Source organism: Ranitomeya imitator, chromosome 8 (assembly GCF_032444005.1).
Source record: "Ranitomeya imitator isolate aRanImi1 chromosome 8, aRanImi1.pri, whole genome shotgun sequence".
Taxonomy (NCBI): Eukaryota; Metazoa; Chordata; class Amphibia; order Anura; family Dendrobatidae; genus Ranitomeya; species Ranitomeya imitator.
Window position 1 is genome coordinate 126,343,999 of NC_091289.1, and position 72,089 is coordinate 126,416,087.

The following is a 72,089-nucleotide window of genomic DNA, read 5'->3' on the forward strand; positions in this document are numbered from 1 at the left end:
ACTATTTGCATATGGAACCAGGCTTGACAAGGAGGGAGACGATCATGTTTGCAAAACTCTACAGAGTTAACACTATTGTACTCAGGATGATAGAATTTGTCCAGGGTCAAATAGTGGCGACACTGTGAACATTGCTTCCACCTCACCTGACCAATATTCTTAAGGTACATTAATAAAACTATTACCCAACGATACCGACCAGTGATACGACTGGACCGAGATCGTTGTTTAGTTGTCGCGTGGTTGCTGGAGAGCTGTCACACAGACAGCTCTCCAGCGACCAAAAAAGAGCAAGTCCCGTGTAATCTGGGTAATGTTATGAAGCGCTTTGCCACACTCACGATGTTTACCATTGTAAATGTAATTTTAAAAAATACAAAAAACCCTTACACTCCGGTGTGTGAAACGTCCATCGCCGTCAACTTCCCGTACTGTGGCAGCCCTAAAGCACAGCACAGCGTTTATTATTAAGTCAACGGTGTGCTCAGCTTTACGGGCGGGAATCACAGTGTCAGTGCGGAAAGATGACGGCGAGGGACGTGGTAGACACCTTTTTATATTTGTGTGGTATTGTTCACTTTTTATTTGAGTGTTTAAAACAGTGCGCTAGTAACCCAATATTCCCTTGTTTAAAACAAAGACATCGCTGGATCGGTCTAAACTCGCCGATCCAACAATGACAGCGTCTGATCAGTTACCCAAAAAAAATACCAAATCATTCGCTGACACCAAAAAACTCACAGCAGGGGCTCAATCGTTTTACGATTTCAGAAAAGATAACGTTTGTTACACACAAAAACCAACTTTATCTATACTGAAATTGTTGTGTGATGGTACATTGTAAACTTGACATATTGAGCAATGCTGTTTGTGTTTGTAACATCTGAGTACAATGAGCGACAGCCCTATAAAACAATGAAAAAAACAAATTGATAAATATTGTCAGACATTGCACATCAGGTGTTACAAAGACAAGATTTGTGTATACGGCGCAAGGTGTGATTTGGTGCAAACTTTATTTGAGACAATAAAAACTAATTTAAAAAAAAAAAAAATAACATTTATTTAGGGTACAAAAAAAAAAAATTGGGAAATGTTATTAGGGGGTACCAACATCCGCAATTAAAGGGGATTGATATCCCACACTTTTTGGGGGTGTTGAGGAGACCGAGGAGGAGGACAAGGGGGAGGAAGCAGCATACTCTATCACACTAGACGGGATGCCGACATCAATCCAGGCAGTGGATGGTGGCGAGACTAGCAAAGCAGGAGGTGAGGGAGGAGGAGGGACGACCAGTGTCCTTGGCTGGCTACTCCGGCTCCGGGTAGACCCAGGCTGTGATCGTGTACTCCTTGTAGACCCAGGCTGGGTACTGGGTGTACTCCGTGTAGACCCAGCCTGGGTACTTGGTGTGCTCCGGGTCGACCCGGGGTGTTTTCTGGTGGTACTTTTGGGAGCAGCCATAGCCAAGGTCGTCGTACTTGTCGTCGTCTTCTTCTTTTTCCTCCTCTCTCCCTCTGGGTGTGGGTCGGCATCCCGTCTGTGTCCCCTTGAAGGCCTGTCAGGCTCTGAACTTTGGGGCTCTGTTCTGTGGTGGCGGTGGCCCTCGGCACGCGGAGCTCTGTGGTGGTGCTCTGCAGCAGGAGTCGGAGTCATGGCAGCCAGCGATGGTACTGCGGGCATATTTGTCGCTGACTGCATGACCCGAGCCTGCTGCAGAGCACTGACATATACATTGTTGCAGCCCTGCATGACCGAAATCTGGAGTTCCGGCGTAAGATGTTCAACCATGCCGTTGTGAATGGCAGTAAAAAAATGTTTGGCCGGCCTCGAGAGATCCGTTTCGATGTTTTCAAGACGCCGTTCGATATTGCACATTTTATCGCACAGCGCCTTGAAACCATTCTGAAATACGGTGCTCAGATGTAAAAATTCGGGCATGGGCGCCCTGTCCGAGGCCCGCTGACGCTGTCGGGAAGACCCAAAGGAAGGAGCGACAGAGGCCTCGGCCAGGGGAACATCTGATGGACCGGCTGCCGGTTCGCCAGATTGTGGTGGTGCAGACCTGCTCTCGCTGTGGGATGGCTGCGACTGTTCAGATGGCGCTTCACAAAGGACTGCTCCAGAGGGTCGGACAGTCTCGCGGGTGCTGCTGTGTGTTCTGTGAAAACATAAGGAAACCATTAGTATACTAAATATCACATTTCACATGCGTCATTAATTAACTTTACCGCCAGGTATCCATTGCCGCCATTAATATTAACCTATTTTTAATATTGACACTGCATATGCACCATCAATATTAAAAAAAAAGGTATTTATTTAATTCACAATAGTCACCCATGGTTGTGGTTTGCAACGCCAGACAATTATGCTTACGTTGGCACTGCCATGACGTCACGGTCATGTGACCGAGACGTCATCACAGGTCCTGCGAGCTGAGCAACCATGGGAACATAACCTGCTTTGCAGTGGAATGTATGCCGTATCTATTATATTTTACTTTTTTGTGTATAAAAAATCGGGGATACACCTGGATAGCCACTATACTACTACACTATTAAATATTGGCTGGGCATGGCCAATCTACTATTTTTCTGTGTTCTGTATACTTCAGATTTCAGTGAAATTGCTAGTAAGTCAAGCTCAACATTGTAGTAATCCCAGAAGGGAGCCGCTGTGTCAAGTGTGAGAAGACCAGAAATGAATAAAAAATTCGAGGTCAACGAAGCGTGAAAAGTAAAAACAAAATACTTTATTCACTTCAATCAGAAGCAGAGGATGAAACATCTGCACAATACAATAAAAACACTATCTACGCGTTTCAGGTCTGATGTTCCCTGTCACCTGAAACGCGTAGATAGTGTCTATTGTATTGTGCTGATGTTTCATCCTCTGCTTATGATTGAAGAGGATAAAAGTATGTATTTTTTACTTTTCACGCCTCGGTGAGCTTTCCTTTTTTTCTTCATTTCTATACTTTGTACTTGCCAAAATAACTGGCTGGGCAATAAGCTACGTGGCTGGAATGTAGTATGTGAATATGCATGTTGTAAAAACTAGGTGTGTGCATAGGTACTATACTTACTCTCTGCTTTCAAGGACCGGTCGCAAGAACTGCAGTATACGGTTGTACTTATACACCGAGGTCCTTGAAGCGGCAGCACCACTACGAATCTGTCCCTCCTTTTTCAGGCCCCTCCGGAAGCGGTCCTTCATGGAGCGCCATCTGGTCTTCAATTGTTTAACTGTGTATAAATTGAAAAAATAAAAAAGGTTTTAGATAATATATTGAAAACGACCGTGTTCAATCCCAATAGAAGACATCACAGACGGTTGTGTAATCCTGGCATGATGGGTCACAGCAGCATTTTGTAAATACTTACGGAAACTAGTTTTGGCCTTTGGTGAAGCGCTGTCGAAGCCATCCCACAGCGATTGTGCCACCTCTATCCACAGATGCCACAATATGCCCTGGTCCGCGTGCCGGGGGTCACGGCTGTCCCACAACGGGCCCCGTGCTTCAATGGATGCCACCATCATGTCAATATCGAGTGGTTCATCCAGGGCCCGTTGTGAAACCTAGAAAAAATGGAAAATATTAATGTTTGAAAGATAAAAAAAATGGTCCCTACCTCCTCCACCGCCACCTACTACACACAACACCACAACCTCCCACCACCCCCCATAACCGCAAAAACAAAAAAATTAAACAAAAAAAATGAATAGGTTTGAAATAAATACTTACTCTCCGTCCTGCAGCCACAGCTTGGCCCCGTCGTCCCTGCTGCTGCTCCCTCTCTTCCTCCTGGTTCTCCTCCTCACTTGAAGAAGCCTGCAAAATAGTTTACCAAAAAGTTGAGTGACCCATCTACAAATGACAGCGAATATAGTAAGCAATAGTAGATCATGTACTCACCGGACTCCTCAGCGGTGGGGTGTGACTCGAGTCGCTGCCGCTGGCCATGACTAATGCAATTCTGAAATAAAGAACAAAATAACATTGATACTATGCTCCTATGCACAATCCAGCAATAAAAAAAAAAAAAAAGTCATTTAAACCACAAAGAACATTGCACTCCAACTGAACTAACGCTGAGCAAACAACACTGCCACATTGATTAAATTAAAGAAACAATGGCAGAGACAACCCAATGCCAGAGTACAAAAGCCTAAAGATAAGAAAACTAATCTACAACAGACCCTATGTAGTAATCCCAAAAGAGTGTTTTTTTTTTTTTTTTAAAAGTACAGTATGCATGGAGCAACCCAAAAAACACCATAGTTTTTTGAAAGTAAAAAATTAACAACCCCCAAAAATTAAGGGCAGAAACATTAATAACACACCATACTTTACAATAAAACCGACAGGGACGGAGACAATAAAAGGGCCATACAACGCCATACATCGCAACCAGAAAACATACAACAATGTCTTTACACAACCACAGTGCTGAACATAATACACAACTTGCAATATAAATTATTACATTTAATAACAGGGCGCAGAATCATTCTATACTACCATAATTTACAATAAAACCGACAGGGACGGAGACAATAAAAGGGCCATACAACGCCATACATCGCAACCAGAAAACATACAACAATGTCTTTACACAACCACAGTGCTGAACATAATACACAACTTGCAATAAAAAATTAATAAATGTCATAAAAGGGCGCAGAATCATTCTATACTACCATACTTTACAATAAAACCGACAGGGCCGGAGACTATTAAACGCCATCATATAACGCAAGAATAAAACATCACAACTGAATACAAAAAACACCACCATACCAATAAATGGAAATCTATCCTGTAAAGAACAATAATCAAGGCCGCAGACAATGAAATGCCATCCTATACCACGCCATACATCACAACCAGACTAAAAATACCACAATATCTTTAACCACAGTGCAGAATATAAAACACAACTTGCAAAAATAATTTTAAAAAACATGTAGAAAATGCACAGAATCATTCTATACTTACATCTCTGGACAGCGGATGAATAGTAGAAGTCGTCTGGTTTTCTGGTGTGATGCCTCTAGATATTCTGGAGATGTGCCTCTGGTGTCTTGCTTCAAGATGCTGCAGCAGAAGTGACAAACAATCCAACATTTTCTTTATATATGGGGGATGTTTTTCTCACTGTTTGCACTGTCTAGACACTGTCTAGACACTTTTTTGTTTCATTTTATCTAACGACGCATGCGTCGCACAACGCACGCATGACGCACACCCGCGACGCAAGTGCGTTGTCAATAGGTTTCAATGGGAAATTGAACGCATTGACGACGCACGAGCGACGCAAGTGCGACGCGTGCGTTTTTTGGACGCTAGAAAAATGCAACAAGGTAGCGTCTCCGACGCCACCCAGGTGCGGTGAAACGACGCATGCGTCGTGCGTTTTACCGAAAACGCACGACAACGCAACGCATGCGTCCCCAATGATAAAGATAGGGGCGCATGACGCATGCGTTGTCGTGCGTCGGCGACGCTGCGTCGCATGACGCTAATGTGAACGTAGCCTAAAATGCTGGTCTTCAGGAATCGAAGCCAAAATATCCACAAAAGCCTGCAGCAAAAGAGGTTAAGGAGAATTCAAAAGTTATGCTAATGTGTAATGTAAACCAAACCGTGCACTTGCTTCAGTAAAAATTTGTAAGCCTTTCCTTTTCACAGTGTCCATACTGTGTGATTGAATCCAGCAAAAAAAAAAACCTTTGATGATGACTTGGATGTGCAGATGTCTTGTCAAGCTCCTGTGAACTTGAATTGCAGTCACCACCATATAGCTCAATACACTTGAGTGAAGTACACAGGAGTTAAGTGACTTAACACTTCAACATTTTAGTGTCTTATTTCATTACTAGCTGACATAGTGATGACATTTCATAATGGCCAAAACAGTTATAAATTCCATGAAAGAGAGCAACTTACACGACTGTCTCCATGACTGAGACCTAAGTTGGGTGAGACTGATCACTTGGGTCAGCAAGAACTGTCCAGTGTAACTGACATGGATTAGACTTTAGAAACCTTAAAATAAGTACCCTACACATATACAGCCTATCGCAGAGGACTGGCAATAAAAGATCACCACAATCTGCAAGCAATACATTTCTGCCATAAAATCTGGTCTGTCTCTAATGTAAAATAATGCGTCCAACCTGTAATAGCAGCCTGCCAGTCCAGCTGCAACTGTTCAGTCTCAACATAATTTTTTAACATGTATTCAGACCATCTGTTCAAGATTCATCACAACGTAGAAGAGAGTAGAAAATGAAATATAGGAATTTATCACCTACTCTAATGGGTTTACCCAATGGTATCTCGCTGAGGATCTGTTTATACCAAGGAAGGTGACGGGCACAAGGGGGCATTCTTTGCGTCTGGAGGAGAGAAGGTTTTTCCACCAACATAGAAGAGGATTCTTTACTGTTAGGGCAGTGAGAATCTGGGATTGCTTGCCTGAGGAGGTGGTGATGGCGAACTCAGTCGAGGGGTTCAAGAGAGGCCTGGATGTCTTCCTGGAGCAGAACAATATTGTATCATACAATTAGGTTCTGTAGAAGGACGTAGATCTGGGGATTTATTATGATGGAATATAGGCTGAACTGGATGGACAAATGTCTTTTTTCGGCCTTACTAACTATGTTACTATGTTACTATGTTACTATGTTTCCTAGGTCAATCAATCAATAATGGAATTAGATAGAGCATGTTTTTCTTCCAGTCTCTATATTTTGGATATTATATCTTATTAGTCATGAGATTTTATAATACAAATAAATACATTACTTTGAATATCTCTTAGAATGGTTATAAAATCATATTAAAATGAGCTTTTATTGAGTCCAGCTAAAAGAAGTGTATCAGTCAAACTATTTGCAAGCTCTGCCCATCTTTTCCGACAACTGCAGCTTGTACTGAACCGTGTGAGATCTCAACAGCAGAGGAGGAACACAGAGGAGCTGTCAATTAGACTAGGTGGGCAGAGAATGAGTTAAACTTTCAAGAGATCGATTTAATAATATATGCCATCGGTATTGTGAAGTCTGGTAACCGATTAAAGAACATTTAGTGCGCAGCCAATGGAATGGAAAATTAATTTAATATTTTATATAAATCAAGAAGACCATAAGTCTCTTTTTCAGCTCAGTCAGATACAGCATTGTCTTGTAGATTTTCAAAGAAATCAGAAAAAGGATTATTGTACACAACAGCTTTAAGATTAAGCATTGGTTTATTAGATATTAAAGGGCCACTGTCACCCCCCTCCAGCCGTTATAAACTAAAAGAGCCACCTTGTGCAGCAGTAATGCTGCAGTCTAACAAGGTGGCTCTTTTAGTTTTTGTTTCTGTTATTCCCACAATAAATGTATTTATAATTCTGCTGAAATACCTATCTTTGTCCATGGAGGCGGGTCTGAAGCCTCCTCTTAGAAGCGCCCAACTGCCGTCAGTCATCTCTTGTGTAGATTTTCGCCGCCCCCTCAGCGCTGTTATTGTGTGAATTCCGGCACCTGCGCTCTGCTCTTCTGCCTTGCGCAGGCGCATAGAGCATTATCCGTCCGAGCGCTGGTGCCGGGTTCCTTTCTGCGCCTGTGCGGGCAGCCTGTTACTGAATCCCCGCCCCGCACTGTGTTATGCAGTATGCACAGTGCGGAGCTGGGATTTCTGGGCATGCGCACTGCGCTTGTCAGACGCTCCACAGGTCCCCCGCCTTCCAGCGTTGTTCTGTGCGGCTGTTCCAAACGCCGGCAAGGATACCTGTATATTCCGGCAACGCTGAAAGGCGGGGGACCTGGGGAGCGTCTGAGAAGCGCAGTGCGCATGCCCAGAAATCCCAGCTCCGCACTGTGCATACTGCATAACACAGTGCGGGGCGGGGATTCAGTAACAGGCTGGCCGCACTGACCGCAAGGCAGAAGAGCAGAGCGCAGGCGCCGGAATTCACACAATAACAGCGCTGAGGGGGCGGCAAAAATCTACACAAGAGATGGCTTCAGTCCCGCCTCCATGGACAAAGATAGGTATTTCAGCAGAATTATAAATACATTTATTGTGGGAATAACAGAAACAAAAACTAAAAGAGCCACCTTGTTAGAATGCAGCATTACTGCTGCACAAGGTGGCTCTTTTAGTTTATAACGGCTGGAGGGGGGTGACAGTGGCCCTTTAAAAAGTAGTTTTGCATTTCTACTCTGAAATAAGGAGGTTTTATGTGTTCTAGGTTTCACTTAATAAATCAAAGTACCAAATAGAAAAAAGTGAAGAAAAAATGGAGCACTAGCGCTTCTCAATAAGAAAATTCCATGGATTTATCAAAAGTCTTAAAAATCAATGCATTTTGAGGATTACACTTCTTTATCTTCTTCATCAGATTAAAAGTCAGTGTAACATGGGAAACATCAGGCTTTAAAGGCCCCTTCACATTTAGCGACGCTGCAGCGATACCGACAACGATCCGAATCGCTGCAGCGTCGCTGTTTGGTCGCTGGAGAGCTGTCACACAGACCGCTCTCCAGCGACCAACGATGCCGGTAACCAGGGTAAACATCGGGTAACTAAGCGCAGGGCCGCGCTTAGTAACCCGATGTTTACCCTGGTTACCATGCTAAAAGTAAAAAAAAACAAACACTAGATACTTACCTACAGCCGTCTGTCCTCCAGCGCTGCGCTCTGCTTCTCTGCTCTCCTCCTGTACTGTCTGGGAGCCGGAAAGCAGAGCGGTGACGTCACCGCTCTGCTTTCCGGCTCACAGACAGTACAGGAGGAGAGCAGAGCGCAGCGCTGGAGGACAGACAGCGGTAGGTAAGTATGTAGTGTTTGTTTTTTTTTACTTTTAGCATGGTAACCAGGGTAAACATCGGGTTACTAAGCGCGGCCCTGCGCTTAGTTACCCGATGTTTACCCTGGTTACCAGTGAAGACATCGCTGGATCGGTGTCACACACGCCGATCCAGCGATGTCTCCAGGGAGATCCAGCGACGAAATAAAGTTCTGGACTTTCTTCAGCGACCAACGATCTCCCAGCAGGGGCCTGATCGTTGGTCGCTGTCACACATAACGATTTCATTAACGATATCGTTGCTACGTCACAAATAGCAACGATATCGTTAACAATATCGTTATGTGTGAAGGTACCTTAAGACTGGGGAGTCCATCACTCCTCTGTGGGTCATTTGCATTTAAGCTGTTCCATCCTGCATGTCCACATGGATATTCCTTCTCTGAACCCTGCTTATACAGGTACTATACAGATGATCAGGTTTTAAATACATCAGATAGGGATTATATACATTAGATAGGACTGCTCTATAAGGGTATACCTTGACGATTGGTGGAGCAGCTTAGTATACATTTTTTTGCAAAAAAAGTATCAACTAAATACCCTGTTTTTTTCCATCTTTTGACAAGCACTTGCTTATTACTGTGATTTTTTTACAACAGAGTATTTTTGACCTCACTGTGCTCTTTTGTGTTTTCAAGTTTTTTGGTGGTGTGAACAGGTTCCTACAGACTTGTTCAATGTGCAAGTAGCCCATGTGTGTCTGGTGCTATAATTGTTCTCTTGTTTCTACAAGACTGGGGAGTCCATCACTCCTCTGTGGGTCATTTGCATTTAAGCTGTTCCATCCTGCATGTCCACATGGATATTCCTTCTCTGAACCCTGCTTTTACAGGTACTATACAGATGATCAGGTTTTAAATACATCAGATAGGGATTATATACATTAGATAGGACTGCTCTATAAGGGTATACCTTGACGATTGGTAGAGCAGCTTAGTATACATTATTTTTGCAAAAAAACGTATCAACTAAATACCCTGTTTTTTTCCATCTTTTGACAAGCACTTGCTTATTACTGTGATTTTTTTTACAACAGAGTATTTTTGACCTCACTGTGCTCTTTTGTGTTTACATATTTATGAATGAATATATATATATATATATATATATATATATATATATATATATAACTAGATGGTGGCCTGATTCTAACTCATCAGGTATTCTAGAAGATTTATGTAGTTTATTTATAAAGTTTTCAGAATAATTTAATTTATACACAGGATTTGGCCGGCTGGGCGCGACCAATTAGCGAAGCGTGGTTTCGAATTCTGTGCCAATTCGCGTCCGGACAGCGCCTGTCGCTGATTGTTCGCGGCCAGCCGGGCCAGGGCCAGCTCCAGGTTTTTGAGGGCCCCGGGTGAAAGAGTCTCAGTGGGCTCCCCTCTTTAACACATACCGTGATTCATGATGCACAGATACAGCAGAGAAATATATCACAGCCAAGTAGCATATAACACAGCCCACATAGCATATAACACAGCCCATGTAGCATATAGCACAGCCAAGTAGCATATAGCACAGGCCACATAGTATATAGCACAGGCCACGTAGTATATAACAGCCCACGTAGCATATAGCACAGCCCACGTAGCATATGGCACAGCTACGTAGTATATAGCACAGCCCATGTAGTATATAGCACAGCCACGTAGTATATAGCACAGCCCACGTATTGTATGGCACAGCCACGTAGTATATAGCACAGCCACGTAGTATATAGTACAGCCTACGTAGTATATAGCACAAACCACGTAGTATAACACACAGCCCACATAGTATATAACACAGCCACGTAGTATATAGCACAGCCATATAGTATATAACACAGCCCATGTAGTATATAGCACAGCTCATGCAGTATATAACACAGCCACATAGTATATTGCCCAGCCACGTAATATATTTCACAGCTACGTAGTATATAGCACAGCCCACGTAGCATATAGCAATGTGGGCACCATATCCCTGTTAAAAAAAGAATTCAAATAAAAAATAGTTATATACTCACCTTCCGGCGCCCCTGGAGCCAGGCGAGGCGTTCAGCGATGCTCCTCGCGACGTTTCGGTCCCAAGAGTGCATTGCGGTCTCGTGAGATGATGACGTAGCGGTCTCATGAGACCACTATGTCATCATCTTGCGAGAACGTAATGCATTGCCCGGAGCGTCGCGAGGAGCGGGAAAGGCGCCGGAAGGTGAGTATATAATGATTTTTTTTTTAACATTAGATCTTTTTACTATTGATGCTGCATAGGCAGCATCAATATTAAAAAGTTGGTCACACAGGGTTAATAGCAGCGTTAACGGACTGTGTTACACCGTGGCGTAACGCGATGTAACGCAGCTATTAACCCTGTGTGAGCGCTGACTGGAGGGGGCACTGACAGAGTAGAAAGGGGCGAATTTGCGGCCGGACTGTGCCCGTCACTGATTGGTTAATCAGCGACGTGGGATTTCCGTGACAGACGGACAAACAGACAGACAAACAGACAGAAGTGCCCCTTAGACGATTATATATATATATACACACACTGCTCAAAAAAATAAAGGGAACACTTAAACAACAGAATATAACTCCAGGTAAATCAAACTTCTGTGAAATCAAACTGTCCACTTAGGAACCTACACTGCTTGACAATCAATTTCACATGCTGTTGTGCAAATGGAATAGAGTACAGATGGAAATTATTGGCAATTATCAAGACACACTCAATAAAAGAGTGGTTCTGCAAGTGGGGACCACATCTCAGTACCAATGCTTTCTGGCTGATGTTTTCATCACTTTTGAATGTTGGTTGTGCTTTTACACTCGTGGTAGCATGAGATGGACTCTACAACCCACACAAGTGGCTCAGGTAGTGCAGCTCATCCAGGATGGCACATCAATGCGATCTGTGGCAAGAAGGTTTGCTGTGTCTGTCAGCGTAGTGTCCAAAGGCTGGAGGCACTACCAGGAGAGTACACCAGGAGACATGGAGGGAGCCGTAGGAGGGCAACAACCCAGCAGCAGGACCGCTACCTCAGCCTTTGTGTAAGGAGGAACAGGAGGAGCACTGCCAAAGCCCTGCAAAATGACCTCCAGCAGGCCACAAATGTGCATGTGTCTGCACAAACGGTTAGAAACAGACTATGAGGATGGTCTGAGTGCCCAACGTCCACAGATGGGGGTTGTGCTCACAGCAGTGGAGTTTATCCTCTTTCTCAAGCAGAGACTCAGGCCATGTCGGACTACGTCCCAGAGGTCCTGGCAAGAGGATTTATCCGAAAGTCATCTTCATTGGCAGGAGAGGAATTCTTGTTTGTGAAGAAAAAAGACGGATCCCTGCGGCCCTGTATCGACTACCGGGGCCTAAACCAGATATCTAGTACCTCTTATTTCAGAGCTGTTTGATCGTCTTCGAGGGGCCAGGATCTTTACTAAATTGGATCTCAGAGGGACCTACAACCTGATCCGAGAAGGAGATGAATGGAAAACAGCCTTCAACACCCGTGATGGTCACTACGAATACCTGGTAATGCCGTTTGTCCTAAGCAATGCACCTGCGGTCTTTCAGGAATTTGTTAATGACATTTTCAGGGGCCTGCTCTATACTTGTGTCGTTGTCTACCTGGATGATATTCTGATCTTCTCTGCAGCCTTGGCCTCACATCGGAGGCAAGTTCATTTGGTACTACGTAGACTCAGAGAGAACAGGCTTTATGCCAAATTTGAGAAATGCCTCTGAACAATCCTCTTTGCCTTTCCTCGGTTACACTGTATCTTCTACAGGATTAAAGATGGACCCTGAGAAGTTGTCTGTTGTCCTCAAGTGGTCTCATCCGTCTGGACTAAAAGCCATACAACGATTACTGGAGTTCGCCAACTACTACAGGCAATTCATCCGACGCTTTTCCAACCAAGTGGCATCCATCACAACTTTAACCCGGAAAGGGGTAAACTCCAAGCAATGGTCTTCTGAGGTGGAGGAAGCCTTTGTTTCTCTCAAAAAAGCCTTCGCTTCTGCACCCATTCTCTATTGTCCAAATTCTAATGAGCAATTTTTCCTTGAGGTAGATGCTTCCTCCATAGGTGCAGGAGCGGTTCTCACCCCAAAATCATTTACCGGTATGATGCTCTCCTGTGGTTTTGTTTCTAAGGTTTTTTCCCCCGCAGAGAGAAACTTTTCCATTGGAGATCGGGAATTGTTGGCTATCAATCAAGCTTTGCAAGAATGGAGACATCTTCAGCACATTATTGAACCTTCAAGGTTAGTTTCTGTTGCCTCTATTGATCTTGCCCGACTTCTCCCAGGAAAACTATTGTGACCGCCTCGGAATGTAATTGTGTCCTGCGGTGGGGTCATTCTTCCAAGTTGTCTGGCCACGCTGGTCAGAAAGACTCTGCAACTCATCACCCGTTACTACTGGTGGCCTGCCATGGGTAAATATATCCAGGAGTATGTCACAGCCTGTCCTTCATGTGCCTGTAACAAAATTGATCAACGCCTACCAGCCAGTAGGTTACAGCCTCTTCCGATTCCATCTGCTCCCTGGCAACACATCGCAATGGATTTCATCACGGACCTTCCTATCTCTTCTGGCTGTGCTGTGGTATGGGTTGTGGTGGACCGCTTCTCTAAGATGGCTCACTTTGTTCTGCTACTCAGTCTCCCATCTGCTCCTGAACTTGCGGATCACTTCATTCAGCACATCTTCGGTCTCCATGGATTTCCTATCCACATCGTGTCCGACAGGGGCATTCAGTTCACCTCAAAGTTCAGGAGAACAGTCTGCAAACTGGTAAAAATAGAACTGGATTTCTCTACAGCACACCATCCCCAATCCAATGGGAAAGTGGAGAGGACTAATCAAATCCTGACTGGATTCCTGTGCCACTTCGTCAATGCACACCACAACGACTGGCTAGAGTTACTGCCTTGGGCAGAATTCTCCTACAACAACCAAGTGAGTGAATCCTCTGGAAAATCTCTGGAACATCTTGCGCTCCGGCAGCCGAATCCTTTACCGAGGATTTCTCGAAAATTTGGAGTGATACCAAAACTGCTTTGGAGAAAGTATCACAACGTATGAAAAGGCATGTGGACAAAAGACGCTTTGATGCTCCCACCTTTCGTCCCGGAGACAAGGTATGGCTCTCCTCCAAGTACATCCGTCTGAAGTTGCCTTCCTACAAATTAGGTCCCTGTTTCATTGGGCCCTTTGAAGTCTTGAGATAAATCAACCCGGTCTCTTACAAACTGAAGTTGCCTATTTCCTTACGTGTGCCTAACTCTTTTCATGTTTCTCTCCTCAAACCAGTAGTTTTGAGTTCCTTTTTCAAGGACCCAGGTACCACTCCAGATCCTGTCTCTGAGGATGATGTTTTTGAGGTAAAACATATCTTGGCCACTAAGAAAGTAAGAGGTAAGATCTGCTGAGCAAAACACACACAGGCTCCCATCACAGGGCCACCCACCTCTGCGATACATACCGCCGATTAATCACGTGACCAGTCGCCATACCATATTCCCCCCCCTCCCCCTCTGCCTAAAGCTGTAGGGCTTGGCACTTTCTATTACCCGACCAGAGACCCTTCTCAGTCATCCCTGACAGTCAGGTCCTGATACTGAACCCTTTCGTAGGCATTCGTCATCCATCTCTATCACATCCTTTGATAAAGATGACCCCTTGTCAGACCACCTGCATGCCAAGTGGTCAGTACGGTGTCGCAATTCCCTTGTACCCATACCTCCTGTCTGGTCTGACTTTGTCATCACGTCCACTACAGGGTCTCCCACCTAGGTCACTCAGCCCAGAGCTAACTGAGGCATCACTACTTCTACCATACCTCCCAACTTTTGAAGATGGGAAAGAGGGACAAAGTTTGCGGTGCGCCACGGCACATTTTAGGCCACGCCTCTGACCACACCCATTCATAACTAGTCACACCCATATCCACGTCCCAACCACACCCATTTAGCACTGGTGATCACACAGTTTCATAAAGAATAATTATAACAAAAAAATATGGCCACACAGTGCTCCATACTGTATAATAGCCACACATGATGCTCCTTACTGTATAATGACTGCACATAATGCTCGATACTGTATATTGGCTGCACATGATGCTTCATACTGTATAATGGCCACACATGATGCTCCATACTGTATAATGGCCACACATGATGCTCCTTACTGTATAATGACTGCACATAATGCTCGATACTGTATATTGGCTGCACATGATGCTTCATACTGTATAATGGCCACACATGATGCTCCATACTGTATAATGACCATACATGATGCTGCATACTGTATGACTGCACATGATGCCCCATACTGTATATTGGCTGCACATGATGCTTCATACTGTATAATGGCCACACATGATGCTCCATACTGTATAATGGCCACACATGATGCTCCATACTGTATAATGACCACACATGATGCTCCATACTGTATGACTGCACATGATGCTCCATACTGTATATTGGCTGCACATGATGCTCCATACTGTATAATGGCCCCACATGATGCTCCATACTGTATAATGACTGCACATGATGCTCTGTACTGTATATTGGCCGCACATGATACTTCGTATCATGGCCACACATAGCTACTTCTACACACGCGGCTGCGCTCCATACACTTTGCACATATGGCTCCGCTCCGCACACACGGCTCCACTCCATACATCTCATGCACATACGGCTCTGTTCCGTACACCTCGTACACATCCAGCTCCGCACACCTCGTACACATTCAGCTCTGCTCCATACACCTCGTACATTCAGCTCCGCTACGTACACCTCGTACACATTCAGCTCCGCTCCGTACACCTCGTACACATTCAGCTCCGCCCCTGTTGTGATAGGCAATTCAGTATCACAATGGACATAGCGGTCAGAGCACATACAGTGATCTGACAATAACCCAAAATAATAGAACGAGCTCTAAGACGTGGGAACTCTGCAGACCGCAATCCCTAATCCTCTCCAAACAACACTAGAGGCAGCCGTGGATTGCGCCTAACTCTGCCTATGCAACTCGGCACAGCCTGAGAAACTAACTAGCCTGAAGATAGAAAATAAGCCTACATTGCCTCAGAGAAATACCCCAAAGGAAAAGGTAGCCCCCCACATATAATGACTGTGAGTTAAGATGAAAAGACAAACGTAGGGATGAAATAGATTCAGCAAAGTGAGGCCCGACTTTCTTAACAGAGCAAGGATAGGAAAGATAACTTTGCGGTCTACACAAAACCCTAAAGAAAACCACGCAAAGGGGGCAAAAAGACCCTCCGTACCGAACTAACGGCACGGAGGTACACCCTTTGCGTCCCAGAGCTTCCAGCAAAACAATTAGACAAGCTGGACAGAAAAAATAGCAAACAAATAGCAAAGAAGAACTTAGCTATGCAGAGCAGCAGGCCACAGGAATGATCCAGGGAAAAACAAGTCCAACACTGGAACATTGACAGGAAGCATGGATCAAAGCATTAGGTGGAGTTAAGTAGAGAAGCACCTAACGACCTCACCAGATCACCTGAGGGAGGAAACTCAGAAGCCGCAGTACCACTTTCCTCCACAAACGGAAGCTCCCAGAGAGAATCAGCCGAAGTACCACTTGTGACCACAGGAGGGAGCTCTGTCACAGAATTCACAACAGTACCCCCCCCCTTGAGGAGGGGTCACCGAACCCTCACCAGAGCCCCCAAGGCCGACCAGGATGAGCCACATGAAAGGCACGAACAAGATCGGGAGCATGGACATCAGAGGCAAAAACCCAGGAATTATCTTCCTAAGCATAACCCTTCCATTTAACCAGATACTGGAGTTTCCGTCCTGAAACACGAGAATCCAAAATCTTCTCCACAATATACTCCAATTCCCCCTCCACCAAAATCGGGGCAGGAGGGTCAACAGATGGAACCATAGGTGCCACGTATCTCCGCAACAATGACCTATGGAATACGTTATGTATGGAAAAAGAATCTGGGAGGGTCAGACGAAAAGACACAGGATTAAGAACCTCAGAAATCCTATACGGACCAATGAAACGAGGTTTAAACTTTGGAGAAGAAACCTTCATAGGAATATGACGAGAAGATAACCAAACCAGATCCCCAACACGAAGTCGGGGACCCACACGGCGTCTGCAATTAGCGAAACGTTGAGCCTTCTCCTGGGACAAGGTCAAATTGTCCACTACATGAGTCCAAATCTGCTGCAACCTGTCCACCACAGTATCCACACCAGGACAGTCCGAAGACTCAACCTGTCCTGAAGAGAAACGAGGATGGAACCCAGAATTGCAGAAAAATGGCGAAACCAAGGTAGCCGAGCTGGCCCGATTATTAAGGGCGAACTCAGCCAAAGGCAAAAAGGACACCCAGTCATCCTGATCGGCAGAAACAAAGCATCTCAGATAGGTTTCCAAGGTCTGATTGGTTCGTTCGGTCTGGCCATTAGTGTGAGGATGGAAAGCCGAGGAAAAAGACAAGTCAATGCCCATCCTACCACAAAAGGCTCGCCAAAACCTCGAAACAAACTGGGAACCTCTGTCAGAAACTATATTCTCTGGAATGCCATGTAAACGAACCACATGCTGGAAGAACAATGGCACCAAATCAGAGGAGGAAGGCAATTTAGACAAGGGTACCAGATGGACCATCTTAGAAAAGCGATCACAGACCACCCAAATGACTGACATCTTTTGAGAAACGGGAAGATCTGAAATAAAATCCATAGAGATATGTGTCCAAGGCCTCTTCGGGACCGGCAAGGGCAAAAGCAACCCACTGGCACGAGAACAGCAGGGCTTAGCCCGAGCACAAACACCACAGGACTGCACAAAAGTACGCACATCCCGCGACAGAGATGGCCACCAAAAGGATCTAGCCACTAACTCTCTGGTACCAAAGATTCCAGGATGACCAGCCAACACCGAACAATGAACCTCAGAGATAACTTTATTCGTCCACCTATCAGGGACAAACAGTTTCTCCGCTGGACAACGATCAGGTTTATTAGCCTGAAATTTTTGCAGCACCCGCCGCAAATCAGGGAGATGGCAGACACAATTACTCCTTCCTTGAGGATACCCGCCGGCTCAGATAAACCCGGAGAGTCGGGCACAAAACTCCTAGACAGAGCATCCGCCTTCACATTTTTAGAGCCCGGAAGGTACGAAATCACAAAGTCAAAACGGGCAAAAAACAGCGACCAACGAGCCTGTCTAGGATTCAAACGCTTAGCAGACTCGAGATAAGTCAAGTTCTTATGATCAGTCAATACCACCACGCGATGCTTAGCTCCTTCAAGCCAATGATGCCACTCCTCGAATGCCCACTTCATGGCCAGCAACTCTCGGTTGCCCACATCATAATTTCGCTCAGCAGGCGAAAACTTCCTGGAAAAAAAAGCGCATGGTTTCATCACTGAGCAATCAGAACCTCTCTGCGACAAAACAGCCCCTGCTCCAATCTCAGAAGCATCAACCTCGAACTGGAACGGAAGAGAAACATCTGGTTGACACAACACAGGGGCAGAAGAAAAACGACGCTTCAACTCTTGAAAAGCTTCCACAGCAGCAGAAGACCAATTGACCAAATCAGCACCCCTCTTGGTCAAATCGGTCAATGGTTTGGCAATACTAGAAAAATTGCAGATGAAGCGACGATAAAAATTAGCAAAGCCCAGGAACTTTTGCAGACTTTTCAGAGATGTCGGCTGAGTCCAATCATAGATGGCTTGGACCTTAACAGGATCCATCTCGATAGTAGAAGGGGAAAAGATGAACCCCAAAAATGAAACCTTCTGCACACCAAAGAGACACTTTGATCCCTTCACAAACAAAGAATTAGCACGCAGGACCTGAAAAACCGTTCTGACCTGCTTCACATGAGACTCCCAATCATCCGAGAAGATCAAAATGCCATCCAAGTACACAATCAGGAATTTATCCAGGTACTCTCGGAAGATGTCATGCATAAAGGACTGAAACACTGATGGAGCTTTGGCAAGTCCGAATGGCATCACTAGATACTCAAAATGACCCTCGGGCGTATTAAATGCAGTTTTCCATTCATCGCCTCGCCTGATTCGCACCAGATTATACGCACCACGAAGATCTATCTTGGTGAACCAACTAGCCCCCTTAATCCGAGCAAACAAATCAGATAACAATGGCAAGGGGTACTGAAATTTAACAGTGATCTTATTAAGAAGGCGGTAATCTATGCAAGGTCTCAGCGAACCATCCTTCTTGGCTACAAAAAAGAACCCTGCTCCTAATGGCGACGATGACGGGCGAATATGCCCCTTCTCCAGGGATTCCTTCACATAACTGCGCATAGCGGTGTGCTCAGGCACGGATAAATTAAACAGTCGACCTTTTGGCAATTTACTACCAGGAATCAAATTGATAGCACAATCACAATCCCTATGCGGAGGTAGGGCATCGGACTTGGGCTCATCAAATACATCCCGGTAATCAGACAAGAACTCTGGAACCTCAGAAGGGGTGGATGACGAAATTGACAGAAATGGAACATCACCATGTACCCCCTGACAACCCCAGCTGGACACCGACATGGATTTCCAATCCAATACTGGATTATGGGCTTGTAGCCATGGCAACCCCAACACGACCACATCATGTAGATTATGCAACACCAGAAAGCGCATAACCTCCTGATGTGCAGGAGCCATGCACATGGTCAGCTGGGTCCAGTATTGAGGCTTATTCTTGGCCAAAGGCGTAGCATCAATTCCTCTCAATGGAATAGGACACTGCAAGGGCTCCAAGAAAAACCCACAACGCTTAGCATATTCCAAGTCCATCAAATTCAGGGCAGCGCCTGAATCCACAAACGCCATGACAGAATACGATGACAAAGAGCAGATCAAGGTAACGGACAGAAGAAATTTAGACTGTACAGTACCAATGGTGGCAGACCTAGCGAACCGCTTAGTGCGCTTAGGACAATCAGAGATAGCATGAGTGGAATCACCACAGTAGAAACACAGCCCATTCAGACGTCTGTGTTCTTGCCGTTCAACTCTGGTCATAGTCCTATCGCACTGCATAGACTTAGGTTTAATCTCAGGTAATACCGCCAAATGGTGCACAGATTTACGCTCACGCAAGCGTCGACCGATCTGAATGGCCAAAGACATAGACTCATTCAAACCAGAAGGCATAGGAAATCCCACCATGACATCCTTAAGGGCTTCAGAGATACCCTTTCTGAATATAGCTGCCAGCGCAGATTCATTCCATTGAGTGAGAACGGACCACTTTCTAAATTTCTGACAATATACCTCTATCTCATCCTGAGCCTGACAAAGAGCCAGCAAATTTTTTTCTGCCTGATCCACTGAATTAGGCTCATCGTACAGCAATCCAAGCGCCAGGAAAAACGCATCAATATTACTTAATGCAGGATCTCCTGACGCAAGAGAAAATGCCCAGTCCTGAGGGTCGCCACGCAAAAAAGAAATGACGATCCTAACCTGTTGAACTGGTCACCAGAGGAGCGAGGTTTCAAAGCCAGAAATAGTTTACAATAATTTTTGAAACTCAGAAATTTAGTTCCATCTCCAAAAAACAAATCCGGAATAGGAATTCTCGGTTCTAACAAAGAATTCTGAACCACAAAATCTTGAACATTTTGAACTCTTGCCGTGAGCTGATCCACACATGAAGACAGACCTTTAATGTCCATTGCTACACCTGTGTCCTGAACCACCCAAATGTCTAGGGGAAAAAAAGGCAAAACACAGTGCAAAGAAAAAAAAATGGTCTCAGAACTTTTTTTCCCTCTATTGAGAATCATTAGCACCTTCGGCTTCCTGTACTGTTGTGATAGGCAATTCAGTATCACAATGGACATAGCGGTCAGAGCACATACAGTGATCTGACAATAACCCAAAATAATAGAACGAGCTCTGAGACGTGGGAACTCTGCAGACCGCAATCCCTAATCCTCTCCAAACAACACTAGAGGCAGCCGTGGATTGCGCCTAACTCTGCCTATGCAACTCGGCACAGCCTGAGAAACTAACTAGCCTGAAGATAGAAAATAAGCCTACCTTGCCTCAGAGAAATACCCCAAAGGAAAAGGCAGCCCCCCACATATAATGACTGTGAGTTAAGATGAAAAGACAAACGTAGGGATGAAATAGATTCAGCAAAGTGAGGCCCGACTTTCTTAACAGAGCGAGGATAGGAAAGATAACTTTGCGGTCTACACAAAACCCTAAAGAAAACCACGCAAAGGGGGCAAAAAGACCCTCCGTACCGAACTAACGGCACGGAGGTACACCCTTTGCGTCCCAGAGCTTCCAGCAAAACAATTAGACAAGTTGGACAGAAAAAATAGCAAACAAATAGCAAAGAAGAACTTAGCTATGCAGAGCAGCAGGCCACAGGAATGATCCAGGGAAAAACAAGTCCAACACTGGAACATTGACAGGAAGCATGGATCAAAGCATTAGGTGGAGTTAAGTAGAGAAGCACCTAACGACCTCACCAGATCACCTGAGGGAGGAAACTCAGAAGCCGCAGTACCACTTTCCTCCACAAACGGAAGCTCCCAGAGAGAATCAGCCGAAGTACCACTTGTGACCACAGGAGGGAGCTCTGCCACAGAATTCACAACACGCCCCGTACACATTCAGGTCCGCTCCATACACCTCATACACACATGGCTCCGCTCCGTACACGTCATACACACACGGCTCCGCTCCGTACACCTTGTACACATTCAGCTCCGCTCCATACACCTTGTACACACATGGCTCTGCTCCATACACCTCATACACACACGGCTCCGCTCTGTACACCTCGTCCACTTTCAGCTCCACTCCATACACCTAGTCCACATTCAGCTCCACTCCATACACCTCGTACACGTTCAGCTCCGCTCCATACACCTCGTTCACATTCAGCTCCACTCCATACACCTCGTACACGTTCAGCTCCGATCCATACACCTCGTTCACATTCAGCTCCGCTCCATACACATTCAGCTCCGCTCCATACCTCGTACGCATTCAGCTCCACTCCATACATCTCGTACACATTCAGCTCCGCTCCATACACCTCGTACACATTCAGCTCCGCTCTATACCTCGTACACATTCAGCTCCGCTCCATACACCTCGTACACATTCAGCTCCGCTCCATACACCTCGTACACACGGCTAACTGCACAGAATTCTCCATACCTGATACGTCGATCTGCAATCACAGCAGCAGAGGCCAGTAACAGAGGAGGCTGTCAGTGTCCATCCCACCATGCTCAGCCCCACTTTCCACACAGGATAAGCCAGGCATTAGCGCCACTGCTGCTTACATTGACGCCCAGGCTGTGCCGGCAGGTAAGAGCCCTGGTGTTAGATGCCAGTGTACAGGCAGGTCTTCTGGCTGTAGATGTGTCCCACTCCCAGTAGCTCTGCTTACAATGCAGGCAAATATTTCAGCACCTACACAGACACACCCCCTACGTGACACGTACCTCAAAAATGTCCCCTCTCTCCCTCTGAGGTGTACTGCGTGGAAGGGGCGTGGCCTCATGCAAGGGGGCGTGTCGGCTGCTTCTCCTGCTGTCTATGGGAGAAGCAGAGTCCCGTGCGGGACTGCAGGGCAAAGTCTGAAAATCGGAACAGCCCCGCAGAATGAGGGACGGTTGGGAGCTATGCTTCTACCTCTTCCGTTAGGCCACCTTCTGTTATGTGTCTGCTGGCCACTTCTTCTATGGTCTTTATTGTCTGGAGAGCAGTCCTTCCATTTATCTTTATGTCCTCTGTTAGCTCCAGCTTAGGGACTTCCATTCTTAAGCGAACCTCTTTGCCTCTCTATAGATGAGGGTGGGGGCAATCTGCTTGCCATTTCCTGCAGCTCTATGTTGATCTGCTCCCTCTCACGTCTTAGCTGCTTGACTTCTTTTAGGTACACCACGTGATACCCCAGGAGCATCCAGATATTCCCAAGACTCTCCATGGATCCGACAACAAGGAATGGAACCATCCCATCTTCACCCACGACCTGGGCCTTGTCATCAGCTGGAATCCTCAGTCTCTTCACACCAGATCTATTTACAATCTCCTGCATCACTCTCCCAAGCCTTCCGATGACTTTCCCCACCAAATTTCTGGGTACCAGAATGATGTCTTCCACCAAGCTGAGCCGATTTTGAGCTTCTCTTGCTAGTTCCGTATGTCGAGCGGCTTCCTCACTCTTCAGCATGATCATGTTTTGTGCGGAGGCATTGTAGATGCATATCCCTCAGGACAGCCACCCGCTTCACTGTGACTTCCCTAGTCGACAGTATGAAAACTTGATGAGTCTCAGGCATCCAGTGCACCCTACATGCTTCGAGCGCCTTTTTAAAGGCCTCATGCACCTCCTCACAGGGTCACGCTTCTTGCATGTCTTCGGGTACCCTTATTATGCACTTGAAACCGGAACTCTAACCTTCTTGAACATACTGTTGGACCTCCTTGTCCTTAGCGTCAGCGCAGTTTCCCAAGACCTCAACTTCCCTTGTATGGCCATCTGCGTGGCACTTCACCCTGCTGGATTTCTTCCTCCGTGGAGGCCCCTTCTTTGGTCAGCCTCTCCAGCTCACTCTCCATCATTGCGATCAGATCGGAAGAGCGCAACAGTTCAATTTCCCGGTCATCCATGAATTTCTGGAGCTGGGTATTAGTCTCCTTTATCTTGAGCTCTCGGAGAACTTTATCTTGCTCCTCTATCAGGGAGCAACGCTCATCCTCTCTCCGGAGAAGCTCCTGCTGATGCTTCTTTTGGGCCTCTCTGAGCACCTCCATATCTTTCAGTATGGCCTTGTTCATGGTTTGACACGCTGATAGGTGACTTCTGAGTGCAGATACTTCCTTCTCCAGCTCATCCACTCTGTGCTCAATCGCTTGTCTCAGGACACTTTCTCGCTCTACCGTTTCTTTAAACAGCTCTATGTCATGGTCCTGCTCCTCTTTTGGCCAGCACTTCGCACCCTCAGTTCTTTAATTAGATTTTCAAATGGGCTCTCTTGTGTGCCTGGATATATATATCGTAGCATTTCCACTGTATCACTAACGCCGGCCAGCACAGTAACTCCATTCAAACACGGACGTGTTCTTTTTTCAAAACCAAAGGCCAATCTTATTGCCTGTATGCACACTGTATGCATTCCTACCGTGGCGTCTTTTGTACCCCAGTGCAGTGGGTATTCGCTCTTGCTGCATGTGGTTAGGCTTTGTATAATCCCCACTTTTTTGACATATAATATGTCACTGAGGTCTCTGCATCTACACCCTCATATTTATCTACCTCAACGATACTACATGTTCAAATTGTAGAAAACAACCTACGAAGTGCAGTGATTATATATTCTATTATCGATGGGACTACTGGCTCCGTTCACTAGCACCATCACCTCCACAGAAGTCGAGTGATTTTTCTTCTAGTTCTCTGTTCAGTCAGTTTACCATTACATGCTATGATTTGGATAGGGTCATATATTTTAACCCCTTAATGCCGATACGCCTTTTCCAGCAGCAATTAAGGGGACTTAAGCCACAGCACTGCTTTTTAATGGCACTGAGGAATAAGGTTATAGCGCTCCCAGAGTCAGAATTTCTCTGGGGTATCGCCTACCAGGGGTAGCCTAGACCCCAGAGAACATGATTCGGGTCGATTTTTATTAATCCATCTGTTGTGATCGTCGTTAACGGTATAACAGCGACCGCAAAAAACCCTCAGATTTTCCATTTAATTTCTTTATCCTCTGATGTGATCGCACATCAGTGGAGAGAGAAATAGGGTCCTCCGATCCCCCACGGTGCCTCCAGTATCCCTGCAGCCCCCCCGTGAAGTTCCACGTGCTGACGGCATCTTTTCTGGGAGAAAATGGCGTACGCATGTGCAGTGTGCCCGCCGAGATCTGCCGTCCGACACACGGCAACCATAGGAAATTTATCCTATTGGTTCATTTTGATCACTGTGATCAAAATAAAAATAAAAAAGAGTAAATCAAACCCCCTTTATCACCCCTTAGCTAAAAGTAATAAAATAAAAAAAAGTGTTTATTTCCATTAGGTTTTGAGTTGGGCTAAAGTGAGTTGAGCTAAAGTTAGGGTTAGGGTTAAGCTAAAGTTAAAGTTGGACTAAAGTGAGTTGGGCTAAAGTTAGGGTTGGGCTAACGTGAATTGGGCTAAAGTTAGGCTTGAGCTAAAGTTAGGGTTGTGGTTATGGTTGGGATTACGGTTAGGGTTGTGATTAGGGTTAGGGGTGTGTTGGGGTTTGGTTTGTGGTTAGGCTTATGATTAGGATAAGGGTTAGGTGTGTGTTAGGGTTGTGGTTAGGGATTAGGGATAGGGGTGTGTTGGGGTTAGGGTTGGAGTTAGAATTGTGAGATTTCCACTGCTTAGGTACATCAGAGTGTCTTCAAACGCGACATGGCGCCTCCATTGATTTCAGACAATTTTGTGTTCAAAAAGTCAAATGGTGCTCCCTCCCTTTATCACCCCTTTAGTTAGCTAAAAATAATAAAGTAAAAAATGTATTTATTTCCATTTTTCCATTAGGGTTAGAGTTGGGCTAAAGTTAGAGTTAGGGGTGGGCTAAAGTTAGGATTGAGTTAAAGTTGTGGTTATGGTTGGGATTACGGTTAGGGTTGGGATTTGGGTTAGGGGTGTGTTAGGGTTAAGTTTGTGGACAGGGTTAGGGTTGGGATTAGGGGTGTGTTGGGGTTAGGTTTGTGGTTATTGTAAGGGTTGGGATTAGGGTTGTGGTTAGGGTTATGGTTGGGATTAGGGTTAGGGCTGTGTTGGGTTTAAGGTTGGAGCTAGATTTGGGGGGTTTCCACTGCTTAGGTACATCAGCGTGTCTTGAAACGTGACATGGCGCCACCATTGATTCCAGCCAATTTTGCATTCAAAAAGTCAAAACAGTGCTCCCTCCCTTCTGAGCACTGCCATACAGCCAAACAGTGGCTTTTCCCCACATATGGGGTATCGGCATACGCAGAAGAAATTGCAGAACAAATTTTGTGGTCAATTTTCTCCTGATGCCCTCGTGAAAATAAAAAAAACGGTTCCAAAGTAAATTTTTTGTGAAAAAAGTAAAATGTTCATTTTTTTCTTCCACATTGTTTTAGTTCTCATGGTGCGCCTGAAGGGTTAATAAACTTCTTGAATGTGGTTTTGCGCACCTTGAGGGGGTCGAGTTTTTAGAATGGTGTCACTTTGGGGTATTTTCCTGTTATATTGACCCCTATACTCAATTCAAATGTGAGGTGGCCTCTAAAAAATGGTTTAGTAAATTTGGTTGGAAAAATGAGAAATCGCTGGTCAACTTTTAACCCTTATAACGTCCTAATAAAAAAATTATGTTTCCAAAATTGTGCTGATATAAAGCTGGCATGTGGGAAATGTTTTTTATTAACTATTTTGTGTGACACCACTCTCTGAATTAAGGGTGCAAAAATTAAAAGTTTGAAAATTGCAAAATTTTCATAATTTTGGCCAAATTTCCATTTTTTTCATAAACGCAAGTTATATCGAAGAAATTTTAACACTAAAATGAAGTACAATATGTCACACAAAAAAAACTCTCAGAATCAGTGGGATACGTTGAAAACGTTCTAGAGCTATAACCTCATAAACTGACAGTAGTTAGAATTGTAAAAATTGGCTTTTTTAATTAAGTACGAAATTGGCTGTCACTAAGGGGTTAAATGTCTAGATCAGTATTGCCACAGATGATGTTTTCAGGATTTCCTTAGTATTGCACTGGTGATGGAATTTTTGCCTGTCCAGGTGATGCAATTATCACTTGGGCAATACTAAAGAATTCCTGAAAAAATGACCTGCTGGTGGCTCTTGAGGACTGGAGTTGGGGAACACTGCTTTATATAATGCTCATTATTGATAATACAGTTCAAAATATCAAAGGTACTAATGCACCCCCATATCTTCAGAGATGTAGACTTGTGAGCTGTGCACTGATAAGCTGGATGACCCTCTTCTCTTGAGTCCACAGTACACAACGTCCATAGTTTCCATAAAGAATATCAACTTTTTATTTGAATACAGGGCCGAATGTGAAGTGTCCCGCTACGACCACTATTCTGTTGACTGACCTGTACATCTCTACAACTCAGCACATCGGGTCGCCACCGGTACCAGGAACAGCAGAATTGAAGGGTTCTGGATGTCACACGCCACCCAATGAGATATTGATAACCAGTCCTAAGGATGGCCATCCATACAAGTCCTGGACCACCCTTTTAAGAGGTTAATGATGGATCTGCATACTTACTATTTATTCTAAATTTGATACCATGAATTTTTGAGTTGAAATACAATTTTTATATGTTTCCAATGATTCTGTCCCCAGTGTTATTCTGTCTTATGGCCATTGAACACAGTGGCAATACTGTGCCGTATATGGCAGAAATATAGTATTTAATAATAATATAGTCATGGCTGAAAGTGATGGAACCTTTGAAATTGTTCCAGAAAATTAAGTATTTTTCCCAGAAAATGAGTGCAATTACACGTTTTGTTATACAAGTTTATTTCCTTTATGTGTATCGGAACAACACAAAAAAAAGGCAAATTGGACATAATCTCTCACAAAAGCCCAAAAATGGGCCAGTCAAAATTGTTGGCACCTTTCTAAATGTGGGTAAACAACTTTATCTCAAGCATGTGATGCTCATTCAAACTCATTTGTGACAAGTAACAGATGTGAGTGATATGAAAATCACACTTGAAACCAGATAAAAAGGGGAAAAGATGACTCAACCTTTGCATTGTGTGTTTGAGTGTGACAGCAAAGAAAAACTGATCAATGGTTGCAACACAGGATAGTCCAGATGGTGGATAAGGAGACCCAATCAAGTTCCAAAGAAATTCAAGCTGTCCTTTAACCTCGGGGTGCATCAGTGACAGCACGAACTATCCATCGACATTTGAATTAAATTAAATGCCATGGCAGGAAACCCAAGAGGACCCCACTGCTGACACAGAGATATAAGAAAGCTACACTGCAGTTTGCTAAAATGTGCATGAGTAAGCTAAAATCCTTATGGGAAAGTCTTGTGGACAGATGAGGCCAAGATAGAGCTTTTTAGTTAAGCACATCATTCTACCGTTTACTAAAAATAGAATTAGGCCTACAAAGAATATAACACAGAACCTACAGTCAAATATGATGGAGGTTCAAAGATGTTTTGGGGTTGTTTTGCAGCCTCTGGCACTGGTTGCCCTGACTGTATGCAAGGCATCATGAAATCTGCAGATTACCAAAGGATTTTGGGTCACAATGTAGTGTCCCGTGTAAGAAAGTTGGGTTTGCATCCTAGGTAACAGGTCTTCCAGCAGGACAATTACCCCAATCATACATGAAAAAGCACCCATAAATGGATGGAAACAAAGCGCTGGAGAGTTCTGAAGTGGCCAGCAATGAGTATGCATATAAATCCCATTGAACACCTGTGTAGAGATCTTAAAATTGCTGTTGGGAGAAGGCACCTTTCAATTATGAGAGCAGTTTGCAAAGGAGAAGTGGTCAAAAATTCCAGTTGAGAAAAGAGATGAGCAAACACTGACTTCTCCTGGAAGACCGTTTTACAATTCGGGAGTCCAGGGAGGGAGCAAGAGAAATATTTTCTTCCTGCAAAGTTCGGGTCTCCATTGATTCCTATCAGATTTGGGTTCAGGTTGAAGTTCGGCTAGAATTCTGATCCCTGATCCGAACTTTGGACTAAAGTTTGATCAAACCCGACGAACCCAAACTTCCATGGGCCTGCTCATCCCTAAATGAGAAGTGTAAGCAGCTTGTTGATGGTTAGAGGAAGTGATTGCAGTTATTGATTCCAAACGGTGGGCAACCATACAGTAGGTTGAAGATGCAAACAATTTTGGCCCATTTTGGGTGTTTTGTGTGAATTTATGTCCAATTTGCCTTTTCTTTCTCTGTTTTGTGTACATAAGTATAACAAAACATGTGCAATCGCAGTAATTTTCTGAGTGAAATACTTAATTTTCTGGAACAATTTCAAGGGTGCCAAAACTTTCGGCCATGACTATAATATATTCCTTTTTCCAAGGACCAAACAAATGTGCACTAATTTCTGCAAATGCCTTTTAAATAGTATTACTACACAATTGTTTTATCTGTGCCGAAGTAATAAAAATAATTATTACAAATAATCAAATGCAAGCGTAAAACTGCTTAGAGATTGATTAAAAAAGAGAAAATGAAAGCAAGGATAACCATAGCATCCAGCGTAACACTGTGCGCACACTAATGACCGAGAACATTTGCTTTCCATTTGATGTTTATTACAATTAACATCGAATTCATTACTTAGGAATATTAACTAGAAACACTGCATCGTTTGTAGGACTAAAAACAATTGCTTTGTGGTGCAATCTTCTAAAATCCGCACAATTAATGAAAAAAAATAGTGGAGAGATTGAGCTCAGCTGTCACATATAAAAATAGGAATTAAATTGCTTCTTTTTGGAAGAATCCTTAACATTTTCCTGACCAAAAGGGCACTACAAAAAGAAAGAAAATAGGTCCATGTTAATTTCTAATTCGTGTACTTTAAAAAACTGACACATGCTGCTATTAATCATAAACACATAGATACAGTGACATGTAAAAGTTTGGTCACCCTGGCCCAAATTACTGTTTTTGTGAACAGTTAAGCAAGTTAAAGGAAATCTCTGACCTACTTTTTCATATATAAGCTGCGGCCACCGCCATTAGGGGCTTATCTACAGCATTCTGTAATGCTGTAGATAAGCCCCCGATGTATCCTGAAAGATAAGAAAAACAGGGGCGGTCAAGTCCGATGGGCGTCTCCCATCTTCATGCAATGATGTCCTCTTCTTTGCTTCCTGTCGTGGCCTTTGCGCAGGCGTACTTTATCTGCCCTGTTGAGGGCAGAGCAAAGTACTGCAGTGCGCAGGCGGTGGGCTGCTCCGACCTTTCCCGGCACCTGCGCACTACAGTACTTAATCTAATCTAACTTGTATTTCTTATCTTTCAGGTTACATCGGGGGGGCTTATCTACAGCATTATAGAATATTGTAGATAAGCCCCTGATGGCGGTGGCCGCAGCTTATATGCGGAAAAGTAGGTGAGATTCCCTTTAAAGATGAAATGATTTCTAAGAGGCCTAAAGTTAAAGATGACGCAGTTCCTTTCTATTTTAGGCAAGAAATATTTTCACATTTGACATTTTAAAAATTACAAAAAGGAAAATGGGCAAATGCAAAGTTTGTGCACCTTGCATGTACTTTTGCAAGTATCACAGCTTGTAAATGCTTTTTGGAGCCAGACAAGTCTTTCAATTATTGTTTGAGAAGGAATTTTCATCTATTTTCCTTGCAAAATTCTTCCAGTTCTATGAGATTACTTGGTTGTCTTGCATGCACTGCTATTTTGATGTCAAGTCACAGATTTTCAATGATGCTCAGATCAGGGGACTGTGAAGGCCATTGTAAAACCTTCAGCTTGTGCCTTTTGAGGTAGTCTTTTGTGGATTATGACATGTGTATAGGATCATTATCCATTTGTAGAAGCCATTCTCTTTTCAACTTCAGCTTTTTTACAGATGGTGTGTTATGTCTACATCAAGAATTTTTTGAAATTTCATTGAATCCATTCTTCCCTCTACCTGGGAAATGTTTTCCGTGCCATTAGCTGCAAAACAACCCCAACATATGAATAATCCATCTCCAATGCTTAATGAGATGTTCTTTTCCTGTAATTCTGTGCCCTTTTTTCTCCACACATATCTTTGATCATTGTGGCCACAGAGTTCGATTTTAACTTCATCGGTCCATATGACATGTTTCCAAAATGCATACTTCTGATGCTGAAATTATGGTGAGGGCGCAGGAGAGATTTTTTTCTCATGACTCTTCCATGAAGGCCATATTTGTGCAGGTGTCTCTGAGCAATAGAACAATCTACCATAACTCCAGAGTCTGCTAAATCTTTCTAAAGGTCTTTTGCAGTCAAGCGTGGGTCCTGATTTGCCTCTCTAGCAATCCTACAAGCAGCTCTCATTTAAATTTAGCCTGGTCTTCCAAACCTTATCTTGACCTCCACTCTTTCTGATAACTGCCATTTCTTAATTACATTTCGAACTGAGGAAAAGGCAACTTGAAAACGCTTTGGAATCTTCTTATAGCCTTCTCCTGTTTTGTGGCCCTCTACCATTTTCATTTTCTGAGTGTTAGACAGCTGTTTAGAAGAATCCTTAGTTGCTAATTTTTGGCACAAGATTAGAGGAGGCTAGGTTTTTATAAAGCTGGGAAATTTGCATCACCTGGCCATTCGTAACAATAATAGTGAACAAGCCATAACGGGCTAATTAAGGCCTGAAACCTTGGTTAAAGTTATCTGAGAACACAAATCTCTAAGGGTGCCAAAACTTTTGCATCAGCTCATTTTCCTTTTTGTAATTTTTAAAATGTAAAAAATGAAAATATGTATTTGTTTTGCCTAAAATAAAAAAGGTAATGGGTTAACTTTAGGTCTTTTAGAGATCCTTTAATCTTTAACTTAACTGTTCACAATAACAGTAATTTTGACCAGGGGTGCCCAAACTTTTACATGCCATTGTTTACTGTAATGTTACATATCGGTAATGAACCCTTGTACCGTGAAATATGAGTGGGCTCAGCACTTGATATATCCATCCAACATACATATATGAAGGATGGTGCCAATGGGTTAAGGGGCTTTTCTATTTACAATTATATGCACTCATCCACAAAAAAATTTTTTTTTAACCTGGAACTCCCATTAAGACTCAGTCTCCAGATAAGGCAGTATTCGCACTGTGCTTTGCTGCATGTTCCGCACTCTGTTGGGAGCATCTGTCTGAATCTAACAATTATTATCTTGCTAAAAAGAAGGCTACCGCCAGAAAGATTGTGGATTATGTTACAATGACTCCATTGAGGAAGAGTGTAAACATTTTTTGGGCACTCAGACAGAGGCTCTAGAAGGAGGACTGAACGGGCAGCAACGCTTAAAGTGAAGAGAGACATTTAGACTAAGATCACACAACCATATTTTAGGGCCAGAGTGCTGTTCGCTAAAAAACTGACATCACTAGAGCTAATGTCATTCAATTAGGCTGCTCAGATGGGAGTTTTTTTTCACTGACCAAATCAGCGCATAAAAAAATAAATAAAATCACAGAATGCACTAGATTCTTCCATATGTTGGATGGACTGTATTTGGTCTTGTAAATTTTAATAACTTCTGATCAATAAAATCTGCCATGTGGATTGCATGTGGATGGCAATGGTGAAGAAAATTCCCCATTTTTTTTCGGGATGAAATGCGGATGATTTTTTTAAAAAACGTACATGTTGAACTTTAGGAGAGCCTTAGGCCCCCTTTATATGTACGTGTCTGTTACGTGTGGCATTCCGGAAAACGGATGCCACACATAACGTACTCATTATAATCTATGGTGCCGCACCGTGTGTCTGAGCAAAGCACATGGAGACATGTCTGTTTTTTACCAACAGCACAGATTACAAGGGCCAGTACAAGGGTCTGGGGAAAACACGCACTGCATACAGATGGCATTCATGTGGACGGGTGTAACATTGCAAAGTATATTAGATTTGGAATTAATTCTTCATAAACCATATCGGGGGGGGGGGGAGGAAGGCGGGGGAACACACGGCACACGTTTTTTCTGGTACGCTACTTTACTGACGTGTGAAGGGGGCCTTAGGGTGATTTCAAACAAAATACTGTGTTCTTTTTAAAGGGAACCTGTCACCCCGTTTTTTCAGATTGAGATAAAAATACTGTTAAATAGGGCCTGCGCTGTGCATTACAATAGTGTATGTAGTGTACCCTGATTCCCCACCTATGCTGCAAAACACATTACCAAAGTCGCCGTTTTCGCCTGTCAATCAGGCTGGTCAGGTCAGGTGGGCGTGGTGACATCGCTGTTTCTTCCCCAGCTTTCCGTTGGTGGCGTAGAGGTGTGCGCATGTCCAAGTGCCGAATCCACTGCGCGCACGTGAAGAAACAGCGCGCGATCTGCGCTATTACCCTTGTCATCGGTGGGGGCAGCCATCTTCCTGAGGCCGCGCGTGCGCAGATGGAGTGCTCTGCTGCACGGGGCTTCAGGAAAATGGCAGCAGGATGCCGCGCGTGCGCAGATGGAGATCGCGGCGGCCATTTTCCTGAAGCCGAGATGCAAACTCGGCTTTGGGAAAATGGCCGCCGCGATTTCCATCTGTGCACATGCGGCATCCCGCGGCCATTTTCCTGAAGCCGAGATGCAAACACGGCTTTGGGAAAATGGCCGCCGCGATCTCCATCTGCGCACGCGCGGCATCCCGCGGCCATTTTCCTGAAGCCCCGTGCAGCAGAGCACTCCATCTGCGCACGCGCGGCCTCAGGAGGATGGCCGCCCCCACCGATGACAAGGGTAATAGCGCAGATCGCGCGCTTTTTCTTCACCTGCGCGCAGTGGATTCGGCACTTGGACATGCACACACCACTACGCCACCAACGGAAAGCTGGGGAAGAAACAGCGATGTCACCACGCCCACCTGACCTGACCAGCCTGATTGACAGGTGAAAACGGCGACTTTGGTAATGTATTTCGCAGCATAGGTGGGGAATCAGGGTACACTACATACACTATTGTAACGCACAGCGCAGGCCCTATTTAACAGTATTTTTATCTCAATCTGAAAAAACGGGGTGACAGGTTCCCTTTAAGAATGCAGGGTTTTTTTGTTAAAAAAAAAATTCTAACCAAATGTCAAATTAATATTGATCAACAGAAAAATGTCAAAAACACCACCAACTCCATTTTAATTTGGGTGGTTTAACACCTAGGCACGGGATTGCTGGTGGAGAAGTATATACTGCTGTGGTCTGGCTGCAATGGAGACTAGACAAAGGAAAGTAGAAGTTCACATTTTTTGCTCAGCTCTATTGGATTTGGTTTTTGCATATGATTAGAAAAAAAATTGTGTACCGCAAACATTTATTTCAAATGTCATGTGAATGGAAATTTAGACGCTAATCATCACAGCTTTTATGCTAGACTTTGGGTTTTCGTGCCATTTCCACCCAACTCTGACAAAGTAGGCGTTGCTGGAGCGGATAGAGCATGTAAACCTGCTCATAAAATTCCTGACCACCAACGGCAAATCTTACTCCAGTCACTGAGTGGAGTAAGAACTTTGGCAAGGTGCACATGGACGCCCACACCAATCGGCATTCATTACTGAATCAGGCACCTTTCGCTCCACCTTGCACCCTCACTAAGGCCGGCATCATATATGCCAGTCTTGTTGAATTGAGGCCTTAGTGCCAAGTAAAAGGGATAGAGAACAACTCAACAAGGATGCGCAGAAATTGCATCTGCAATAAAATTGGAAGGATACTCACATGCCTGCATGCACTGCCGCAGCATTTACCTCTTCTCAGATGAGCTAGTCTGGTAAAAACAAAATTTCCAGTCTGTGGATCTGTGTATCCATCTTGCCCAGCCTTAAAGAGATACGTGAATTTTATTTTTCAATCTACCCTGGAATAAAACTTTTACGGCAATAATATCATCATAAAATTTCCAGGTTACCCCCCAAAGTCCAATTAACATGTACAGAATAACAAGGATTGCCAACATTTTTGACACACAACAAAGATAAGAACTTTTAGCAGACCAAGATGTGGCAGAGGCCATGAATATTCACAAATTCAATGTTGTAAACCACAATGGCATGATAGTCACTGCTTCTTATAACAACTCTATACAGAAAATAGGTTAGAACAACAGAACAAGTTATGAATAGTGAACAAGATACAGGTGTAGTCAGCCTAAAGAAAATCCTGGCAAGAAGATGAATGGGTGGCACTCGGTGTCCTGTCTCTTCTTTATTCAAACAAGTTTTAAAACATGGATGCACGGGGAGCGCATCACCGTATGGACGATGGCCATTTCACGTGCAACCGATGCTTCAATGGGTCCAGGTACCAAAAAAAAAAAGAATCCTATATGGATCATCTGAATTGATACATTGTAACTATTACCTGGATGGGTTTATGCACGTGAAACGGCTGTCATCCACACGGTAACCCGCACCCGTGCATCCATGTTCTAAAACTTGTTTGAATCAAGAAGAGTTTTTACTAGACGCAGAGTGCCACCCATTCATCTTCTTACCAGGAATTTTAAAGACTCTGCTTGTGTGGGGTATTGCACCTGTCGTCCTGGAAGCTAATTTCAGGAAAACATATGGTAAGTTGTGACCAATATATCACCATTAAAAGCATTTTCTCTGTTAGGCTGCTTTTACACATCAATTGTTTGCCATCAGTCACAATCCGTTGAATGTTGAAAAAAACGGATGTCGCAGATTGTGAAAAACTGATGCAACGGATCCGTTTTTTCGCCGGATCCGACTAGCTGATCAGTCGCAATCCATCACTAATACAACGCTATGAGAAAAAAAACGGATACAGCGGCAACATTCGCTGGATCCGTTTTTTTCAAAATTCGCCGGATTGTGACTGATGGCAAAAAACTGATGTGTGAAAGCAGCCTAACAGATAATTGCAAAAATAAAAATACTGGAAATCACAAATAGCCTCATAAAGGGGTTTTGTTTTCAGGGAAAATCCCTTCCAAATTGGAGTCTCTGTCAGAAGCCCCAGCAATCAGCTGATTCTATCGGGAAAGTTTGAAAAAAAAACGGATCCAGCGACTGATGCCTCTGGATCGTTTTTTTCCTCAGACTTTATTAGCAACGGATTGTGAGGAATGGATTCACGTTTCATCCGTCGTTCACCGGATCCGTCGAAAATTGTTTGTCCGGGGGCCGGAGACAGCAAAGTAACATTTTTTGTGTACGTCGAAAAATCGGACAGCAACTGCCGTCGTTTGCTCGAATGGAAGCCTATGGGTGCCGGATCAGTCAATGACGGCGATGAATTCCACATTTTTTAAATGATCATGCTCCGATTTATTTAGGATATAATTAGCCAGATTCGCTAGTCGGATCCGATGAAAAAACGAATCCGTCGCATCAGTTTTTCACAATCTGCGATGGATGCGTTGATCCCACGGATCGTGACTGACGGCAAAAAACTGATGTGTGAAAGGGGACTAAACCAACTACAGGTGCATCTCACAAAATTAAAATATCAAAAAGTTAATTTCAGTTTGTCAATACAAAAAGTGAAACTATTATTATATAGTCATTACAGAGTGATCTATTTCAAGTGTTTATTTCTGTTAATGTTGATGACTATGGCTTACAGCCAAAGAAAACCCAAAAGTTGTTATCTCAGTAAATTAGAATACTTTATAACACCAGCTTGAAAATGATTTTAAAATCCGAAATGTTGGCCTACTGAAATGTATGTTCAGTAAATGCACCTAATACTTGGTCAGGGCTACTTTTGCATCAATTACTGCATCAATGCGGCGAGGCATGGAGGCGATCAGCCTGTGGCACTGCTGACTGCTGAGGTGTTATGGAAGCCCAGGTTGCTTTGGTAGCAGCCTTCAGCTCGTCTGCATTGTTGGGTCTGGTGTCTCATCTTCCTCTTGACAATACCCAATAGATTCTCTATGGGGTTAAGGTCAGGTGAGTTTGCTGGCCAATCAAGCACAGTGATACTGTTGTTTGTAAACCAGGTATTGGTACTGTTGGCAGTATGGATAGGTGCCAAGTTCTGCTGGAGAAAGAAATTTTCATCTTCAAAATGCTTGTCGGTAGAGAAAAGCATGAAGTGCTCTACAATTTCCTGGTAGATGGCTGCGCTGATTTTGGTCTTGATAAAACACTTGCGAAACGTGCGTCGGGTGTGGTGGGTCCTCCGTGCGCTCCCCCAAACAGTAACTATACCTTGGTCCTTATGCATTTAGTATCATATATTTTGCTTACAGTGTCACATGTCCGCTCACATTGTGCACATACAGGATTTTTGTTATACTGCCACATAGATATCCCTTACTTGGATATAAATATATGTTATTTACTTAATATGTACGTATGTGCTTAATTGCACTGTACTATCCTGTATGGCATTTTTTGAGTGTTACTGTATTTTACATATCAACTTTTTTTGCACACTGCAAATTTACTATTGCAGTAAGAAGTAGGATCTAGGGGTTGATGGTCAGAGGCACTCCACTTTTCTTTTCCTGTATTGTGGGAATTGCTGTGCTTTTTTATATGAGTAGTGTTAATAAAGATATATTTTTCTATTACGTTGCCATTTGTGAAGTTGTTCCTTTGGTTTTCTATGTGCATTGCTTCATGGCCCCTTAGGGGATTTATTTAGGTGTTTCTGACATTCTAATTTTGTGAGATGCACCTGTAGATGTTTGATGCAGCGGCTACTGATGAATGGTTGTGTACAGTACAGACCAAAAGTTTGGACACACCTTCTCATTTAAAGATTTTTCCATATTTTCATGACTATGAAAATTGTACATTCACACTGAAGGCATCAAAACTATGAATTAACACATGTGGAATTATATACTTAACAAAAAAGAGTGAAACTACTGAAAATATGTCTTATATTCTAGGTTCTTCATAGTAGCTACCTTTTGCTTTGATGACTGCTTTGCACACTCTTGGCATTCTCTTGATGAGCTCCAAGAGGTAGTCACCGGAAATGGTTTTCACTTCACAGGTGTGCCCAGTCAGGTTTAATAAGTGGGATTTCTTGCCTTATAAATGGGGTTGGGACCATCAGTTGTGTTGAGCAGAAGTCTGGTGGATACACAGCTGATAGTCCTTCTGAATAGACTGTTGGAATTTGTATTATGGCAAGAAAAAAGCAGCTAAGTAAAGAAAAACGAGTGGCCATCATTACTTTAAGAAATGAAGGTCAGTCAGTCCAAAAAATTTGAAAAACTTTGAAAGTGTCCCCAAGTGCAGTTGCAAAAACCACCAAGCGCTACAAAGAACCTGGCTCACATGAGGACCGCCCCAGGAAAGTAAGACCAAGAGTCACCTCTGCTTCTGAGGATAAGTTTATCCAAGTCACCAGCCTCAGAAATCGCAGGTTAACAGCAGCTCAGATTAGAGACCAGGTCAATGCCACACAGAGTTCTAGCAGCAGGCACATCTCTACAACATGGGCATATATAGAAAAACAATGAAGAGACTGGATCAAGAGTAAATATAACCATAAAATCAATCTATTTATTAATTACAAAAAGATAAAAACAGCAGACTTTGTGCAGCAGGCCTTCATGGTAAAATAGCTGCTAGGAAACCACTGCTAAGGACAGGCAACAAGCAGAAGAGACTTGTTTGGGCTAAAGAACACAAGGAATGGACAATAGACCAGTGGAAAACTGTGCTTTGGTCTGATGAGTCCAAATTTGAGATCTTTGGTTCCAACCACAGTGTTTTGTGCGACGCAGAAAAGGTGAATGGATTAACTCTACATGCCTGGTTCCCACCGTGAAGCATGGAGGAGGTGGTGTGATAGTGTGGGGGTGCTTTGCTGGTGAGACTGTTGGGGATTTATTCAAAATTGAAGGCATACTGAACCAGCATGGCTACCACAGCATCTTGCAGCGGCATGCTATTCAATCCGGTTTGCGTTTAGTTGGACCATCATTCATTTTGCAAAAGGACAATGACCTCAAACACACCTCCAAGCTATGTAAGGGCTATTTGACCAAGAAGGAGAGTGATGGGGTGCTACGCCAGATGACCTGATGGTTTGAGGTGAGCTGGACCACAGAGTGAAGGCAAAAGGGCCAACAAGTACTAAGCATCTCTGGGAACTCCTTCAAGATTGTTGGAAGACCATTCCAGGTGACTACCTCTTGAAGCTCATCAAGAGAATCCCAAGAGTGTGCAAAGCAGTCATCAAAGCAAAAGGTGGCTTCTTTGAAGAACCTAGAATATAAGACATATTTTCAGTTGTTTCACACTTTTTTGCTAAGTATTTAATTCCACGTGTTAATTGATAGTTTTGATGCCTTCAGGGTGAATTTACAATTTTCATAGTCATGAAAACACAGAAAAGTCTTTAAATGAGAAGGTGTGTCCAAACTTTTGGTCTGTACTGTATGTAATACATGACAGCTTGAGTCTATTCTACTTGACTCATAAAGGAGTTCCTGGCATGATACCCCCTCTATTACACCAATACGGTGCCATTCACAAGCAGAAGTCCTCCTAGAAGTACTTGTTTGGACATCTAGTCTACAATAAATGGAAATGTTGCTTAGCAATTCACCAATCATGCTTCTTAAAACAATTATACAGCAATAATTGTACAACATTTCCATCAATCTTGCTCAAAGATTTTATAATAACAAAGTACATTTAATCAATAGATCTTGTAATAATAACTTCCACAATTGGATGTGTTTAAAAAAATGTCCCTGTGCTGAGATAATCTTATAAATGTCCCCTGCTGTGTGCTGTGTAATGGCCGTGTCTGGCCGTACAGGAACATGGTCTGATCAAACCACAGCTCCTGGGCAGAAGAGACTATACAGACAGGACAGCACTGGATCACCACTGATTCTTTTTGCAATAGAAAACATTTCCCTGCCTGTTTTTAACCCTGCTGTTCTGTTGGTCAAAAATGACCGACTTTGAACTTCAATATTCTTTAAAATATTCAAGATGCGGCTCTGAAACCCGTGGCCGACCGACCCATCCTCGTTTAAGTCAATCAACCACAAGTTTCAGAACCGCATCTTGAACACCCCAAAAAATACCAAAGTTCAAAATAGGTCTCCCCAGACCGAACAGAACAGCAGGGTTAACCCTGCTGTTCTGTTCGTTTCCACGATACACTTGTACTGCTCCGGTCATTTTTGACCGCACCTATTAAAATGCTGTTTTAGCTACTTAAAAAAACGTTTTTGAATACCTGTTGCATTATTATACTGTATGTGAACATGGTTGGTCATTCTAAAAAAAAAGAAATACGTAAAAAAGTTTTTTAATTTATTTTGGGTTTATAAAGGTTACAAGGGCTTATTGAATTCTGCACAGAAATTACAAATTTGAGCTTAACTAAAACAACTACGACTATAACTAAAATTAACTATAGTATAAAATTTAACTGCGTGCAAACATTTTGAAAAAAAATAGTAAAAAAAAAAAAAATAATAATTTTTCAGGAAATCTTCACAATTCTATTGTTTACATTCAGGACAACAATAATACACTTGTCTCTTGCACATATATTTTTCGCAACGAAAATAAGTCATGCTTGATTTGAGGTCATTCGAAGGAGGGCAAAAGCAGCATCTCTTTCTTTTTAGGCTGCTGGAGGATGTTGATTCAGTTGCAGTGCCAGTGGAGGCTGTGGTTTGAGCATGCTGCTGGATGCTTTGAACAACGGCAAGTGCTCCTTCACTTCTGGGATTCACATGTCTCTCTTCAATAAAAGGCCTAATTAGGGATTGTCCTAATTCTTCCAGAAACAGTCTTCTTTTATGTAGTTTATTTCTGACAACTGAATTTATTTATTTTTTAGAGGAAAAGCAGGGTAAATAACATACAGAGAAAAAAAATTGCACAGAACTATACTGAAAGCCAATGCGTATGGTTTGTACTGAAAGCATGTGTAAATCTGCACCTAAAGCAACTGTTTACTTCATAAACAATAGTAGATGCAATAATTAGTCTCAAAAGAAATTATAATTCATTTGTTTTACTCAAAAAATGGCTGAAATTAGCATAAAATGCTATTCGGTCATTTTTGACCGGGAACAGTACAAGTGTGAAAAAAAATGTGGCGCAAAAACTAAACAAAAAAAAAAAAAATACCCTTAGAAAGAACCTCTCAAATTAGGAAAATAGAAGTAACCACAAGTTTCAGAACCGCATAATGAATTTGTTAAAAAATATCAAAGTTCAACAACAGTCATTTTTGACCAAACAGAACAGCAGGTTAAACAATGCTTTACCTCAAAGAATCTTCTGTGATCCCCTGCTAACTAGTCTGTACTAGTTGGGAACTTTGTTTGTGGGACAACCGCTTTACTCTACACAATCATTACAAAAAGGCCAGGTTCAGAAGAGCGTATCAAAAATAGTCAGTTTTTCATCTTGATTGTCATGCATATCGAGCCCATGCGTCATCTGTATGTCCACTTCTTACACCAGTTTGGCATCTTGAACGCTTCCAAAAATGTACAAAACCTAAACATACAGTTTTCTATGTTAACCCCTTAACGACCGCCGATACGCCTTTAAACGGCGGTAGTTAAGGGTTCTTAAACCACAGTGCCGTTAATCCCTATAACAGTGATCAAAATTAAAAAAAATAGTAAATAAACCCCCCTTTATCATCCCGTAAGAAAATATAATAAAATTTAAAAATGTATTTATTTCCATTTTCCAATTAGCGTTACAGTTGGGCTACAGCGAGTTGGGCTAAAGGGTTAGGGTTAGGGCTAAAGTTAGGGTTGGGGCTAATGTTAGGGTTAGAGTTGGGATTAGGGTTGAGATTAGGGTTAGGGTTGAGATTAGGGTTAGGGTTGAGAATAGGGTTATGGTTGGGATTAGGGTTAGGCGTGTATTGGGATTAGGGTTGGGATTAGGGTTAAGTTTGAGGTTAGGGTTGTGTTGGGTTTAGGGTTAGGGTTGGGATTAGGGTTAGGGGTGTGTTGGGGTTAGGGTTGTGATTAGGATTATAGATCGGGTTGGAATTAGGGTTAGGGGTGTTTTGGGGTTAGGGTTGGAGTTAGAATTGGGGGGTTTCCACTGTTTAGGTACATCAGGGGGTCTTTCCAACGCGACATGGCTCCATAATTGATTCCAGCCAATTTTGCGTTAAAAAAGTCAAATGGTGCTCCCTCCCTTCTGAGCTCTGTGGTGCACCCAAACAGTGGTTTACCCCCACAAATGGGGTATCAGCGTACTCAGGACAAATTGCACAACAACTTTCCTGGTCTAATTTCTCCTGTTAGGGTATGTGTCCACGTGCAGTAAACGCTGCGTGTTTGACGCTGCATAGGGACGCAGCGTCAAACACGCAGCGTCCAGATGTTACAGCATAGTGGAGGGGATTTAATGAAATCCCGTCTCCACTATGCGTGGTAACACGCACGCGGCGGCCCTGCAACTCCGGACATGCTGCGCGTCTTTTCAGATCGCAGCATGTCCATATATCTTGCGGCGACGCAAGATATAGCACAGGGCCCTATGGTGGGGAGCGATGATCCCGGATGTGTGCTATGAACACATCCGGCATAATCGCGTCCCAGAAAGGGGGCGGAGCTTACCGCAGAGCGGGTTTGCCGCTCCGATGATACCGCCGGCCATCCTGAACGTGGACACACAGCCTTACCCTTGTGAAAATAAACATTTTGGGGCGAAAAGATCATTTTTGTAGAAAAAAAATTTGATTTTTTATTTTCACGGCTGTACGTTATAAACTTTTGTGAAGCACTTGGGGGTTTAAAGTGCTGAATACACATCAAAACAAGTTCCTTAAAGGGTCTAGTTTCCAAAATGGTGACACTTGGGGGGGGGGGGGGGGTTCTGCGGTTTAGGCACACCAGGGGCTCTGCAAACGCGACATGGCGTCCGATCTCAATTGCAGCCAATTCTGCATTGAAAACGTCAAACGGCACTCCTATTTCAAGCTCTGCCGTGCGCCCAAACAGTGGTTTACCCCCACATATGGGGTATCAGCATATTCAGGAGAAATTGTACAACAAATTTTGTGGTTCATTTTCTCTTTTTACTCTTGTGAAAATAAAAAAAATTGGTTCTGAAGTAAAAATTTTGTAAAAAAAAAGTTAAATTAAAGTTAAAATTACATTTTTTCCTTCCATATTGATTCAGTTCTTGTGAAGCACGTAAAGGGTTAATAAACTTCTTGAATGTGGTTTTGAGCACCTTGAGGGGTGTAGTTTTTAGAATGGTGGCATTTTTGGGTATTTTCTGTCATATAGACGCCTCAAAGTGACTTTAAATGTGAGACGGTCCTTAAAAAAATGGTTTTGTAAATTTTGTTGTAAAAATGAGAAATCACTCGTCGACTTTTAACCCTTATGACTTCCTAACAACAAAAAATTTTTTTCCCAAAATTGTGCTGATGTAAAGTAGACATGTGCTGATGTAAAGTAGACATATTTATGAACTATTTTGTGTGACATATCTCTCTGATTTAAGGGCATAAAAATTCAAAGTTTGAAAATTGAAAAATGTTACACATTTTTGCCATATTTCCATTTCTTTCATAAATAAACGCAAGTAATATTGAAGAACTGTTACCAGTACCATGAAGTACAATATGTCACGAGAAAACAACGTCAGAATCAGTGGGATCTGTTGAAGCGTTCCAGAGTTATAACCTCATAAAGTGACAGTGGTCAGAATTGTAAAAATTGGCCCGGTCATTAAGTACCAAAATGGCTCTGTCACTAAGGGGTTAATAGCTGCAGTTTATCAATTTAGATGATCCGTAAGGGATTCTTTATTTTTGTGCGCACCCACAGGCTTGAATGTGGGAGTCTCATCTGATAAACAGAAGAGAATAGTGCACATTATGGTTTTTATTTTTATAAGGACACCAGTCAGTGTGAAAAAACTCTCATCTGAACAGCCCTATAGATAACATTGGCCAGTGTGTGATCAGTGTGCCCAATACGCTCATCTGAACAGCCCTATAGATAACATTGGCCAGTGTGTGATCAGTGTGCCCAATACGCTCATCTGAACAGCCCTATGGATAACATTGGCCGGTGTGTGATCAGTGTGCCCAATACGCTCATCTGAACAGCCCTATGGATAACATTGGCCAGTGTGTGATCAGTGTGCCCAATACGCTCATCTGAACAGCCCTATGGATAACATTGGCCGGTGTGTGATCAGTGTGCCCAATACGCTCATCTGAACAGCCCTATGGATAACATTGGCCGGTGTGTGATCAGTGTGCCCAATACGCTCATCTGAACAGCCCTATGGATAACATTGGCCAGTGTGTGATCAGTGTGCCCAATACGCTCATCTGAACAGCCCTATGGATAACATTGGCCGGTGTGTGATCAGTGTGCCCAATACGCTCATCTGAACAGCCCTATGGATAACATTGGCCGGTGTGTGATCAGTGTGCCCAATACGCTCATCTGAACAGCCCTATGGATAACATTGGCCGGTGTGTGATCAGTGTGCCCAATACGCTCATCTGAACAGCCCTATGGATAACATTGGCCGGTGTGTGATCAGTGTGCCCAATACGCTCATCTGAACAGCCCTATGGATAACATTGGCCGGTGTGTGATCAGTGTGCCCAATACGCTCATCTGAACAGCCCTATGGATAACATTGGCCAGTGTGTGATCAGTGTGCCCAATACGCTCATCTGAACAGCCCTATGGATAACATTGGCCGGTGTGTGATCAGTGTGCCCAATACGCTCATCTGAACAGCCCTATGGATAACATTGGCCGGTGTATGATCAGTGTGCCCAATACGCTCATCTGAACAGCCCTATGGATAACATTGGCCAGTGTGTGATCAGTGTGCCCAATACGCTCATCTGAACAGCCCTATGGATAACATTGGCCAGTGTGTGATCAGTGTGCCCAATACGCTCATCTGAACAGCCCTATAGATAACATTGGCCAGTGTGTGATCAGTGTGCCCAATACGCTGATCTGACCATGGCCCAAGATCCCTGCAGACACTGCTCCAGCAGGGGCGGTTACATTACAGATAGTGCTCCGGACTGCTGCTCTCTGCCCTCCTGTGGCTCTATCATCACCATCCTCTCGTACAGCCATAGAGAAGGATATCACTGTGTGAAGGAAGGGGGTCTGTGATTCTGTTCAATGTCAACAACTCAGCACGGAGACCACAACATACATCACTGGAATTTATAATATAATCAATTAATGACAATTCCCTGCCGCTCTCCGCAAGCAGAATTCTCCTTCCCACATGCCATATTAATTAGCGCGAGCATGGTCAGCTTAAAATCCCGCCTGTGTCAGAGAACTGACACTCAATGGACTTTACAAAATTGCTAATGACAAGAAGCAAGAAAAACGTGAGCAGAAATCGAATTACTCTTCATTTTCTATCATTCACAGAAAACGTCTCTGACGGCTTGTATAGGGCCTGGATGGTAAACACTGTGTGATGCATGCTAATGTCGTAGTAATAGACACGGTCTGGGATGGGATCACAAGTGGATGGCTGGTTTTCTTACAAAAAATATGGTAAACGACGTTGACAGAAAAAAAAAAAACGGAACTTTCTTATTCAGGAAAATTTGATGATATATGATATACATGTGGAATCGTGGTGTGAATCTCTGGACACTGACTGCACTGTTAGATACCCACACTCCCTCAGGCCGGCGTCACACACAGCGTAAAACAATACGGTCCGTATATTACGGCCGTAATACGCTGAAAAGTCCCCAAAATAGTGGTCCGTAGCTCCTCCGTAGGCAGGGTGTGTCAGCGTTTTTTGCGCATGGCATCCTCCGCATGTAATCCGTATGGCATCCGTACTGCGTGGTTTTCTCGCAGGCTTGCAAAACCAACATACCGCTATAGAAGGGATCCATGTGTCACAAAAAAAAAAAAAATAATAATATATATATATATATATATATATATATATATATATATATATATATATATATATATATATATATATATATATACACATACATACATACATACACACTCAGATATATTAAAAATATTACAACAACCTTTGTTTTTATTTCATTAAAATAATTTTTAATAATGTGTTTGTGTATTTTTTTTATCCCTTTACTAGTATTGGATTAATAATGGATAGGTGTCATAATTGACGCCTCTCCATTATTAATTTGGCTTAATGTCACCAAATGTCACCTGGGCTAATGTCACCTTACAATAGCAAGGTGGCATTAACCCTTCATTATCCCATATCCCACCGCTACACGGGAATGGGAAGAGAGCGGCCAAGTGCCAGAATAGGCGCATCTTCCAGATGTGCCTTTTCTGGGGTGGCTGGGGGCAGATGTTTTTAGCTGGGGGGGGGGGCCAATAACCGTGGACCCTCTCCAGGCTATTAATATCTGCCCTCAGTCACTGGCTTTACTACTCTGGCGGAGAAAATTGCGCGGGGGCCCACGCCAATTTTTTCCGCCATTTAACCCTTTAATTTAGTAGATAGAACGGCATTTTGCATATACACACTACTGACATTAGTGGTGTCGAATATGCAAAAAAAATGGTGATATGAGATGGTTTACTGTATGTAAACCATGTCTCATATCATGTCGGGTTTAGGAAGGAGATAGCAAAAGCCGGTAATTGAATTACCGGCTTTAAAGCTATCTCGCGCTGGAAGAAATATTAATATATATATATATATGTGTTTCACTGACATATATATATATATATACCTATTCTATGTGTACACATTTATTCTACCTATTCTTCTGTAAGCTGTCAGTGTGATTTTACTGTACACCGCAATGAATTACCGGCTTTTCTCTCTAACACCGCTGCGTATTTCTCGCAAGTCACACTGCTGGTCCGTGTGTAATCCGTATTTTTCAGGCTTCCATAGACTTTCATTGGCGTATTTCTTGCGCAGTACGGTGACAAACGCAGCATGCTGCAATTTTCTACGGCCGTAGAAAGCCGTATAATACGGATCAGTAAAATACGGCAGATAGGAGCAGGGGCATAGAGAATAATTGTGCCGTTTGTTTTGCGAGTTTTACGGACGTATTTTCTGCGCTCATACGTCCGTAAAACTCGCAAGTGTGACGGCGGCCTCAAAGGGCAGTCTCACAAATCCTAATAATTATCCGTGTCCGTGTGTCCATGTGCTCACGTAGCACATCAGTGTGGCACACGTGCGGCAGCCGTGTGCCGACTGAGGATCACATAGACCGTGCAGGAGACAGCGCTACAGTTAAGCGCTGTCCCCTGCGTGTGGTGCTTAAGCCGGCATTCATTCCTTCTCCCCAGCAGCGTTCGCTGGAGAGAAGAAATTAAAACTTTATTTTTAAGGGAAAATTCAAAAAAAACATTGATTTTTCATTCCTTCTCTCCAGCGACCGCTGCAAAAAATCAATGTTTTTTTTTTTTAGTTTTCCCTTAAAAATAAAGTTTGTGTGTCCCCCTCCCGCCTCCCATCCCCTGTGCGCCCCCGCTTGCCGGAAAATACTCACCCAGCTCCTGCGATGTCTCCTCTCAGCGGCCGCTGGCAGCAGTTCCTGTGTGAGCTGGGTGAGTCTTTCCCGGCAAGCGGGGGGCGCACAGGGGATGGGAGGCGGGAGGGGACACACAAACTTTTTTTTTAAGGGAAAATTTAAAAAAACATTGATTTTTCATTCCTTCTCTCCAGCGAACGCTGCTGGGGAGAAGGAATGAATGCCGGCTTCAGCACCACACGCAGGGGACAGCGCTTAACTGTAGCGCTGTCTCTCCTGCGGGCGGTACGTGTACACGGAGGAGAGTGTAGACTGTTCTTCGTGTGCACGTGTGCTGTCCGTATTGTGGTCTGTGCGGTCGGTAAAAAACGGACATGTCTACGTGTTTTGCACACGGACACACGGTCCGTGTGAAAACACGCACATGTGCAGAAACACATAGATCCTAATGGGTCTACATGTGTCAGTGTCTCCGGTATGTGAGAAAACTGTCACTACACGTACCGGAGACACTGACGTGTGAAAGAGGCCTAAGGGGGCTTAGAGCCACAGAAGACCGCTATCGTACGCTCCCACTGGCCATATACGCAGTGGATTGTACAGGGTGACATTGTAATGGAAAGATCGGCTGTGTATCACAGTTGTTTCCCAAAATCTTATCCACACGCTGCTAAAAAAAAATCATATTGTAAATTGAATGATCCTGCAAAGGGTAAACTGTGCACAAACAAATCTGATACATTTCTGCAACAAAATCCTAGCTTACTGTTACCTTGAGCACTACCCCCACAGTATGTAATTACTGTACGTTGCAATGTGTTTGGGCGACATGTCACCCAAATCTGAGATCGCAATATTGCATTGCGACATTTTCAGCAATAATTTCCTATAATGTCTCTCTGCGACCCGCTGCGAGTGTGACACAGTCGCATTTTTCCATGTGTCACATTTTCTGTTGCTGGTCGTAAGTCACTCGCCACACACTTACTGTAGACTTCAATAAAAGCCACATCGGACTACGACTCGCGTGTAACTTCTCTGTGATTTGGCCCTTTTTTTTTTTTTACACCAAAATCAGAGCTCTAAAATAGCCATGCAACAGCAAGTCACAGACAGGTTATATGGATGCTTTTAGGCCATGTTCACACAGTGCGTTCTTTACTGCGGAACCGCCGCTGCGGCTCCGCAGCTGTTTTCCATGCAGGGTACAGTACACTCTACCCTATGGAAAACAGGAACCACAGTGCACATGATGCGGGAATCGGGAAAAAAAGCCGCGCTGAATAGCTGCGGTAAAAAAGAAGTACCATGTCACTTCTTTTTGCAAAACTGCAGCGGTTCTGCACCCATTGACCTCCATTGTGAGGTCAAACCCGCAGTAAAACCCGCAGATGAAAAATATATCTGCGGGTTTTACTGCGGTTTGTGGTGCAGAACCGCTGCAGTGTGGCTGCCCCCCGTGCCCCAATCCCACCCCCCCATGCTCCGATGCCACCCCCCGTGCTCCGACGCCCCCCCCCCCGTGCCCTCATCTCCCCTCTTATACTTACCCGGCCTCCCGGTGTCCGTCCATCCGTCTTCTCCCTGGGCGCCGCCATCTTCCAAAATGGCGAGCGCATGCGCAGTGCTCACGCCGAATCTGCCGGCCGGCAGATTCGTTCCAAAGTGCATTTTGATCACTGAGATAGGTTATATCTCAGTGATCAAAATAAAAAAAATAGTAAATGACCCCCCCCCCCTTTGTCACCCCCATAGGTAGGGACAATAAAAAAATAAAGAATTTTTTTTTTTTTCCACTAAGGTTAGAATAGGGTTAGGGGTAGGGTTAGGGTTAGGGGTAGGGTTAGGGGTAGGGGATTTTCAGCCATTTTAACCCTAAAAAACTCCCTAGAAAACACACAGACTCTGCATAGAAAACTGCATAAAAAAACGCACCAAAAAAAGGACCTGCGTTTTCTGCCAAGAGCTGCGGTTTTTAGTGCAGAAAAAAAAGGATGGAAATTAGGAACGTGTGAACATGGCCTTAGGCTGCTTTCACACATCAGTTTTTTGCCGTCAGGCAAAATCCGTCGAATGTTGAAAAAAAAACGGATCTGTCGCAGATTGTGAAAAACTGATGCAACAGATCCAGCTAAGGCCTCTTTCACACATCAGTCTTTTTGTTTCAGTCAAAATAAGTAGTTTTGTGAAAAAAAACAGATCCAGCGAATTTGCCCGCTGGATCCATCTTTTTCTCATAGACTTGTGTTAGCAACAGATGGCCTCACGTTTCGTCCGTCATGCGCTGGATCCGTCGGAATTTGTTTATCCGTTGTCTGGAAAGGTCAAATGATGGAATGCAGCGACAGATTCCATTTTTTTACACTGAGCATGCTCCAAATCTGTACTTAGTACCCAAATCTATATAAACCTGCCATGTGGCTTCATTCCTCAATGTGCCAGCAAGAAGCGTGCCAGCAGCCTGCCTCATGGATAGATGCATAGATGGTCACAATATTTGCTAGAACTCCTTCCATTTCTGCCACTTGCTCTAAACCCTCTCAAAGATGGGGTGCTAAAACACTCAATATATAGGTTTCCATTATTTTCCAGTAGCCAATCACGTTTGGGAGCCTCCCATTTGGAGATATGAAAAAACGGATCTGTCAAAAAACCGGAAGAAACAGATGCTATACGGATCCGTTGAAAAACCGGATCCATTGTTTCCGTTTTCACTATTTTTGACGGATTTTGACTGACGCCAGAAGACTGAAGTGTGAAAGAGGAGTGGATCACAAAAAAATTGGAGCATGCTCAGTTTAAAAAAACGAAATCCGTTGAATTTTGACAGATTTGGCGCCATATGGTTCCATTGTAGCAAAAGCCGGACACCGCCGGATCCGGCGCTGACCGGTTTTTTGCCGGAGATAAAAAAATGTAACTTTGTATGTTTTTTCCCGCCACCGAATCAACAATTTTCCCCCGAATCCGGTGAACGACGGATGAAACGTGTGGCCATCCGGTGCAATCCGTTGCTAAAACCAGTGTATGGGAAAAAAGACGGATCCGGCGGCATCATTCGCCAGATCTGTTTTTTTTCAAAATTCGCTGGATTGAGCCTGACAGCAAAAAACTGATGTGTGAAGGCAGCCTTAACAGGAGAGCTCAGACTGTTAGGCCGGGATCACACATGCGAGAAACACGTCCGTGTCTCGCATGTGAAATCCAAGCTCTGGCGCCAGCACTCCAGAGCGGCGCGTGCGGCTCCATGTGTTGCTATGCGGCTGCTCTGGAGAGCCGGCGCCAGAGCTTGGATTTCACATGCGAGACACGGACGTGTTTCTCGCATGTGTGATCCCAGCCTTACTCTTTCGGCTCCTTCACATCTACTCCAATAGCCGCCCACCAAAGCTGTTCATCCATCGCTATCAATGCCATCCAACACACCTCTGCTATGTCATGCTCTGCTAATATGTCCATCATAATGACAAATAACTCCATGTAGCATTATTTTTCTACAAAAAGATGACAAAATCTGTGATGGAGGGCAAGTCAACAGGATCCACCAACGCTGAGTATTCTTCTAAACAAAAGCCACAATACAGGTGTGTAGATGCACTTCCACAGGGGCTGTGACATGCACCTTACCGCTGGGTTCAGACGATCATATAAAAAAATTGTCTAATTTTATCCTGAAAACTCAGATGATTTTCATCTGTATTGTGATCCACATTCCATCTGTGTTTGTTTTTTTTTATTTCCTTTGGGGCATCTCTATTTATGCATCAACAGTTCACAATGTATCTGATCAAACAGTTTCCTAGGTTAAAGGGTTGTCCGGTCTTAATCCACAAGTGTGCAGTCACTGTATGTGCCTGCAGCATTGTGAACCACCCACAACACCCACAGTGTGCGCTGTGAGGATTATCTGGTGCCGGGGATGGTGGCCATGTGACCACAAGTAGCGGATATACTCCCAGCCATATTCCTTCTGGCCGAGAGTATGCCAATCACATTCTTGTGGTCACATTACCGCCTGCTACCGGAGCGGGGGAATCCTCACAGTGCGCAGTGTAAGGATTCACAAGTCTGCACTCACATCTAGTGGCTGCAGACTTGTAGTTTAAGACCGGAAAACCCTTTGGCAATAATGGCAATGTAAAAATCGAATGATCCATATGGATGTTTAGATGCCATTCTTTATTTATGGCAGTGTTCTTAGGCAACATTGTGAGTGAGCCCCCTTCCATGGATGAAAAGCCCCCACACATGTATGGTCTCAGAATGCGTTACTGTTGGCCTCACACAGAACTCATGGTAGATCTCACCTTCTCTGCTCCAGACAATCATTGCTCCAGATGTCCCTAATAGTAATAAGGGGCTTCATCAGAAAAAATAACTTCACCAAATTCCTCTATGATGGAGGCGCTATCCCTGTTATGTGTGTGGCTGTCGCTGATGCGGGGGTCATTATGATGAGGGCACTATCCCTGTTATGTGTGTGGCTGTTCTTGATGTGTGAGATCCCTATAATGAGGGCACTATCCCTGTTATGTGTGTGGCTGTCGCTGATGCGGGGGTCATTATGATGGGGGCACTATCCCTGCTATGTGTGTGGCTGTCGCTGATGTGGGGCTACTATGATGGGGCGCTATCCCTGTTGTGTGGCTGTTCTTGATGTGTGGGGTCCCTTTAATGGGGGCACTATCCCTGCTATGTGTGTGGCTGTCCCTGATGTGGGGGTCACTATGATGGGGGTGCTATTCCGGTTATGTGTGGCTGTCCCTGATGTGAGGTCACTATGATGGGGGTGCTATTCCGGTTATGTGTGTGGCTGTCCCTGATGTGGGGGTCACTATGATGGGGGTGCTATTCCGGTTATGTGTGGCTGTCCCTGATGTGAGGTCACTATGATGGGGGTGCTATTCCGGTTATGTGTGTGGCTGTCCCTGATGTGGGGCCACTATGATGGGGGTGCTATTCCGGTTATGTGTGGCTGTCCCTGATGTGGGGGTCACTATGATGGGGGTGCTATTCCGGTTATGTGTGGCTGTCCCTGATGTGGGGCCACTATGATGGGGGTGCTATTCCGGTTATGTGTGGCTGTCCCTGATGTGGGGGTCACTATGATGGGGGTGCTATTCCGGTTATGTGTGTGGCTGTCCCTGATGTGGGGCCACTATGATGGGGGTGCTATTCCGGTTATGTGTGGCTGTCCCTGATGTGGGGGTCACTATGATGGGGGTGCTATTCCGGTTATGTGTGGCTGTCCCTGATGTGAGGTCACTATGATGGGGGTGCTATTCCGGTTATGTGTGGCTGTCCCTGATGTGGGGCCACTATGATGGGGGTGCTATTCCGGTTATGTGTGGCTGTCCCTGATGTGGGGGTCACTATGATGGGGGTGCTATTCCGGTTATGTGTGGCTGTCCCTGATGTGAGGTCACTATGATGGGGGTGCTATTCCGGTTATGTGTGGCTGTCCCTGATGTGAGGTCACTATGATGGGGGTGCTATTCCGGTTATGTGTGTGGCTGTCCCTGATGTGGGGGTCACTATGATGGGGGTGCTATTCCGGTTATGTGTGGTTGTCCCTGATGTGAGGTCACTATGATGGGGGTGCTATTCCGGTTATGTGTGTGGCTGTCCCTGATGTGGAGGTCACTATGATGGGGGTGCTATTCCGGTTATGTGTGTGGCTGTCCCTGATGTGGGGGTCACTATGATGGGGGTGCTATTCCGGTTATGTGTGTGGCTGTCCCTGATGTGGGGGTCACTATGATGGGGGTGCTATTCCGGTTATGTGTGTGGCTGTCCCTGATGTGGGGGTCACTATGATGGGGGTCACTATGATGGGGGTGCTATTCCGGTTATGTGTGTGGCTGTCCCTGATGTGGGGGTCACTATGATGGGGGTGCTATTCCGGTTATGTGTGTGGCTGTCCCTGATGTGGGGGTCACTATGATGGGGGTGCTATTCCGGTTATGTGTGTGGCTGTCCCTGATGTGGGGGTCACTATGATGGGGGTGCTATTCCGGTTATGTGTGTGGCTGTCCCTGATGTGGGGGTCACTATGATGGGGGTGCTATTCCGGTTATGTGTGGTTGTCCCTGATGTGAGGTCACTATGATGGGGGTGCTATTCCGGTTATGTGTGTGGCTGTCCCTGATGTGGGGGTCACTATGATGGGGGTACTATCCTGTTATCTCTGGCTGTCCCTGATGTGGGGGTCATTATAATGGAGGCAATATACATGTTATCTATGGTTGCCCTGATGTGGCGTCACTATGATTCCCATTATGTCCGTCCCTGATATATGGTCACTATAATGGGGGTGCTTTCCATATTATCTTTCCTTGTCTCCATTCCATATTGTGGCACTTATCTATGAATGGGATCGTGCATTATCCTTTATTATCTACATATATTTCATATTCATTCCCCACCTATAAAGCTCAGAGAATATAATATACACCTGTTTATATGGGATGTGTTCATTCCACTATTATCTACATATATGTCATCTTTATTCCTCACCTATCAAGCACAGATAATGTAATATACACCCGTGTATATAGGATCTGTGTTGATTTCCTAATTGTCTACATATATAATTCATGTTCATTTCATACCCAAAATGCATAAGAAATCTATAACACCTCTCCATCTCTTTGGACCTATAAGTTATTATGTTCATTCTTTTTGTTTTCTTCATTCTTTTTAGTATGTCCCATCCAGGTGGGCACGTACCCTTACCACTCCCAACAACACCTGGGTGGGCACCATGCCCTCCTCACTACAAGCGTCACCAGGGTGGGTACCATGCCTCCACCGCTCCCTGCAACACCCGGGTGAGCACCGTGCCCCCACCACTCCCAGCGTCACCAGGGTGGGTACCATGCCTCCACCGCTCCCTGCAACACCCGGTTGGGCACCGTGCCCCCACCACTCCCAGCGTCACCAGGGTGGGTACCATGCCTCCACCGCTCCCTGCAACCACCGGGTGGGCACCGTGCCCCCACCACTCCCAGCGTCACCAGGGTGGGTACCATGCCTCCACCGCTCCCTGCAACCACCGGGTGGGCACCGTGCCCCCACCACTCCCAGCGTCACCTGCCCCCCACCACTCTCAGCGTCACCAGGGTGGGCACCGTGCCCCCACCACTCCCAGGGTCACCAGGGTGGGCACCCTGACCCCACCACTCCCAGCAACACCCGGGTGGGCACCATGCCCCCACCAGTCCCAGCAACACACGGGTGGGTACCATGACCCCACCACTCCCAGCAACACACGGGTGGGTACCATGACCCCACCACTCCCAGCAACACCCGGGTGGGCACTCACCGTGCCCTCATCACTCCCACTACTGCCCGGGCCTTACTTGGCAGGCGGCCTCATGGGCCTCCACTATGTGCAGGACGGCAGCTGACACTGAGGCCTCACTTTGTGGGTCAGACCGCGGCCTCTGCTGTCTCTGCTCCCCAGCAGGGTAGTCCCCAGTGCTGCCGTCTCTTCCTGGTCTCCCCGCTGTCACATAACTCAGGTTCCGGGGTATGGCGGAGCAGAGAGCAGGGGGAATCCGCAGCGGGACCCGGCGAGCAGACATCGGAGCCCCCTGTACCTGCCGCTCCTATGTGTGCGGGACGCGGGGGGAGGAGGCGGACAACTCCCTGCACCTGACAACACAGGAGCGGGCACCTGACAACACAGGAGCGGGGACCTGACAACACAGGAGCGGGCACCTGACAACACAGGAGCGGGGACCTGACAACACAGGAGCGGGGACCTGACAACACAGGAGCGGGGACCTGACAACACAGGAGCGGGGACCTGACAACACAGGAGCGGGGACCTGACAACACAGGAGCGGGGACCTGACAACACAGGAGCGGGCACCTGACAACACAGGAGCGGGGACCTGACAACACAGGAGCGGGGACCTGACAACACAGGAGCGGGGACCTGACAACACAGGAGCGGGGACCTGACAACACAGGAGCGAGCACCTGACAACACAGGAGCGGGCACCTGACAACACAGGAGCGGGCACCTGACAACACAGGAGCGGGCACCTGACAACACAGGAGCGGGGACCTGACAACACAGGAGCGGGGACCTGACAACACAGGAGCGGGGACCTGACAACACAGGAGCGGGGACCTGACAACACAGGAGCGGGGACCTGACAACACAGGAGCGAGCACCTGACAACACAGGAGCGGGGACCTGACAACACAGGAGCGGGGACCTGACAACACAGGAGCGGGGACCTGACAACACAGGAGCGGGGACCTGACAACACAGGAGCGGGGACCTGACAACACAGGAGCGAGCACCTGACAACACAGGAGCGGGCACCTGACAACACAGGAGCGGGGACCTGACAACACAGGAGCGGGCACCTGACAACACAGGAGCGGGGACCTGACAACACAGGAGCGGGGACCTGACAACACAGGAGCGGGGACCTGACAACACAGGAGCGGGGACCTGACAACACAGGAGCGAGCACCTGACAACACAGGAGCGGGCACCTGACAACACAGGAGCGGGCACCTGACAACACAGGAGCGGGCACCTGACAACACAGGAGCGGGGACCTGACAACACAGGAGCGGGGACCTGACAACACAGGAGCGGGGACCTGACAACACAGGAGCGGGGACCTGACAACACAGGAGCGAGCACCTGACAACACAGGAGCGGGGACCTGACAACACAGGAGCGGGCACCTGACAACACAGGAGCGGGGACCTGACAACACAGGAGCGGGGACCTGACAACACAGGAGCGGGCACCTGACAACACAGGAGCGGGCACCTGACAACACAGGAGCGAGCACCTGACAACACAGGAGCGGGGACCTGACAACACAGGAGCGAGCACCTGACAACACAGGAGCGAGCACCTGACAACACAGGAGCGAGCACCTGACAACACAGGAGCGAGGACATGATAACACAGGAGCGAGCACCTGACAACACAGGAGCGCGGACCTGACAACACAGGAGCGGGGACCTGACAACACAGGAGCGGGGACCTGACAACACAGGAGCGGGCACCTGACAACACAGGAGCGGGGACCTGACAACACAGGAGCGAGCACCTGACAACACAGGAGCGAGCACCTGACAACACAGGAGCGGGGACCTGACAACACAGGAGCGGGGACCTGACAACACAGGAGCGAGCACCTGACAACACAGGAGCGGGGACCTGACAACACAGGAGCGGGGACCTGACAACACAGGAGCGAGCACCTGACAACACAGGAGCGAGGACCTGACAACACAGGAGCGAGCACCTGACAACACAGGAGCGGGGACCTGACAACACAGGAGCGAGCACCTGACAACACAGGAGCGAGGACCTGACAACACAGGAGCGAGCACCTGACAACACAGGAGCGGGGACCTGACAACACAGGAGCGAGCACCTGACAACACAGGAGCGAGCACCTGACAACACAGGAGCGGGGACCTGACAACACAGGAGCGGGGACCTGACAACACAGGAGCGGGCACCTGACAACACAGGAGCGGGGACCTGACAACACAGGAGCGGGGACCTGACAACACAGGAGCGAGCACCTGACAACACAGGAGCGAGGACCTGACAACACAGGAGCGAGCACCTGACAACACAGGAGCGGGGACCTGACAACACAGGAGCGAGCACCTGACAACACAGGAGCGAGGACCTGACAACACAGGAGCGAGCACCTGACAACACAGGAGCGGGGACCTGACAACACAGGAGCGAGCACCTGACAACACAGGAGCGAGCACCTGACAACACAGGAGCGGGGACCTGACAACACAGGAGCGGGGACCTGACAACACAGGAGCGGGGACCTGACAACACAGGAGCGAGCACCTGACAACACAGGAGCGGGGACCTGACAACACAGGAGCGGGGACCTGACAACACAGGAGCGAGCACCTGACAACACAGGAGCGAGGACCTGACAACACAGGAGCGAGCACCTGACAACACAGGAGCGGGGACCTGACAACACAGGAGCGAGCACCTGACAACACAGGAGCGAGGACCTGACAACACAGGAGCGAGCACCTGACAACACAGGAGCGGGGACCTGACAACACAGGAGCGAGCACCTGACAACACAGGAGCGGGGACCTGACAACACAGGAGCGAGCACCTGACAACACAGGAGCGGGGACCTGACAACACAGGAGCGGGGACCTGACAACACAGGAGCGGGGACCTGACAACACAGGAGCGGGGACCTGACAACACAGGAGCGAGCACCCCGGCTGTGTAACATCCTCCAGAATCCCCCTGCCCTTGTTACAGGCTCCTCTGTAGTCATGTGCACAGGGCAGGACTGCTGCATGTGAGGGCGCTATCGCTGAGGGCGCAGTCAGACTAAATATAATATATATATATATATATAGTGACAACTTCTTGTGTATCTCTGCAGCTGTCAGTCAGGAGAGCCACCTGCCAGTCCGTGCACTCCGCTATATATGGCCGTCTGACTGCACCCTAGCCGGGTGGACACCATAAGGAAGTAGCAGGGCCCTGGGCACAGTGCATGTTCGCTGCATCCAAAGCACTGCCAGTTATTGAACGCAGGGGAATATTCTGTCATCACTGAACCGTGTGGATTCACCGTGTCCCATACATTGTACAGGTGAAATTTTATCTTGCAGAGACTGAGCATCTCCGCATGATAAATAGACATGCTGCAGTCTGGAGAGGCTCCCAGGCTTTCTAGGAAAGTTCCCACGCTCTATGAACAGCCAGCAGAGGGCGCCTCACCGCAAATGAAGCTAAATATAGATCATTGATCTATATTTAGCTTCATTCCCCGGGGTTTTGCAGCAAGGAGCAGCCTGCATTAGCGGAACTCCTTGCTGCAAAATGTTTTAACCCCTTCAGAAGGATTTACATCGTTGGACTTTACAGATCTGCGGAAGGTAAGTATATTGTTGGTTTATTATGTTTTTTCTTTTCCAGAACGAGGGTCTTCAGTGATTGGATTGGGCGTTAAATAAAATATTACAACAACCTTTGTTTTTATTTCATTAAAATAATTTTTAATAATGTGTGTGTTTTTTTTTAACCCTTTCATTCAATTGGATTAATAATGGATAGGTGTCATAATTGACGCCTCTCCATTATTAATTAGGCTTAATGTCACCTTACAATAGCAAGGTGACATTAACCCTTCATTACCCCACATCCCACCGCTACACGGGAATGGGAAGAGAGTGGCCAAGTGCCAGAATAGGCGCATCTTCCAGATGTGCCTTTTCTGGGGTGGCTGGGGGCAGATGTTTTTAGCCAGGGGGGGCGCAATAACCATGGACCCTCTCCAGGCTATTAATATCTGCCCTCAGTCACTGGCTTTACTACTCTGGCAGACAAAATTGTGCGGGAGCCCACGCCAATTTTTTCCGCATTTAAACCCTTTAGTTTAAGAGCTAGAACGGCCAAATTTTGCAGATACACACTACTAACAGTAGTGTGGATTATGCAAAAAAAATGGGGATATGAGATGGTTTACTGTATGTAAACCATGTCTCATATCATGTCGGGTTTAGGAAGGAGAAAGAAAAAGCCGGCAATTGAATTACCGGCTTTTTGCTATCTCGCGCTGTATGAAGGAATAATATATATATATGTGTCTACTGACATTATATATATATATATATATATATATATATATAGACAGTATATATGTTTTTATTTTTTTTTTAACACATGGATCCCTTGTATATCCGCATGTCGGTTTGGCAAGCCTGCGATAAAACCACGCAGTACGGCTGCCATACGGATTACATACGGAGGATGCCATGCGCAAAAAACGGTGACACACCCTGCCTATGGAGGAGCTACGGACCACTATTTTCGGGACTTTTCAGCGTATTACGGCCGTAATATACGGACCGTATTTGCATACGCTGAGTGTGAAGCCGGCCTTATACTGATTACAATGATATGCTCGTGCCCCGGGGCGGCCTTCATGTGGAGCTCTGATTAGGTATTCATAATGCAGACTGCTGACAGGTCACTGATCCCTCACTGACTGCCCCCTAGTTTACATAATTAATATTATATATATATATATATATACATATATATATCTTGGAACAAAAAAAACCCTCTGCAGGCAGGCGCCAGCGGTGGCACCTGCTCTGCAGTATGATCGCTTATATACTGTGAATATAATTAATTTCTTTGCTGTTCTGATATTCCAGAAAAAAAATATCTGTTTGAAAATGGGGCCGGCCGCTCCTGTGCAGTAGCAGCTCCGACGATCTGATAGCTGCCACTGTGCAGGCGCCGACGGCTCCATCTTGCTAGAGAAAAAAAAATGTCCTCCAAGATGGCGCCACCTGCGCAGTAACAGCTGAACTCAAAACTGAAAATAAAGATTAAACAACAACCATAATATGGATTTCAGCACCCAAGGTATCATTAAAGGGACACTGTCACCTGAATTTGGAGGGAACAATCTTCAGCCAAGGAGGCGGGGTTTTGGGGTTTGTGATTCACCCTTTCCTTACCCGCTGGCTGCATGCTGGCTGCAATATTGGATTGAAGTTCATTCTCTGTCCTCCGTAGTACACGCCTGCACAAGCCTTGTGCAGGCATGTACTATGGAGGACAGAGAATGAACTTCAATCCAATATTGCAGCCAGCATGCAGCCAGCGGGTAAGGAAAGGGTGAATCAAAACCCCGCCTCCATGGCTGAAGATTGTTCCCTCCAAATTCAGGTGACAGTGTGCCTTTAATCAGTATAACCACACTGGCCTGACACTGTGTGTAGGTTACTGTGCACAATCCTCCTGACAGGTTCCTTTTAAGCACATAAATAAACATGCCCTCCGGGCAAAACAGAAAAACAAAACTGTAGCACTAGATACAGTCCTCGCATTAGTGGGGTTCGGCCCACTCAGGGTTAGCAAGACCCACAGTTCAGGCACAATCCACTTCTCTGGAGTGTTCTGCTCCAGCCACTGACACCCTCCTGCCTTTGAAGGCCAGCTACTTAAGCTCCAGACCATGTGACTCCTCTTCCCATGTGACTGATCACATGACTGTGACACCACACAGGTCCTGTCAGCAAAAGGAGGTACAGCAGGCTCTGCAGGTGGAGATATCTCCCCTCCAGTACTTTACAAGTATATATATATATATATATATATATATATATACACTAGATGGTGGCCCGATTCTAACGCATCGGGTATTCTAGAATATGCATGTCCACGTAGTATATTGAACAGCCAAGTAGTATATTGCACAGCGATATAGTATATAGAGAGTATATACAGAGTATATAGTCACCTTCCGTATGCAGCGGTCACCGCCGCATATGCTGCACTGTTTTCTGCAGTCGCAGCCGTCATGAATAACTGTGGCCGTCATCACTGACCGCGGCCGCAAATTTAGTCCCCGGCTTTTGGCGTCGGTAGGCCCAACAGCGCCCATGGTCCCGGCCGACTCCGCCCCCTTTACAGCGCTTCTGGCTGGGCCTGTATGGAGTGGGCGGGGACTCGCTCTGCATACTTCCTGGCCTCCCCTGCCCTTTTGTCTACGCCCACTGGCTGGCCTCGACCAATGAATATCTGGGACAGACAGACGGAAGTGCCCCTTAGACAATTATATATATAGATATATATATTCTTTTTCCTAATATACAAAGGAATTGTGCAATCTTTAACTTTAGGCCTTTTAGAGATCATTTCATCTTCAACTTTCTTAAGTGTTCACAATAACAGTAACTTTTACATGCTAATTTACATACATACAGTATATCTATATACACATATATTGTATATGTATATACATTCATGACTGAAAGTGTTGGCACACTTGAAATTGATCCAGAAAATGAAGTATTTCTCCCAGAAAATAATTGCACTGTACTAATCTCTGTAGAAATGAACAGCAGAGAAAAAAATTATGAAAGTTTGCAATGCAGGATTGTCTGGATGGTGGATAAGCAGCCCCAATCAAGTTCCCAAAAAATTCAAGCTGTCCTGCAGGATCATGATGCATCATTGTCAGTGCAAACTATCCGTCAACATTTGAATTAAATGAAACGCTAAGGCAAGAGACTCATTAGGACCCCACTGTTGGCACAGAGACATAACAAGCTAGATTGCAGTAATTCAAAATCCTTCTGGGAAAGCATCTTGTGCATAGATGAAACCAAGATAGAGCTTTTTGGTAAAGTACATCATTCTACTGTTTACCGAAAAAGCAATGAGTTCTACAATGAAAAGAACACAGTACCTACAGTAAAACATAGTGGAGGCTCAAAGATGGTTTTGGGTTATATTGCTGCCTCTGGCACTGGATGCCTTGACTGTGCAAGGCATCATGAAATCTGAAGATTACAAAAGTATTTTGAATGTAGTGTCCAGTGTTACAAAGCTGGGTTTACATCCTAAGTCATGATTCTTCCCTGCAGGACACTGACATAAAATATACTTCAAGAAGCACCCAGAAATGGATGGAAGCAAAGTGCTGGGGAGTTCTGAAGTTGCCAGCAATAAGTCCAGATTTAAATCCCATACCTGTGTAGAGATCTCAAAATTGCTGTTGGGAGAAGGTGCTTTCACATAAAAGAGACCTGGAGTAGTTTGCAAAAGAATGATCCAAAATTCCAGTTGAGAGGTATAAGAAGTATGTTGATGGTTATATGAAGCGATTGATTTCAGTTATTTATTCCAAAGGGTGTGCAACCAAATATTAAGTTGAGAGTGCCAACAATTTTGTCCAACCAATTTTTGGGCAACTGTATCCAATTTGCTTTTTTTTCTCTATTTTGTTTTGTGTCATTCCAATACACCCAAAGGAAATAAACGTGTGTGTTACACAAAATAGTTAATAAGTAACATTTCCCACATGTCTACTTTACATCAGTACAAATTTGGAACCCAATATATTTTATTAGCAAGTTATAAGTGTTAAAAGTTGACCAGTGATTTCTCATTTTTACAACACCATTTTTTTAGGGACCACATCACATTTGAAGTCACTTTGAGGGGTCTATATGAAAGAAGACACCCAAAAGTGACACCATTTTAAAAACTGCACCGCTCAAGGTGCTCAAAACCAAATACAAGAAGTTTATTAACCCTTCAGGTGCTTCACAGGAATTTTTGGAATGTGTAAAAAATAAACTTTTAACTTTTTTCCCAATAAAATTTACTTCAGGCCACAGGAAAAAATGGACCCCAAAATTTGTTGTGCAATTTCTCCTGAGTACTCCAATACCCCATATGAGGGAGATAACCACTGTTTGGGTGCACGGCAGAGCTCGGAAGGGAAGGAGCGCCATTTGACTTTTTGAATGCAAAATTTGCTGCAACAATTGGCAGGACGCCATGTTGCATTTGGAAAGCCCCTGATGTACCTAAACAGTGAAAATCCCCCACAAGTGACACCATTTTGGAAACTAGACCCCTCAGAAGCTCAGTAGGCAAGGAGCACTAGATTTTACTGTTATTGTTTGCAGGTACCATGACCCACTGTGAATCTTATACTATTGAGCAATGAAGAAAAATAACTATATTTGCACCATCATAATTCAGTTTTAGCCCCAGATTTTACATTTTCACACAAGAAGTGGGTAAAAATGGCACCAAAATTTGTCCCACAATTTCTACTGAACGTGGCCTTACCCCATATGTGGCGGTACAGTAATACTTAGCCATACGAAGAGACTCGGCAGGAATGAAGCGCTATTTGCATCCTGGAGCACAGATTTTCCTAGAAGAGTTTGTGGACCCATTATATAGCCCCTACTTGCAAGAAGAGCAGAATCCCCCCTCAAGTGACCCCATTTTGGAAATTATACCCCTTTGGGAATTTATCTACAGGTTTAGGCTAGTTTCACATTTGCGTTAGAATCCGCAGCGTTTAATCCGCAGCGTTTAATCCGCATCCACAAGTGCAGAAAAAACGCATAGAAACACGTACAAATGCGGCGTTTTTAAGACGCATGCAGGAACGCATGCGGTTAAAAAACGCAGCGTTTTCACGCTTTTCCATGCGTTTTGTCATGCGTTTGCATTTTTGGTGCGCATGGTGAAAAATTTTACAGGAGAGAAATCTAGATAACCAGACACCGCCAATGTGACTACAGAGGGCGTGTATTATGGGATATCTATATATAGATCCTAGGACTTCTGAAATCTTAACAGTGTGCTACTGTATCCTGTGTCATGATGGATCATTGCATGGAGAGCTTTTATTTCAACCTGGATTTAAGCATCAAGCTGTTTCTTGCCTGTGCGTTTGCTTGGGAGCAAGGCAGAAATCACGAAAGATGGAGAAGGAGATGGCGTAGGCATTTTTGGAGACACCCCATTATCATTACCATTACCATTACCATTACGTGAGAGCCGTGGAGCCTATAACACGCAGTATGGCGAGCTTAATGCCAACCCGGACAAATTTCCGGAATATACAAGGATGTCGCAAGACTCTTTCCAGGATTTACTTGCTCGTGTCCAAGGAGCCATACGGAGACAGGACATCCTGCTCCGTAGAGCGATTCCACCAGATGAACGTCTGCTGGTTACATTAAGGTGCATAACAATTCTAAACAAATGCAATTCCTAATTTTGGTTGTTCTGACATGTATTCTTTGTATTTTCACCACCATAAATAGAATTGATTGTAATTTTTTTTTTTTTCTTCCAGATTTCTGGCAACCGGAGAGAGTTTATCATCCCCCCACTTCCAATACCGGCTTGGAATTTCCACCCTGTCCGGAATAGTTGCGGACACCTGCCGGGCTTTGTGGAATGTTCTCCAGGATTAGTTTGTACCCCTACCCACCGCGGACATGTGGATTGAAATTGCTGAAAAATTCTGCAGTGTGTGGGATTTCCCCCACTGTTTGGGAGCGGTGGATGGAAAGCACATCCGCATTATCAAACCAGCCAGAACAGGATCGGAGTACTTCAATTATAAAAAATATTTTTCTGTTGTGCTCATGGCAATAGCTGATGCGGACTGTCGCTTCATCGCTGTGGACATTGGAGCTTTTGGCCGTGGCAACGATTCCTAGACTTTTAAGAACTCGGATATGGGCCGCCGTGTGTATGGCAAAAATTTTAATTTTCCACGGCCACGACCTCTCCCCAACACTCAAGGTCCACCAATGCCATTTATTATGGTTCGGGATGAGGCCTTTCAGATGTTTGAAAACGTACTGAAGCCATATTCCAGTTGGGACTTGAACCACACTAAAAGGATCTTTAACTACAGACTGACCAGGGTCCGAAGAACAGTAGAGTGCACCTTTGGGATTATAGTCTCAAAATGGCACATTCTTGCAACAGCCATTAATCTAAAAATGGAGACAGTCGATGAGGTGGTCAAAGTCCGTGTGGTTCTTCACAATTACATAATGGCTAAGGAGCGACCCATCATTGAACTGGATGAACCAGCTGCAAACCCATGGCCCGATTACCAGCATCACCCACTGCGTTCAACTGCTGAAGATGGCCACATGCGGACCAATTTGCTGCCTTTTTTTAATCAGATATTGGACGTGTGTCATGGCAGGACAATGTTGTGTAAATGTCCTGTTGGGATTTTGTCTGTACCAGTTATTTTCTTAAATGTTACTAATATTTGTTGTTAATAAATTTTATTTTTTGGTATCTTGACCGTGTCTCCTATGTATTTCCTCTACAAACCAAGGCTGCCGTCACACTAGCAGTATTTGGTCAGTATTTTATATCAGTATTTGCAAGCCAAAACCAGGAGTGGGTGATAAATGCAGAAGTGGTAAATATGTTTATATTATAATTTACCTCTAATTGTTCCGCTCCTGGTTTTGGCTTACAAATACTGATGTAAAATACACACCACGTACTGCTAGTGTGACGGCAGCCAGGTTGTTAGTGGTAAGGTTGTTGACGTCATTGCATCCTGATTCTGTTCTGCAGTATCCATTGGACGCAGACTGAAGAGATAATGGCTGTTTAATACAAAACAGATCTATACTCATCAAGTCAGGTGTCAGAAATAATGAATTCATGATGCACATATAACAGCCTCATGAATTCACTATTTCTGACACACGTCGAGGTGAGCATAGATATGCCTTGTATGACCGCCATCGTCCCTTCACTTTGTGTGAAATAGATTACGTACACACAAGAGAAAATGGCGGTTATACAAGGCAGTTCTCTACTCACCAGGTCAGGTGTCCTAACTAATTAATTTTTGGACACATGACCTGTTGAGTATAGTTCTGCATTGTATTGCCACCATTTTCTCTTCAGTCTGCAACACTAGTCACAGACTAAGCAGAACGAAGAGATTATGGAGAAAATACAAGTATAATTTTTTTTGCCCACCTCATATCTCTATACTAAAGACACACAAAGCTGCAGTGTTGTACTTGCTAACTACTGGAGCTATGATGTGGCCAAAAAATAAAGTGTGCGGCGCAGTGTTTTATTTGGCGCACGGTGTGTGTTGCCGGCGGCGAAATACACAATTAACCACACATAATTGGGGGCAAAAAACAATAGTATTTATTTTCTTACAAACCAAATTTTTATTTAACTGCGCCTGCTTGGGGTAGAGTGATGGAAATGGGGGGTGTGAAGCTGTGAGGCCTGGCTAAGCGTGGATGACGCAGGGATGGCAGGAGAGGCCTGTGACGCACTGGAAGGGTGAGACAAATCTGACATTACAGACACACTGGGAGGTAAGGGGGGAGGAATACTGATAGTATGCATTTTTTTTTTCACTTTCTGGGATCGACGTGTTCTGGGAAGCCTCAGTGGGCTCATTTGTCGCGACATGGTCATGGTGGGTAACCTGTCAGGGCCCGCCTGCCCTGTGCTTGTAGAGCGTGCAGCCATGCCAGAGTCCATAGTGCTCGTAGAGCGTGCAGCCATGCCAGACTCCATAGTGCTCGTAGAACGGGCAGCCATGCCAGAGTCCATAGTGCTCATAGAGCGGAAGGCCATGCCAGGGTCCATTGTGCTCATAGAGCGGGCAGCCATATCACAGTCCATAGTGCTCGTAGAGCGGAAGGCCTTGCCAGGGTCCATTGTGCTCGTAGAGCGGAAGGCCAAGCCTGTGTCCTGCTGCCTCGTGGTGGTCGTAGAGCGGAAGTCCATGCCTGGGTCCTGCTGCATTGTGGTGGTGGTGGAGCGGAAGGCCATACGTGGGTCCTGCTGCATCGTGATGGTGGTGGAGTGGAAGGTCATGCCAGGGGCCTGCTGCTGCATGGTGGCGGCAGTGGAGGAAGTCCAAGCAGGAGCAGGAGTTGTCATGGTGGTGGCAGTGGGCTGTCCAACAGCACTCGGCATGGTGGTGGTGCTGTAGTGGTGTCCGGCAGTGCTAGGAATGGAGGTGGCCATGCAGTGGTATGCAGCAGAGGTCAGCATAGAGGTAACGCGTGACAGTGTAGGCACACGTGGTTATGCCACCACTGTCTGCTGAAAATACCGACTCTGCTGCATAGCCTGTACTTAAGCAGCATTGCAGGCCTGCATGACACTAAGCTGGAGCTCAGGAGTAAGGTGTTCTGACATGCCCTGTTCAATTTGGTTAAAAAAATGATGTGCTGGCCTCTGGAGCTTTTACTTGGTTAAGGCTTTTGGTGACCTCCTGGATATGTGTATTCATATGGCTAATGGCAGTATCCAGTCAGTCACCAAAAGCCTTGAGTCCATCGTGAAAAACCGAGCTCAAGTGCAAAAACTCGGGCATGAGAGACCTGTCCAATGCCATCTGCCGCTGCCGGGAGGAGCCCAAAAAAAAAGGGGCAGAGGCAGAGAACTGGGAAAGGGGAACACCTGATCGACCAGCTTCCTGGTCTCCAGTTAGTGTGGCAGGCCCACTTGCTGCAGCGCTGCAGGATGGCTGGGACGGGTCCGTGGCTGTCTGATGAAGGACCGCTCCAGAACCTGGGTCAACAGTGCTGCTCCATGTGCTGTGAACAAAGGAAAAAAAAATAATTCCAAAAACTGAATAAACGCCAACTCCTGTTGAATAGAAACATACAGATTATGGTAATACAACACAACCTAATGCACAGGAGAAATACGTTCTCTGGGCAAGGACCGGTCTTAAAAATGCCAGAATGCGGTGGTATTTACACTTTCGGATCCTTGCTCCAGAACCACAGGGAACATGGCTCTCTTGACGCAGGTCCTTGTTGAAGCGGTACTTCATTGAACGCCAACGTGTTTTGACGTTGAGCACTGGTGAAAAAACAAAAAATAATGGTTAGACAATGGACTTTTGGCCATGCTCACACAACTGTGTGTGATGACAGAAACTCCTGAGAGTTTGTCTCATCACACACATTTGTGTGAGCACGGCCAAGGTCTCTGCTGCTTCACACTGCATTGCAATAATTACAAAATGCATTTCGGACCCGAGTCGGGGCGTTGTCCCAGCCATCCCACATCGCTTTCGCCACCTCATTCCATAGCCGCCGGATCGTCATGTTGTCTGAGTGCTGTTAAACCCGGGTGTCCCACAACGGGACTCGCTCATGGACCAGGGAGATGAAGATATCGTTGTCAATGAGGTCCTTATCCCATTCTAGAACCTAAAACATAAATGAAGACATTAAATTTTGTATACATTAACATAAAGAAAAGAAAGAAAACAGAGGCTGAGAAATGGCATGAATAAGGAAAGTCAAGATAAAAAAGGAGTCCAGAAGAAAAATGTAAAGGAAAGTAAAGAAAGGAAGGTTCAAGAACATTAAAGTGAGGATACAGTAAACAGTCAGCCAGGTATACTTACATGCTGCCGCCTTGCCACCCGACCGTGCTCCTGCTCACCCTCTGCCGCAGTGGAAGAAGTACTCTAAAAAAAGGAAAAAAAATTGTCACGTGAAGATGTGACAGTGAATACTTACCAATCTGAGGAGTTGAGTACTCACTTCACTGACATGTTCGGCTTGAGAAGGCCCACGAGGTTGCTCCTCATCAGAAGAAGATGACATTCTGAAGCATGCAGAAAGAAAGAAATGACAGAAATTAGGACATGTAGAGACAGAAAAGAGCAAATGCATTGGCTTTGATATACTCACATTGTTCAGTGTCTTGTTTCCTCCAAGATTCTGGCCTGGGTCTGCTCTGCTTCTCTTCTGAGTAGTGACCTGCAAATGTCCACTCCCTCCCTTTATCACCTTGCATGTGGGGTGTTATGTAGGCAATCTAGTGACACAGTGTGCCAGCAATCAGAGCACATACAGTGATCTGACAATAACCCAAAAACAAAAGAACGAGCTCTGAGACGTGGAATCTCTGTAGACCGCAATACCTGAACCTATCCTAAACACAACTAAAGGCAGCTGTGGATTGCGCCTGTCACTACCTATGCAACTCGGCACAGCCTGAGGAGCTGACTAGCCTGAAGATAGAAAAACAAACCTGGCTTGCCTCAGAGAAATACCCCAAAGGAAAAGGCAGCCCCCCACATATAATGACTGTTAGCAAGATGAAAAGACAAACGTAGGGATGAAATAGATTCAGCAAAGTGAGGCCCGATATTCTAGATAGAGCGAGGATAGCAAAGAGAACTTTGCAGTCTACAAAAAACCCTAAAGCAAAAAACCACGCAAAGGGGGCAAAAAAGACCCACCGTGCCGAACTAACGGCACGGCGGTACACCCTTTGCGTCTCAGAGCTTCCAGCAAAACGAAAATACAAGCTGGACAGAAAAAATAGCAACAAAAGCAAAGAAGCACTTATCTAAGCAGAGCAGCAGGCCACAGGAAAGATCCAGAAGCTCAGATCCAACACTGGAACATTGACAAGGAGCAAGGAAGACAGAATCAGGTGGAGTTAAATAACAAAGCAGCCAACGAGCTCACCAGAACACCTGAGGGAGGAAGCTCAGAAGCTGCAGTACCACTTGTGACCACAGGAGTGAATTCAGCCACAGAATTCACAACAGTACCCCCCCCCCCTTGAGGAGGGGTCACCGAACCCTCACCAGAGCCCCCAGGCCGACCAGGATGAGCCACATGAAAGGCACGAACAAGATCTGGGGCATGGACATCAGAGGCAAAAACCCAGGAATTATCTTGCTGAGCATAACCCTTCCATTTAACCAGATACTGGAGTTTCCGTCTAGAAACACGAGAATCCAAAATTTTCTCCACAACGTACTCCAATTCCCCCTCCACCAAAACCGGGGCAGGAGGCTCAACAGATGGAACCATAGGTGCCACGTATCTCCGCAACAGCGACCTATGGAAACCAGGGATTCAAGCTTCAGGAGGCTAATTTGCATATTCCAGGTGCCTTCTGGGAGAAGCGAAGTCTCCCTAAGCTAGAAGATCGTTGGGTACAGCCGGGACCAGCTGCTTCGAAAGCATCACCAAACCAGGGATTCAAGCTTCAGGAGGCTAATTTGCATATTCCAGGTGCCTTCTGGGAGAAGCGAAGTCTCCCTAAGCTAGAAGATCGTTGGGTACAGCCGGGACCAGCTGCTTCGAAAGCATCACCAAACCAAATTTTTGCCTGTAGGACATTATTGCAAGAGAGCTTGGCTGAGTAGATTACACAAGAAGGAAAACACACAGCAAGTCAGCAGGATCTAGGAGCAACATGGCAGATGTGACAACCTACATGGTGAGCTGCAGCATGTGCTACATGTTCACAGATCGACCAGAAGAAGAATCCAATTTCACTTGTCAGAAGTGTAGACTAGTGGCCCTTTTAGAAGAAAAGGTGCGGGGTCTGGAAGAAAGAATAGCAACTTTGAAACTCATCAAAGAGAATGAAGACTTTCTAGACAGAACAGAAGCATCTCTACTGGTCACAGAAGGTGAAAAAAGTGTCAGAGAACCTCCAAAAGCAGATGAGTGGAAGCATGTGACCAAAAGAAGCAAGAAGACCATGGAGAAATCACCAACCACACAACTGAAGAACCGATATCAAATCTTTGTAGAGGATGAAGATGGCACACCTAAGAATGAAGCAATACCAGCAAGCAAAAAAGAAAAGGGCACACAGCAACAAGTGACAGCAAAAAGTACAGCCAAGAAGCAACGAAGAGTGGTGGTGGTGGGAGACTCACTACTGAGAGGCACAGAAGCAGCCATCTGCAGACCGGACATAACTGCAAGAGAAGTATGCTGCCTTCCAGGTGCGATGATCAAGGATGTGACCGATAGGATACCAAAGCTCTTCAGCTCCAAGGACGTCCACCCATTTCTTCTGATACATGTTGGCACCAATGACACGGCAAGGAAGGACCTACCGACAATCTGCAAGGACTTTGAAGAGTTGGGGAAGAAAGTAAAGGAACTGGATGCACAGGTAGTTTTTTCTTCTATCCTTCCAGTAGACGGGCATGGCACCAGGAGATGGAACAGGATCCTTGATGCAAACAACTGGCTAAGACGATGGTGCAGACAACAAGGATTTGGATTCCTGGACCACGGTGTGAATTACTGGTATGATGGACTCCTCGCCAGAGACGGACTACACCTCAACAAACCTGGGAAACACACATTCGCCAGAAGACTCGCTACACTCATCAGGAGGGCGTTAAACTAGAAGAAGAGGGGACGGGAAGAAAAACATTAGACTCGAACATAGACGACCCAGGAAAACATACTCAGAAGGGAGGTAAGAACATTTCTAAAACAATCCACAGTGAGGAGATTGGAACAAAACAAAATCCTCTAAACTGCATGCTCGCAAACGCCAGAAGCCTGACAAACAAGATGGAAGAACTAGAAGCAGAAATATCTACAGGTAACTTTGACATAGTGGGAATAACCGAGACATGGTTAGATGAAAGCTATGACTGGGCAGTTAACTTACAGGGTTACAATCTGTTTAGAAAGGATCGTAAAAATCGGAGAGGAGGAGGGGTTTGTCTCTATGTAAAGTCTTGTCTAAAGTCCACTTTAAGGGAGGATATTAGCGAAGGGAATGAGGATGTCGAGTCCATATGGGTTGAAATTCATGGAGGGAAAAATGGTAACAAAATTCTCATTGGGGTCTGTTACAAACCCCCAAATATAACAGAAAGCATGGAAAGTCTACTTCTAAAGCAGATAGATGAAGCTGCAACCCATAATGAGGTCCTGGTTATGGGGGACTTTAACTACCCGGATATTAACTGGGAAACAGAAACCTGTGAAACCCATAAAGGCAACAGGTTTCTGCTAATAACCAAGAAAAATTATCTTTCACAATTGGTGCAGAATCCAACCAGAGGAGCAGCACTTTTAGACCTAATACTATCTAATAGACCTGACAGAATAACAAATCTGCAGGTGGTTGGGCATTTAGGAAATAGCGACCACAATATTGTGCAGTTTCACCTGTCTTTCACTAGGGGGACTTGTCAGGGAGTCACAAAAACATTGAACTTTAGGAAGGCAAAGTTTGAACAGCTTAGAGATGCCCTTAATCTGGTAGACTGGGACAATATCCTCAGAAATGAGAATACAGATAATAAATGGGAAATGTTTAAGAACATCCTAAATAGGCAGTGTAAGCGGTTTATACCTTGTGGGAATAAAAGGACTAGAAATAGGAAAAACCCAATGTGGCTAAACAAAGAAGTAAGACAGGCAATTAACAGTAAAAAGAAAGCATTTGCACTACTAAAGCAGGATGGCACCATTGAAGCTCTAAAAAACTATAGGGAGAAAAATACTTTATCTAAAAAACTAATTAAAGCTGCCAAAAAGGAAACAGAGAAGCACATTGCTAAGGAGAGTAAAACTAATCCCAAACTGTTCTTCAACTATATCAATAGTAAAAGAATAAAAACTGAAAATGTAGGCCCCTTAAAAAATAGTGAGGAAAGAATGGTTGTAGATGACGAGGAAAAAGCTAACATATTAAACACCTTCTTCTCCACGGTATTCACGGTGGAAAATGAAATGCTAGGTGAAATCCCAAGAAACAATGAAAACCCTATATTAAGGGTCACCAATCTAACCCAAGAAGAGGTGCGAAACCGGCTAAATAAGATTAAAATAGATAAATCTCCGGGTCCGGATGGCATACACCCACGAGTACTAAGAGAACTAAGTAATGTAATAG

General features: G+C 45.1%; 1 long non-coding RNA gene across 1 annotated transcript; it reads right to left on the bottom strand.

The window, feature by feature from the left end:
• Nucleotides 1-29,414: 29,414 nt before the first annotated feature.
• Nucleotides 29,415-54,521, bottom strand: LOC138647953 (uncharacterized). The gene is made up of 3 exons (XR_011315070.1): nucleotides 54,384-54,521; nucleotides 34,337-34,438; nucleotides 29,415-29,442 (listed from the first exon to the last, which is right to left on the bottom strand). It is a non-coding gene; the product is annotated as an uncharacterized lncRNA (long non-coding RNA).
• Between the last annotated feature and the right edge of the window lie 17,568 nt (nucleotides 54,522-72,089).